Genomic DNA, 72,089 nt, shown 5'->3' with positions numbered 1-72,089 from the left:
GGGGTTTCTCCACAACACCAGTTGCTGTAGTAATTTGGACCGTTGTGTCTGCATGAAGGGAGGTAAGAACGAAAACGTATTATCCCTCCACTTCATAGCGAACAAGTTATTACACTTCAAGCAGGCTCTCTGCCCCAGCCTAAGACGGGAATCTACAAGCTGCTGGGGAAAGCCCCAGCGATTAGGTCTCACGGTGCCACATGCTCCAATCTGCTGATCAAACAAGTGACTAAAAAGAGGCACACTCATGTAATAATTGTCCACGTACAAGTGGTACCCCTTTCCGAATAAAGGAGTCAGGGCAGTTTGTCGGCTCTACGTGACTAGCTTTGCCCTCGTAAACCATAAAACGAAATAGCCTGTGGCCCTGTCACAGAGCTTATACATCTTGACCCCGTATCTGGCACGCTTGCTGGGAAAGTTCTGTTTGAATGACAAGCGTCCAGAAAACGTAATCAGGGACTCATCAACGCAGACAACTTGATGGGGAGTAAACAAGTCTGCAAAACATTGGTTGAAGTGGTTTACGAGGGGCCGAATTTTGCAGAGCCGATCGTATCCAGGGTCTCCACAAGGATGACAGAGTTCATTGTCATTGAAATGCATGAACCGCAAAATCTGCTCGTATCGTACCTTGGTCATGGAGACAGATAACACGGGCATATGGTGAATTGGGTCAGTGGACAAATATGACCGCAACACACTCATTTGGTTATGCCCATGAGGAGGGATAGGCCCAGAAAGAGCTTAAATTCGGAAACTGTAATTGGTTTTCAATCTCTGGCAAGGGAGGACTGGGGAATATGTGTTGACCAGTAAACAAATTGCTTTGGTCCACAATAGATCTATAGAGATCTTCGGCGAAAAACAGCGAATAAAATCAAGTGACAAAAAATCAACTGTTTCCACCTGAATGCCAGGTTGGCCAGTGAATGGGGGAAGTACGAGTGCTGCAGAAGTGGTGGGTTCCCAATTAGGATTGACGAATACAGCAGGAAGGGCACTATGGGCATGACGGGCCTGTGTTTGTCTTCTTGGTGGCAGCGAGACACTATTTGTGCTTGCCACCTCACCAGCTTGAACTGCACTTATGGGACTCGCCATGTCACCACGTGATACTGCAGTGCTGGATTGACTATGACTAGGGTGTACTAGGCCGCTGGTGCTTGCCAGTGCACCAGAAGGAATAGCGGCGCTAGTACTGCTCTGCTCCATACGAGGGACCTGCGGATCTTGCACCTCAACAACAGAAGAAGAAGATTGGGGTCTGGTAAGCCTGACCTTGGCAGGGACCACAACTCCGTCGTCAGAGCTATCTGTCATGGAGCCGCTGTCGTGTACAGGATGAGTGACTTCCTCTTCATTATCTGTCATGCTCAGAAACGTGTAGGCCTCTTCAATACTGTACCTTCGATTTGCCATTTTGGGCTCTAAATTTAGTGGCACAATTAGTGAGATTAATAGGTAAAAAAGCTCCTAGGTTGTCAGCGACTGTATCAAAACGCTACCAAAAAAACTGTTCGCGATCACAGGGATCAGGCCTGACTATGAGAATGCTGCAGTTACGTGTGTTGTGTTTTGTAAGCGACAGTGATCGATTGATACTGCACTTGGGTGGGCTGGGCAGAGGGGAAAAATGCAGGTGCTAGTAGGTATCTGGGCTGATGCCGCTAACACTGCATTTTTAGGAACCCTAAACTGCTGGGGACGCTAGTATAGATCTGATCAGATCAGATATTGATCCATTCAGATACTATACCACTAAGGGAGGTGTATGCTGCGTGCATGGGTGTTAACGGTACTGGCACTAACCTGGCACTGCCTGGGGTGACGCAGACCCTATCTGACCCTAAAACCTAACTTATATCACCCGCCGGACGATCAGGGGGTTAAATCTTTTTTTTAGGTAATAAACGGCGGGTGCCCTGACACTATAAAAAAACGAACTAACCAGCGTCACCTGTAACAGTTATAGGGTGATCACTGGTGAAAGGGTTAACTAGGTGGCAATCAGGGAGTTAAAACCTTTATTAGGTACTATATGGGAGTACCTGATGCTATAAAAAGCTGATGGCGAACCTAAATACTTACCTGCCTAATTAGTGTCACCTGTGACACTAAGGGTCCTTTCACACGGGGCGGATCAGTTCTGATCCGCCCCGTGGATGTCCGTTTGCTCAGCGGGGATCACTCCGCCGATCCCCGCTGAGCAGAAGATGACAGGTCTGTCTCCGCACACTGCGCAGGGACGGACCTGTCACAGCGCCGCTCTCCCCTATGGGAGATCGGATGACGACGGACCGCAGTGCCCGTCGTCATCCGATCCGATCCGCAGACGGATGGAAAAATAGCTTTTTCCTCCGTCACACTTTTTCGGATCGGAGCGGGTCGGATGTCAGCGGACATGTCACCGCTGACATCCGACGCTCCATAGAGCTCTATGGAGCACCCGTTCAGGTCCGCCTGAAAAACTGACAGGCGGGCCTGAACGGGACGTTAGTGTGAAAGGGGCCTAATACAGCGATCAGAAAAACGATTGCTACACTGGCGATGGGGGGGGGGGGGGGGGGTGATCAAGGGGTTAAACCTTTATTGGGGGGGTTAGGGGGGTACCCTAGACCTGAAGAGGCCTACCACTAACTGCCCTACCACTTATAACAGTCACAAATGACACCAATGCAGTAATCAGTAAAAAAAAAAAAAACTGCTATTGGTGTCATTGTGACAGAGGGTGCAGGGGGGTGATTGGGGGGTGAAATGTGTGTCTGTGTGTTCTACTGTAAGTGTAGTGTTGGTGCAGTCTTACTTGGATATCTTCTCTCCTCGGCGCCAGACGAAAAGACCGACACGAGGTGAGAGGACATCACTTCCTCTGCTCCTTTACATTACAGAAGCAGAGGAAGCTTTCCATTTGCAGGGAGTGATCGCGAATGAATCAGTGGCCTCCCCCTTTAGCACGGATCGCTCCCGGAACGATGCCGACCGCCTGCAGGAGGCAAGTAACGTACCCATAGGTTACTTTGCCTGCCCGTGCCATTGTGCCACAGTCAGGGCAGCCATCAGATATTTTGGGGCCCCTTACACAGCTTTAGGCCTGGGCCCCCCGGGGCCCGATTCCCAACATTCTCCAGGGCATACCCACTGGTCGTCCCACTGAATCGGCCCACTGACCATCCCAATGGTGCTCGGCATGGGTGGGGATGTGTGCATTGTGGAGACTGGAGGGATGGATGGTGCTTGGCCTGGGTGGGGATGTGTGCGTTGTGGAAACTGGGGGGATGGAGTATGTAAGGATCAAGGTATGTGGAAACAAAATGGTTGACAGTATGCTTTACTAAAATACTTGTCTATCTTTATCCTTCTCAGTAATATAAGGACTCATCATCTTTAGTCACGTACGCATAAGAAGAGGCCGCATCAGCCCTAAAAAGCAGTCTACGCCCAGAAGATTGTCTTATCAGCTGATAACACCCGGAGAATTGCCTTTTCTTTGCAAAATGTTGTTTTTTTTACATTGCTGATGCTTGCCTTTTTCTGTCTATAAAAGAGATAATAAAGAAGCCTCAGAGTCAGAGTTAAGCACGGACTTCTGAGCAGAAATACTGAGTACCTCCGTGTCTCTTTGCTTAGATAAGAACTCTAACTAACAATTGGGAAACGGTAACATAACCTGACAAATAGGTGACTTGTTGAGGTCACACCTAACATTTCTGGCGCCGCGAACAGGGACCCGCAGAAAGAAACTACAAGAGGCGAACGAACATAAGGACGGAACAAAGAGGTCGGGCACATCAAGAACCACAGACAAAAACCTGCGCAGGTAAGAAAAGCTTTATTTTCTTATAAACTCTGTGCTTCTTAGATTTGTGCCCACCTGATCTGTCTGAATTGTTCTTCAGGTAAACACCAACCTCTGTAGTAAGCGGGTCTTGAACTTAATATTTTGGCTTATGTTACCGTTGTTTCTTGTCTGTCTACTTGTCATCTGTCTGTTGTGAATGAAATAAGCCCTGTTTGTATGGTGTGAATTGAAACATATATCATCCCAATGGGTAACGGAATGCGCCCTTAACTCGTAAGAGTACTTTGGGGGTCCGACACTTAAGTTTGATATACGCTTTTTGATTCATGACCCTAAAAACGGGTTGAAAGTATAAGTCCTGGCTGCCTCGATAAAGCAGGAATAAGAAACGAATGCTGAGAGATTCCATGGTAATGGGAGGGGAATAAGGTCTCCACAAAGTCCCGGAGACCTAGTCATATGTGTTTGGCCACCAAAAGGGAATGCTTGTATATGTTGTAGCCGTCAGTCTGGTCATAATATTTGTCAGTTGGCTAGCATATAAAGTAATTCGATTTCAGAAATCTCATCTAGGAGAGGTTTTTAGTATTTTGGCACCCTAGGAGGAGAAGGCAACGAGACACTTAGTAAGTGATCCAAACGCCACCTAGGCAAGACTGTCAAAATGGGCCAGACACATGGTATTCCCCAGGAGGAATCTCAGAAATGTTATACTGTTAAAGATATAATTACAATGTTGTATGGGAAGGACAAGGCACAGGGCACGAATAGGGTTCTCAAGAAATTTGGAATGGATGGAGAAAATGGATTAAGTGTAGAAGCTTGGGAAGAAATAAAGAAAGACAGACAGGGAGAGATATTGAAAAACGGATGGGTATCACAAATACAATGTCTAATTAAGGTATCCAACAGGGCTAAAGAGGAGGGATGGATCTCGGAAAGAATTTCAAACTTACCAAACAGACGTTATGGGTTTAACAAGAAGTACAGGTTCTGATAGAAAACATGTTAGTAGGTGTCATATCTAGAGGTCATCTTTGACCTAATTTTGTGAGTGTGGGGGGGTGTGGAGTATGCAATACTGATGTGTCCTGTGAAGTTTGTTCACAGCTGCTGACAGCCCATTCAAATGACCCCCCTTCTTTCTGACCAGGTCAGTGAGAATGTAAAGCAAACTGTATTGACATGCAAATGACCTGAGCCAAGACTTGTACTAATGAACTAAAAAGGTGCATTTACTAAATTGTGTTTGTTCTATCATTGTTACAATTCCTGGCTGAAAAAGGGTGCAAGGTGAATAGAACTAAGTTACAGGTATGTCAGAAAAAGGTTGTCTTTTTGGGCCACTGTATATCCCAGGGTACTCGACACCTCACTGAAGAACGAGTCCAGGCCATAAGACAAATGAATGTCCCACGCAACTTTAAGCAACTTCGTATGTTTCTGGGAATGGTGTCATATTGTAGACAATGGATACCACATGCCAGTTCTCTGATGCAGCCATTATATGATTGCTTGAAAATAGTACCCTATGTACTCACAGAAGCAGGTCATGAATCTTTTAGCACCTTAAAAAGGTTACTAATTTCGGCACCTGCGATCGGGATCCCTGATTATACCAAAACATTTCATTTGTACATTGCTGAAATCACGGGACACGCAACAGGGGTGTTGACACAACAACACATCAAACAAAGGCCGGTAGCATACTTCTCAGCGGCTCTCGATCCTGTCTCTAGAGGATCACCGTCCTGTGTACGAGCAGTTGCAGCAGTGTCAATTATCATTGACAAATCCTCAGAAATTGTCTTAGACAATCCTGTAGTGGTACATACCACACATGACATACACGCCATCTTGTCACAGGTCCAGCCAAAACACATATCAATGGCAAGGCAGCTGCGTCTACAATGCACCTTGCTCCTACCCCCCAATGTTACCTTTCAGCGATGCACTTCTTTTAACTTAGCACAGCTTTTACCATTACAGACAGATTTGACAGGGGGGAGTAATGATGATAATGGTGTAGACACAGCACAAGATACTCAGGATTCTGACACACTTTCGTTTCAGGACATAACATCTGATGAACACGATTGTTTCCAACTTATGGAACAAGAAACCACGGGGTTCCCACATGTCACAGACATACCCATTGCAAATGCAGAACACACACTGTACATAGATGGTAGTAGATTTGCCGATGACAAAGGTAAATATCACACAGGTTATGCTGTGGTAACGGACACACAGGTAATTGAGGCAAAGTCACTACCAGCACACATGTCGGCACAAGAAGCGGAACTAACCGCTCTGGAGAAAGCCTTAGAACACTTGGAGGGACAAGAAGGGAACGTTTACACTGATTCCGCATACGCCTACGGTGTGGCACATGATTATGGCCAAATATGGAAAGCTAGAGGTTACCTTACAGCAGCAGGCACACCTGTTAAACATGGTGAAGGAATCAAAAGAGTCCTGAACAATCTTCAAAAGGTTATAAGAGTAGCCATCATGAAGATAGCGGCACACACGAGCGCAAAAACAACTGAGACAAATGAAACGCATTTGCAGATTTAACTGCAAAGAAGGCAGCTCTAGGGGAAGTAAGCCCTGAGACCTTAGCCACGGTACAGGTGAGTATGCCCGAAACCACATGGCAGCAGCTAATCGAACTACAGGAACAAGCAGGGGCTATTGAGAAGGACCGTTGGGTTAAGGAGGGAGCTGCACCAGGCCTTGACAATGTATGGAGAGAAGGAGACAAAATATGTCTACCCGCTTCTCTATACCCCGCAATGGCAGCGGCTGTCCACTTACCCACTCATGTCAGCTCCAATTCTATGTATAGGATTGTAAGCCAAGGATGGCTAGCCCCTGGATTCAGTAGTACTGCAAGGAACTACTGTGCTGCATGCCAAATCTGTCTGATTAATAACCCAGGACAGAGAGTGAAAACCCCACGTAAACATCAGGTCCGGGCCCAATATCCCTTTCAGAGACTGCAGATTGACTACATACAAATGCCTAAGAGCGGCCCCTTTGAATTTGTTCTCGTGTGCATCTGCCTATTTTCAGGCTGGCCGAAAGTTATCCTGTAAAATGAGCTACGGCAAAAGCCACCGCCAAGAAACTGATTACTGAGCTGATACCTAGGTTTGGTCTCCCAGAAACAATAGAATCAGATAGGGGGACACATTTCACGGGAGAAATAATGCAAAATGTGATGGCAATGTTAGGGGTTCAACAAAGTTTTCATACTCCTTACCACCCACAGAGTTCAGGATCAGTAGAAAGAGTAAATGGTACAATCAAGCTGAAAATACAAAAGGCCATGCAGGAGTTGAACAAACCATGGCCTGAGTGCCTACCCTTAGCTTTGTTCTCTATTAGGTACACCCCAACAGGAAAAACCGGGTTATCCCCATATGAAATACTGTTTGGAAGTGCACCTAGATTAGGTTTATATTTTCCTCAAAGTATGCAATTGCAATGTGATAGTTTAACTACGTATGTAATACAGTTGCAACAGCGTCTGACTAAAATCCACAAGATTATGTATTCTTCTCTTCCAGACCCTAATTCTGTCACAGGTACACACGATCTACAACCAGGAGACTATGTGTATGTAAAGAAACATACCAGGAAGACACTGGAACCAAGGTTTGAAGGTCCTTTCCAGGTGCTATTGATTACAGCAACCTCAGTGAAATTGGAAGGGAAACCTACCTGGATCCACGCTTCTCATTGTAAAAAGGAGCCAGTTGGCAAATGACAACATGTATCTTTTTATTCTTTTTGTTTCAGTAATCCTGGCTAATAGTTTGGTTACCTCACAGAATAAAATACACAAGGATGAAGGATTTTCTAAAAAAATGTTATTACTGAAGTTTAAATATGCTTATGCCCAGAAGTCAGGATATGAGAAATGTTGGATTTGTAGCAAATTACACCCCAGCACAGCAAGTATACCACTGATGGCAGTTCCTATAAACTATACTGATCTTGCTAACAGTAGCATTAACATAATTAGAACAAATACCAGCGAGACAGTAATGTTTAAGTCAAATGGCCTCGCCTTTTCCCCTGATTGGTGTTTCAACCTAGGGAACACAACGGGAGGAAATGGAGAATGCCAAGACAGCAAATTTAACTTGTCCATTTTCATACCAAAAGCTACTCCTGGGAAAAACACGGTCTTCTACCCTAGTATAACCCACACACACCAATCGTTAGCTGAGTTCCTCGGTAATATTTCAGACAACAACACCAGGTGGTTAGTGAGTAACCTATCTCTTTATGGATACACCTCCCTTTATAGAAATAATATCGGTAGTAGATCAGTAGCACTGGGAAATAATATATATATCTGTTGTGAGGATAAATGTTATACTTGGATACCTAGAAGAGCTCAGGGATGGTGCTATCTCGCAAGTTTAGTACCAGTAATGGGAGTAGTAGGTGATGAACGAGGTGATCACCTATTAGAAGCTAGCATGCACCCTAGGTATCCCCTCAGGTATCGTAGTAAAAGAGAAATATTCCTGAAGAAGGACATGGCATGGGCTTGGTTCCCGTCCTGGACAGGATGGGGTATAGACTTAATGAAACGACTAAATAACTATACAGGAATTATTAATGATGTTTTGGAGAAAAACTCTGATGACATTACTAAGTTAAATCTGGAGACCAGAGCCATCAGACAACAATTAGAATTACATGAATTAGCAATTGAAAGTATGAGTGCAGCACTGACAGGACTCTGTGAAACTACTGAGGACTATGAGTGCTGTACTTGGATACATAACACCAGCATTGAGGTACCTGATTATTATGACATCATTGCACAACACCGTACGGAAGTAAAGAATTTACAAGAGAAGGCCCGAAATATTGGTCGCGACTGGGATCCGTTTGGTGAAACTTTTAGTTTCTCAGGGTTATTCTCTTGGGTTAAGAAGGCAGCAATGACGATTATAGTGGTGCTCTTATTCGTATTTTTCTTTTATGCATGCTTTAAGTTGTTTATGTGCTTTTGCAAGAAAGCCAAGGTAAATGCTGTAGAAAAGATGGAACTTTTGTAAGTTGATAAGTTGGATAAGATAGGTGGATTTAGTTTCTTGACATCACCCATCTTGCAGAAAAGCCACTCTTCCTGAATTTTAGATGTTGGTACTGTCCAGGGGGATGGGTGTATACCCCTCTGACAACTTGCGGTCAGGGAGAGTACTCTGGATATAGGCCGACTAGAACTTGTTCAGGTGGACCCAGGGCAAGAGGGAGGGGTGATGTCAAAGGGGGAAATGTAAGGATCAAGGTATGTGGAAACAAAATGGTTGACAGTATGCTTTACTAAAATACTTGTCTATCTTTATCCTTCTCAGTAATATAAGGACTCATCATCTTTAGTCACGTACGCATAAGAAGAGGCCGCATCAGCCCTAAAAAGCAGTCTACGCCCAGAAGATTGTCTTATCAGCTGATAACACCCGGAGAATTGCCTTTTCTTTGCAAAATGTTGTTTTTTTTACATTGCTGATGCTTGCCTTTTTCTGTCTATAAAAGAGATAATAAAGAAGCCTCAGAGTCAGAGTTAAGCACGGACTTCTGAGCAGAAATACTGAGTACCTCCGTGTCTCTTTGCTTAGATAAGAACTCTAACTAACAATTGGGAAACGGTAACATAACCTGACAAATAGGTGACTTGTTGAGGTCACACCTAACAAGTAGATGCTGGGTGCAGATAAACATGATTGAGTTTCCCTTAGCACGTACTTTTCCTGTTTTGTTTGGTTCTATGAACATGCATTGATCGAATTTTTCTTGTGTCGGTTCTTGATCTAGAGGAGCTTTTAGGTATACGGGGCAGTATGATCATGACCCTGGTCTCCTCTAAAGGTATTTGCCTTATCTTGTAGACATGTGTTTTGTTTACTTCAATGTTCCTTGGTTATTAATCGAATGTGACATCACTGTAATATACTGCTCTGATGTGCTGAACTGTAAGTTTTTTGCAACCTTTACAATAAAACTTTTCTTGGAAAAAAAAAAAAAAAAACATGATTGAGTTTCATTGTGAAAATGGACAAGGAAGACTGTGGATGAGAGTTACATAGTGAAGAGGCGGGCAGCGGGCTCTCCAAAATGTAACTCATTTGCACCCAGAGTCATCCATTTTCACAATGCAAATCAATTATAGGCAGCTAGTCAGCCTAAGGCCCCTTTGACACTGTGCGCTTTTTTCAGGCGCTACAGTGCTAAAAATAGCGCCTGTATAGCGCCTGAAAAAAGCGGCTCCATTCACTCCAGTATGAAAGCCCGAGGGCGGATTTAGCCCTTTTTTGGCTGCTAGTGGGGGGTTAAAACCCCCACTAGCCACGGCTGAATAGCGTCGCTAAAACGACAGTAAAGCGGCGCTAAAAATAGAGCTGCCTTATCGCTGATGACGGTGGCGGCACAGTGTCCTAGGGTGTCCCATCCAAGAAGAAGGAGATAAACAGCACATGGGGGCACAGTCAGCAGGACACAATAAATTGCGACTTACCCTCCATGCTGCACTCTCCGATCTGTTGTTGGTGTCTGTGCACCGTCAACGAGCTTGCCACTCCCCCTGGCCCTGTCTTGCCCAATCACAGTCCAGCAAATCCTTAGGCTCTGCCTCTGCAGGGATGGATAAGCAGAGAACATTAGCCGCGGTGAGTTGAATCTCTGCATGCTTTCTTTCCTCCCCCTCCTCTCTCCAATATCTTTTTCTGCTGCCAGCTGAAAACCGGGGGGGGGGGGGGGGGGGTGGGGGTGCAGGCAAACATTAGTGAGTGATCTCTTCATATTATATCTCATCCTCTTCCTCCGCTGCCAGCTGACAAGCGAAAGGGTGGGGGTTGCTCACGCTGGCGATCTCTACATGTTTCCTCTCCTCCTCAGCTGGGGGGGGGGGTGCTGGCACTGGCGATCTCTTTGTGAACTCTTTTTTTTTTTTATGCTCGTATCACCAGCAACACGCTGATTGTCGGGGGCCGACGGCCGGGCCCCTGGAGGCATGCGGGCCCCTTATGGCCTGTACCCCCCTGATGGCAGCCCTAGCCGCAGTATATCTGAAGCGGTCGGCAAGTGGTTAAGTGATTTTGAACATGGCATGGTTGTTGGTGTCAGATAAGCTGGTCTGGGAATTTCAAAAACTGCTGATCTACTGGGATTTTCACGCACAACCATCTCTTGGGTTTACAGACAATGGCCTGAAAAGGAGAAAACATCCAGAGATTAGAGGAGAATGGGCAGACTGGTTCAAGATGATACTAAGATATGCAGAATACCATCTCTGAAGGCTCAACACATCTAACCTTGAAGCAGATGGGCTACAGCAGCAGAAGACAACCCCGGGTGCTACTCCTGTCAGCTAAGAACAGGAAACTGAGACTACAGTTTGCACAGACTCGCTAAGATTGGACAAAAGAAGATTGGAAAAACGTTGCCTGGTCTGATGAGTCTCGATTTCAGCTGCAACATTCAGAGGGCAGCACAGTGGTGTAGTCGTTAGCACATTCACTTAGCAGCAATAGGGTCGCTGATTCAAATCTTGACCACAATACCATCTGCCTGGAGTTTGCATGTTCTCGCTGTGCCTGTCTGGGTTTCCTCCAGGTACTCTGGTTTCCTCCCACACTCCAAAGACATACTGGTAGGGTAATTAGATCCTGTCTAAAAAAATAAATAAAACAATTGTCCCCAACATGTGTTTATAAGTGTGTTGGGACCCTATGGGGTAAAGGACCTTGCTATATCTCAGATGGACACCGGTGGCAAAAAGCACCCTGAGGTGATTAAGTTTGCATAGGTAGCATTATACAAGTCACTCATTCAGGGTAGGGTAGACATGTGCATTCATTTTCGTCCGAATTTCAGGTATTTTCGTTTTCGTTTTGACAAACGATAACAAAAGAGCAGAATCCGAAAAACAAAAGATTTGACATAAATAAAGTCTTTATTTTTGTTTTCCTTGTTACAACAGTTCGATATAGAAAAGGAGATTTGACGTGACTCTGACAATAACAATCTGTGTCTATTGAACCTGTGGTCGAATGTGCCTAACCTTACCTCTATTAGTCCAAGATTATATAGAGAAAATATTCGACAGAGAGAAAATATTCGACATAGAGAGAAAATATTCTGGAATTGGGTGGGGGAAGTAAAATAAAAGTAATGATGATGATGAATGTTATTGGCTGATTGTAACCAAAGAGGAGGAGCAGTAAAATAGCTGGAACTAAGTACACACGTACAGCCAACTTACTTTCACTTACGATTGCTATCAGAGAGAGAGACACACACACTGAATCATTTCAGAAGACAGTCAATCTTAGCTGGTCCATTTTAAATGTCACTTGTCAGAGAACCCGAATTATTATTAAGCATAAGCACAGCAGCAGAACAATAGTGAAGCAAGCTACAGTTCGACTTAGCTTTTTTCTAATAATCTGCTGCTATTGTGTTCGTGTGAGAACCTTATAGTGATACTAGTGTTTCTGCTAGTGTTGTTGTGATAGCCTCAGAGGCTGCCTGTGTTGTGGGGGGATTTATTATTATAGAATCTTGTTACCAGTCTGATCAGTGATCGCTATCACCAGTCCACCAGTTTCTGTTTGAACGAGTATAAAATATATATACAGAAACACTTGTAGATGGCCCAGGAACGTCCTCCAATGCTTCCATGTCACTCTCACAATGGGTTGCCGCCATATTCGTTATTCACTACCTGACACCTGACACTGTGAGACTTAGGCCGCGTACACACGGGCGGACTGTCTGGCCAACTAAGTCCAACAGACAATCCGACAGACAGTCCGTCCTACTTTTGAATGAACGGACTTGACCACACACGATGAACAGACAGTCCGCTGAAAGCTTGCGCGATGACGTGTACGGCACGTACGACGGGACTAGAAATACGACGTCCAATACACTGCAATGCAACCTTCGGCCGTGTAAATCCTTTCTGAGCATGCGCCATACTTAGTCCGTCCAACTAGCCTACTCACGAGCGGACTGTCCGCTGAAACCAAAGTTGGACGGACTGTATTACGGAAATTCCGAAAGACTTAGTCCGCCAGACTGTCCGCTGAAAAAGTCCGCTGAAGCCCACACACGAGCGGACTGTCCGCTGAAACACGTTTCAGCGGACCAAGTCCGTCAGACAGTCCGCCCGTGTGTACGCGGCCTTAGACTATTCATTCAACATGAACGACGGAGATTCGATAAAGCAACGAAAAACACATACGTTTATAATAATATTCGATGGAGCATCGAAACTGTACGACGCTGCAATCGTACATTTCCGGAGTCAAATGCTCCACCTATAGGCTATATAGAGTTTAGCAGCTCCGTCGAATCTTCTTTATACATTCGACAGACACCATAAGCCTTCAAAGACAGATTCGACCGTAATTCATGTGGATTTTCAGATGAATGTAATTTTTGACCGAAAAACGAATTTCGGGAGTAACTAAATACATTTATTTTTTAGACGAAAACGAAATTCCCAAACAAAATATTTCCCTCTGCACATGTCTAGGGTAGGGTTATAATTTGGCATAAACAACATGAAATCATGCATCTATCCTGCCTTGTATCAACGGTTCAGGCTGGTAATGGTGTGGGGGATATTTTCTTGGCACACTTTGGGCCTTTGGTACCAACTGAGCTTTATTTAAACACCCTGGCCTACCTGAGTATTGTTGCTGACCATGTCCATCCCTTTCATGACTACAGTGTACCCATCTTCTGATGGCTACTAACCAGACTTAAAATATAAAAGTGTTTTAGATTCTTTAAAGAATTGTTAAAAATAATAATGCAACATGCTGCGGATAAGCTTTGACTTGTTTCTTTTTTGGCATACATTGCTTTTTCCTTGTTTTTTTTTTCTTTCTGGGCTTTACCTGGAAGATTCTGTGCAATGTTTTCCTACATTGGATGTTGGGGAACTGCCAGTGTTCTTCAATAAGCTGTACTGTCCATTGTCTCATATCATTGGCAGCAGTCACCACTTCCCCCCCACCCCTAAAATCAACCTCTATAAATGGTCTGCACCGATAACAAAGCATCTTCATCAGGAGACACCAAGGCAGCACCACGGAGAGCAAGAGATTACCTAAATATGGACCTCCCTGTGAGTTATATATTTTTTTCATCCTAATACAGTATATAAACAGTTTTGCTATAGCTGGGTAGCCATGATGTGGGCAGTGATATTTATGAAAGATAATAAAGATATACCGTAGTTTGTGTTAAATTTTATTATATTGGGCAATTTTATACTTTAATAGCAATTGTATTCTCATTTAGTTTCATTGTTTTCATTCTTCTTCCCTCCAACTACGTTTGCTGTCAATTGGGCATTTTCTTGTTGTATTTCAAATGTCAGTGCAGAGGATGTACAATTCCATTACATTTGACACGAAGTGCTGCTGGCGGCTCTCCTAAAAGATTAGTTGAACTTTATCAAAAAAACGCCTATGTATGTAATGCCGCGTACACATGATCGGAATTCTCGTCGTAAAAAAGCTCTGATGGTTTTCCCTTCGGAATTCCGATGGAATTCCGCTCAAACTGTCTTGCCTACACGCGGTCACACCAAATTCCGACCGCCAAGAACGCGGTGACGTACAACAGGTACGACGGGACTAGAAAAAGGAAGTTCAATACATAGTAGCCAATAGCTTCCATCTTGTAGTTGAATCTGAGCATGCGTGATTTTTTGCACGTCGGAATTGCATAGACACGATCTAACGTTTTTCCATCTGGAAAATTGAGAACATGCTATCAAATTTTTGCTGGCGTGAATTTGGCCAGCTAAATTCCGATGGAGCATACACACAGTCGCATTTTTCGATGAAAAGTCTTTTGCTGGCTGAAATTCTGATCGCGTGTACGTGGCATAAGAAGCACCTATAGATAATAATAATTGTGCAGCTTTGACCAATATTGAATAATGCCCTTGCTATAGGTGTAGGCCATTGATATACCCCATGAAGCCTGGTTAGAAACGTTCTTGGATATTGCTACAGTGCCTTGAAAAAGTATTCATACCCCTTAAAATTTTCTACATTTTGTCATGTTACAACCAAAAACGTAAATGTATTTTATTGGGATTTTATGTGATAGACCAACACAAAGTGTCACACACCAGGTAAGAAACACACTCACCGCATCAGACACTAATCAGGTGCACTGGGTTCCAGGTGCTAACCTCGTCTCACCGCCGTTCACGATACAGGGAAGAAGAAGAAATTGTTTGCACACCAGATCATCAAATGCTTGAAAAAGTAGTCCTTTATTGCCGCATGCCAGTCATGTGTGCAGGGTACAGATAGTTGACACATTTCACACGGATATACCGTGCTTGTTCACAACAAAGTGGCACATATTTGTGAAGTGGGAAAAAATATATAAATGGTTTTCAATTTATTTATTTTTTTACAAATAAATATGTGAAAAGTGTGGCGTGCAATACTTTGTAGAACCATCTTTCACTCAGTGGTGATGTGTCCATAAAGGGTGCAGGAGCACCCCCCCCCCCCCCCTGCACTGCTCTAATCACCATAGATAGATTCATGTACTGCAAGAATTTATCTATGGTCACTGCTGACAGCCCCTATCCAGATGTCAGGCCCCTTTTCGGGCATCGGGCACCTGAATTACAGAGGTTGGGGTGTTGTTGAAGAAATTTGGCTTGCTAACATTGAATCACCTCTCAGCCAATCAGGTTGCCGGGTCTGTGTTACCTGTCACCTGATTAGCTGAAACAACAAGTGCTGTGATTGGACACCAATCATATCAGAGGACAAGAGGAGGAGTGGGCAGGAGAAGACATCGGGGTCAGGGAAAAAATAGAGGACACCGGACACCGCTCGCTGCCTGCTGCAGTCACCCGCTGCCCACCCGAGACAAGGTAAGTGCCGGGCAGACGGCAGGCAGGTGGGGGGCACAGTGGCAGCACTTGGGGCACAGTGGAAACATTTAGGGCACAGTGGCAGCACTTGGGGCACAGTGGCAGCATTTAATCGGCACAGTGGCAACATTTGGGGCACAGTGGCAGCATTTAATGGGAACAGTGGCAACATTCGGGCACAGTGGCACCATTTTGGGCACAGTGGCAACATTTGGGGCACAATGGCAGCGTTTGATGGGCACATTGGCAGCATTTGGGGCACAGTGGCAGTGTTTGATGGGAAAAGTGGCTGCTTTTGATGGCACAGTGGCTGTGTTTGATGGGCACAGTGGCAGCGTTTGAAGGCAAAGTGGCTGCGTTTGATGGGCACAGTGAGGCTGCAGTTGATGAATTTTTTTGGTACAGTGGCTGCGTTTGATGGGCACAGTGAGGCTGCAATTGATGGGGGTTTTTTCAGAATTTTTCAGTTTGTTTGCGCCCCACCAAAAATGTGAGCACCAGCCGCCACTGCTTTCACTGCAATTACAGCTGCAAATCTTTTTGGGATGTCTCTACCAGCTTTGCACATCTAGAGTAAAAATTTTGCCCATTCTTCTTTGCAAAATAGCTCAAGCTCTGTCAGATTGGATGAAGAGAATCTGTGAACAACAATTTTCAAGTCTTGTCACAGATTCTCAATTGGATTTAAGTCTGGACTTTGACTGGGCCATTCTAACACATGAATATGTTTTTATCTAAACCATTCCATTGTGACTCTGGCTGTATGTTTAGGGTGGTTGTCCTGCTGGAAGGCAGGGCCGGACTGGCCTACCAGGATATTGCGACATTTCCCGGTAGGCTGCCTGCCCTGGGGCCACTTTGGGCTAAGCTGTGGCTGTGGCTTACTTGGCACAGTAAGGCTGCGATTATGGGCATGGTGAGGCTGCGATTATGGGCATGGTGAGGCTGCGATTACAGGAATGGTGAGGCTGCAATTATGGGCAAGGTAAGGCTGCAATGATGGGCAAGGTAAGGCTGCAGTGATGGGCACTGTGAGGCTGCAATGATGGACACTGTGAGGCTGCAATGATGGGCACTGTGAGGCTGCATTGATGGGCACAGTGAGGCTGCAATGGTGGGCACAGTGAGGCTGCATTAATGGGCACAGTGAGGCTGCAATGATGGGCACAGTGAAGCTGCATTATGGGCAGTGGGGCTGCATTGATGGGTACAGTGAGGCTGCAATGATGGATACAGTGAGGCTACATTGATGGGTACAGTGAGGTTGAATTCATGGGTAGTGAGGCTGCCGCAATGGGCACCGTGAGGCTGCAATGATGGGCACAGTGAGGCTGAATTGATAAGCAGTGAGGCTGCAATGATGGGTACAGTGAGGTTGCATGGATGGGCACAGTGAGGCTGCATGGACGGGCACAGTGAGGCTGCATGGACTGGCACATGGGCTGCATTGATGGGCACAAAGAGGCTACATTGATGGGCACAGTGAGGCTGCATTGATGGGCACAGTGAGGCTGCACTGATCGACTCAATGAGGCTGCATTTGATGGGCACTGGTGAGGCTGCATTGATCTCTTGTACCATGTCTGGAGTCTCTGACCATCTCCTGTATCATGTCTACATATCTTACCATCGTTAGAATCATGCCCTCAGCCGTAGCCTCTGACATCTCCTGTACCATACCCACAGCCTCTGCCATCTTGACATCTCCTGTACTATGCCCACAGCCTCTGACATATTGACATCTTCTGTACGTACCATGCCCACAGCCTCTGACATCTCCTTTACTATGCCCGCAGCCTCTGACATCTCTTGTATCATGTCTGCAACCTCTGACCATCTCTTGTCTTATATCATGTCTTCAGGCTCTGAGGGAGTCCAAAGAGGAGTCAAAAATGGAAGCACCGCCGGGATGGGGGTCATGGGAGAAGTTTTGAGGACTTTTGTGGACTGTGGAGAGAAGACTATAGGAAAACCAGAGCCACCAAGCTGGAGCCGACTGCATGAGCCCTGCAAGGTGCACCTGAGAGAAGGTCAGTGACAGCTCCGCCAGGCCAATCTGAGGGTGGGGGTCATTGAGTCCCCCCACATTCCCAGAGTCCCTGCCAGGTGTCCCCCTTGATGATTGCTCCACTTTTACCACTTTTAACTGGAATTTGCTGTTTTATATATATATATATATATATATATCCCTAGCCCTATGTGCTTTCATATCTGTCTATATATAATACGCTCTTCAAATGTACTTTAAAATGCTTGGTTTTCCAAGAAAATAATAACGTTATGCTGTTGGGCTGGTATAATATTGCTATGGGGCTGGTATGACATTTTTCCAGGGCTGGTTTTTATTCCCAGTCCGGTCCTGCTGGAAGGTGATCCTCCACCCCAGGCTCAAGTCTTTTGCAGACTCTTATGCCGCTTACACACAATCGGAATTCTCATCGGAAAAAGCTCTGATGGTTTTCCCAACGGAATTCCGCTCAAGCTGTCTTGCATACACACTGTCACACCAAATTCCGATCATTTAGAACGCGGTGGCGTACAACACGTATGACAAGACTAGAAAAAGGAAGTTCAATAGCCAGTAGCCAATAGCTTCCGTCTCGTAGTTGAATCTGAGCATGCGTGATTTTTGGCGTGTCCGAATTGCATACACACGATCTGAATTTCCGAAAGTTTTTCAGTTGGGGAAAATTGCGAACATGCTTTCAATTTTTGGCTGGCGGAAATTCGGACAGCTACATTCCGTTGGACCATACACACGGTCACATTTTCCGATGAAAAGCTCTCATCAGTCTTTTTCTGGCCGGAATTCCGATCGTGTGTATGCGGCATAACACGGTTTCTTCTAAGATTTGTATTTTGCTTCATCCATCTTCCCATCAACTCTGACCAGCTTCCCTGCTGAAGAAATGCATCCCCACAACAAGATGCTGCGACCACCATGTTTCACGGTGGGAATGGGGTGTGTTCGCGGTGATGTGCAGTGTAATGCCATGTACACATGGTTGGACATTCTGACCACAAAATCCATCAGATTTTTTCAGATGGATTTTAGCCCAAACTTGTCTTGCATACAAATGGTCACACAAAGTTGTCGGAAAATCCGATCGTTCTGATCGAGGTGACGTCAAACACATATGTTGGGACTATAAACGGGCCAGTAGCCAATAGCTTTCATCTCTCAGTTTATTCTGAGCATGCGTGGCACTTTCCGTTTAAATTGTCTACACACGATCGGAACTTATGCGATCGGATCATGTTGTTGGAAAAATTTAGATCCTGCTCTCAAACTTTGTGCATCGGAAAATCAGACGGAAAAAGTCAGATGGAGCCCACACACGATCTGATTTTCCGACAACATGATCCGATCACACATTTTCCTTTGGAAAGTCCGACCGCATGTACAGGGCATTCGTTTTCCACCACACATAGCATTTGGCTTTTAGGCCACAATTTTAATTATTTTGGTCTTATCTGACCAGATATGTTTTCTGTGTCCCCCACATGGCTTCTCAGAAACCCTGCTTTAAACTTCTCCACAGCTTTATCCCTGACCTGTCTGGTGTGTTCCTTGGCCTTCATGATGCTGTTTGTGCACTAAGGTTTTCTAATGCCGCGTACGGACTAGGTCTGACGGTCTTCCAGAAGGACTTTCGGCGGAGTTCCGATGGACTTTCCTAACGAACGAACTTGGCCGTACACGATCGGACTAAGTCCGTTTGAAAGTCTGTTCATTTTGAACGTGATGACGTAAACGGACTAGACAAGGAAGTTCAATAGTCAGTAGCCAATAGCTGCCCAGGCATTGTATTTGGTCCGCCGAACTAGCACACAGACAAACGGTTTTCCCTGATTTTTAGTCCATCGGACTTGAGTCCGTCAGATAGATTTGAAACATGTTTTCATTTCTAGGTCAGTCTGATTTATAATTTTTTTTAAACGGTTGGACTACACACAATCGGATTATCCGACGGACTGATCCTGTCGGACCTAGTCTGCCGGAAAGTCCGGTCATGTGTAGTGATGGACGAACTTCCGACGGGACGTTTCGCGAACGCGAAATGCGAACGGACCCAAACGTTCGCGAAACCGAACGTTCGCCGCGGGCCCCATTGACTTCAATGGGAGGCGAACTTTGCAAACCTTCATGTCGAATTTGCGGCCACGTGGTAATTATTAGGGGGTAAAACGTAGTCCCACCATCTGGACAATGACATAATACATGTATGAGGTGAATTTGGGATCGATAACTACAAGCATTTTTATTTTATTTGGGAAATTGTTCTAACAATTCAGGACTATGGAGCTAATGAAGGCAATGGAGGAGAGGGAAGGTCAGGGACCAGGGTAGGCAAAGAAGAGGGTGCAGGAGATGATCACCAGCAGCGTGACATACCGGAATGACACATGCACCGTGATAGAGGCATCTGACAGCAGCACCGTAATACAGAGCACTGACAGCAGCACCGTGACATACAGCGCTGACAGCAGCACCGTGACATACAGCGCTGACAGCAGCACCGTGACATACAGCGCTGACAGCAGCACCGTGACATACAGCGCTGACAGCAGCACCGTGACATACAGCGCTGACAGCAGCACCGTGACATACAGCGCTGACAGCAGCACCGTGACATACAGCGCTGACAGCAGCACCGTGACATACAGCGCTGACAGCAGCACCGTGACATACAGCGCTGACAGCAGCACCGTGACATACAGCGCTGACAGCAGCACCGTGACATACAGCGCTGACAGCAGCACCGTGACATACAGCGCTGACAGCAGCACCGTGACATACAGCGCTGACAGCAGCACCGTGACATACAGCACTGACAGCAGCACCGTAAGCAGCCCCAGGAGGAAGTCAGCACAGCACAGGGATGGTGTGATCCCCTCATAATAAGAACCCCCAGGAGGAAGTCAGCACAGCACAGGGATAGTGTGATCCCTTCATAATAAGAACCCCCAGGAGGAAGTCAGCACAGCACAGGGATATCATAAGCAGCCCCAGTAGAAATATGACACCGCTCAACCTCTTCAAAGAGGAGGGTAGGGGCATATAGTACGGTGTGCTTTTTTGGGTCAAGGAAGTGAGCCAAATGAATTAAGAAGGTCTGTGTGCTTGATTAAAAAAATAGTTTATAGACATATACATGGTCTACTGGTCACATGTGTTGAATTCCTCCGAGATCCATGCCTCATTCATTTTTAGAAATGTGAGGTAGTTAACACTGTGGTGAGCTAGGCGAGTACGCTTATCGGTCACAATCCCCCCTGCTGCGCTGAACGTCCTTTCGGACAGGACACTGGATGAGGGGCAAGCCAACAGTTCGATTGCAAATTGGGCAAGCTCTGGCCAGAGGTCAAGCCTGCCCACCCAGTAGTCTAGGGGTTCATCACTCCTCAGAGCGTCCACATCGGCCGTTAACCCAATGTAGTCGGACACCTGACGGTCTAGGCGTTCCCTGATGCTGGATCCGGATGACACCTGTCGATGGGTCGGCTGAAAGAATGACCTCATATCCGAAGTCACCAACACATCTTCAAACCGGCCTCTTCTTGCAGGCGCTGTTGGATTGGTACCCGCAAATCCTTCTCTGGGAGTGGGAATTGCTCCTCTGCCAGCGCACGCAAAAGCAGAATGCAGCATTTCTCGAAGCAAGGCCTGGAAGTGCTGCATTCTGACAGCCCTCTGCGACGGCGGTAACATTTCCGCCATTTTGTGTTTGTACCGGGGGTCTAAGTACGTTGCCACCCAGTACTGGTCCTTGACCCTCATGCTTTTTATACGGGGGTCCCTATTAAAACACTGGAGCATGAAGGCCCCCATTTGCACTAAAGTGGAAGCGGTGTGGTGGCCTGGCTCCTGCTCATCATCCAGGATAATGTCGTCCTCTTCATTCTCCTCTCCCCATCCTCGCACAACAGGGATCCCAGAAAGGTTTAAAGCATGCTCTTCTTGCTCCTGCTCATCCGCCCCGGCACCATCCTCCTCTGACTCCTCATCAGACTCCTGTTGTTGACTTGTCTCAGATAGAGTAGCCCCCCCTGGGAATTCATCCAGCATTGCGACTTCCTCATCTTCCCGCTCCTGCTCCTCCACAGCCTGATCAATGACACGACGCAATGCACGCTCCAGAAAGAAGGCATAAGGTACCATGTCACTGATGGCGCCATGGCTGCGACTGACCAGTTTGGTGATCTCCTCAAATGGCCGCAGAAGTCTGCATGTGTCGCGCATGAGCAGCCACTGGCGCGGTGAAAAAAAACCCAGCTCCCCAGAACCGTTTCTTTCGCAGAGTTCATACAGGTAGACGTTAACTGCACGTTTCTGCTGGAGCAGCCTATCAAGCATATAGAAGGTTGAGTTCCATCGCGTCGGGCAATCGCAAATAAGACGTCTGACCGGCAGATGGTGTCGCCGCTGAATGTCAGCAAGGCGAGCCATGGCCGTGTAAGATCTTCTGAAATGGGCCGAGATTTTCCTTGCCTGCCGCAAGATGTCCTGGACCCCAGGGTATTTGACAAGGAATCGCTGCACGACCAAGTTTAAGACGTGTGCCATGCACGGCACGTGCGTGATTTTGCCCTGTTTCAATGCGCTAAGCAGATTGGCACCGTTGTCACACACCACTTTACCAACTGTCAAATTGAGCGGTGTTAGCCACTCATCTGCCTGTGAACGCAAAGCTGAAAGGAGTGCCGGGCCAGTGTGGCTCTTTGCTTCCAGGCACAACAGACGCAGCACGGCATGGCAACGTCTCACCTGGCATGTGGAATAGGTTCTGGGGAGCTTGGGCGGTGCAGTGGAAGAGACGCTAGCAGCGGAAAAGGAGGAGGCAGCTGAGGAGGAGAGGGAGGAGGATGGAGTAGGAGGAGGAGAAGAAGAGTCAGGCCTGCATGCAATCCGTGGCGGTAAAACCAAATCTACACGGGTGCCACGGGTTACATGCTTGACGGCCGTCAGAAGGTTCACCCAGTGGGCAGTAAAACTGATATACCTTCCCTGCCCGTGTTTGCTAGACCACGTGTCTGTGGTCAGATGTATCTTGGCACCGACACTGTGTGCCAGAGATACATTCACTTGCCGCTGAACATGGCCATATAGCTCTGGGATGCCCTTCTCTGAGAAATACTTCCTTCCTGGGACCTTCCATTGTGGTGTTCCAATGGCCACAAATTTGCGAAAGGCCTCCGAGTCCACCAGTTTATATGGCAGTAGTTGGCGGGCTATGAGTTCTGACAAGCCAGCCGCCAACCGTTGGGCAAGAGGGTTATCCGGCATCATCATTTTTTTACGCTCAAACATTAGGCCCACGGAAGCCTGCCTTTTTGCAGAAAAATGTGAGCTTGGCGTGATGGAAGGTGGAGTGGAGGACAATTGTGAGGAGAGAGGAGAAGGAGAAGTAGAAGACGAGGCTGGACGGTGAGAGCCTGCAGTGTGGCTTTGTGTGTTCCGTTGCTCCCACTGGGCTCGGTGATGGCTGCTCATGTGCCTTCTTAAGGCGGTCGTCCCTAGGTGAGTATTGGGCTTACCGCGACTAACGCGTTGACTGCAAAGATTGCAGATGGCAACGCTATTGTCAGCAGCGGACACGTTAAAAAAAGCCCACACTGCGGAGCCATGTGCCGGTGTCCTGGGAGCGCCAGATGTGACCGTACATGGTCGATGACTCGCTCCTGATACATTTGCAGTCTGCTTTGTCCCTGCTGTGCAATGTAAGTCATTGCTGCTTCTCCTCCCTATCTGCTGGTCCATATCTCCCTCTGAACTCCCCTCCTCTTCCTCTCTTGTGGGCACCCACGTGACATCACTAGACACGTCATCATCAACGTCACCTTCCCCACCGCTATAAGTAGAGATCTCGGAGTAGGCAGCAACACCGGGGACCAACCTCCTCCTTGGGCTGATCTGGGTACTGGCGTCAGACTGCTGAGTAGCGCTTGTTGCTACCTCCTCTTCCTGATCCAATACCAAGAGTGGCTGCGCATCAGAAATGTCCTCTTGATATGGATCGGAAAATAATTCCAGTGACTCAAGCGGAAGGTATGTGGTGGTGGTGGTGGTGGTCGTGTTGTTGGTGGTAGTGTCTTTGGGGGTGCACATAGCAGAGAGTGAAGAAGAGGGTGCAGATCGAGAGGATGAGGAGGGTGCAGAAGAGTAAGGCTGAGCGAGCCACTCAACCAAGTCTGGTGCATCCTTTAAAGTAATTGAACGCACCTTCTGCAACTTCCCACTTTGGCTCAAGCCTGTTGCTCCTGCCCTACCCCTACCACCCCTGCGGAAGGGCCTGCCTCTTCCTCTGCATGTCATTTTTTAAATGACCCTGTGACAAAACTCTTAGTCCCTATACCGCTGAAGGACTGCTGCAGTATAGGTGAGCGGTCAGCAGTGGTGCACGTCAACCCTATCTATTGTGGACCTATAGCGGTCCTTACAGAACAGCAGACTGTACCGCACTCAAGCCTATGTACCGTAGCACCCTATACCAAGTTACCAGTCCTTATAAGAACTTTTGTGGACCAAGCAGGTTGTGTATTAGTGTTTAGCAGACTGTACGTCAGTCCCTATACCGCTGAAGGACTGCTGCAGTATAGGGCAGCGGTCAGCAGTGGTGCACGTCAACCCTATCTATTGTGGACCGATAGCGGTCCTTACAGAACAGCAGACTGTACCGCACTCAAGCCTATGTACCGTAGCACCCTATACCAAGTTACCAGTCCTTATAAGAACTTTTGTGGAACAAGCAGGTTGTGTGTTAGTGATTAGCAGACTGTACGTCAGTCCCTATACCGCTGAAGGACTGCTGCAGTATAGGTGAGCGGTCAGCAGTGGTGCACGTCAACCCTATCTATTGTGGACCGATAGCGGTCCTTACAGAACAGCAGACTGTACCGCACTCAAGCCTATGTACCGTAGCACCCTATACCAAGTTACCAGTCCTTATAAGAACTTTTGTGGAACAAGCAGGTTGTGTGTTAGTGATTAGCAGACTGTACGTCAGTCCCTATACCGCTGAAGGACTGCTGCAGTATAGGTGAGCGGTCAGCAGTGGTGCACGTCAACCCTATCTATTGTGGACCGATAGCGGTCCTTACAGAACAGCAGACTGTACCGCACTCAAGCCTATGTACCGTAGCACCCTATACCAAGTTACCAGTCCTTATAAGAACTTTTGTGGACCAAGCAGGTTGTGTATTAGTGTTTAGCAGACTGTACGTCAGTCCCTATACCGCTGAAGGACTGCTGCAGTATAGGGCAGCGGTCAGCAGTGGTGCACGTCAACCCTATCTATTGTGGACCGATAGCGGTCCTTACAGAACAGCAGACTGTACCGCACTCAAGCCTATGTACCGTAGCACCCTATACCAAGTTACCAGTCCTTATAAGAACTTTTGTGGAACAAGCAGGTTGTGTGTTAGTGATTAGCAGACTGTACGTCAGTCCCTATACCGCTGAAGGACTGCTGCAGTATAGGTGAGCGGTCAGCAGTGGTGCACGTCAACCCTATCTATTGTGGACCGATAGCGGTCCTTACAGAACAGCAGACTGTACCGCACTCAAGCCTATGTACCGTAGCACCCTATACCAAGTTACCAGTCCTTATAAGAACTTTTGTGGAACAAGCAGGTTGTGTGTTAGTGATTAGCAGACTGTACGTCAGTCCCTATACCGCTGAAGGACTGCTGCAGTATAGGTGAGCGGTCAGCAGTGGTGCACGTCAACCCTATCTATTGTGGACCGATAGCGGTCCTTACAGAACAGCAGACTGTACCGCACTCAAGCCTATGTACCGTAGCACCCTATACCAAGTTACCAGTCCTTATAAGAACTTTTGTGGACCAAGCAGGTTGTGTATTAGTGTTTAGCAGACTGTACGTCAGTCCCTATACCGCTGAAGGACTGCTGCAGTATAGGGCAGCGGTCAGCAGTGGTGCACGTCAACCCTATCTATTGTGGACCGATAGCGGTCCTTACAGAACAGCAGACTGTACCGCACTCAAGCCTATGTACCGTAGCACCCTATACCAAGTTACCAGTCCTTATAAGAACTTTTGTGGAACAAGCAGGTTGTGTGTTAGTGATTAGCAGACTGTACGTCAGTCCCTATACCGCTGAAGGACTGCTGCAGTATAGGTGAGCGGTCAGCAGTGGTGCACGTCAACCCTATCTATTGTGGACCGATAGCGGTCCTTACAGAACAGCAGACTGTACCGCACTCAAGCCTATGTACCGTAGCACCCTATACCAAGTTACCAGTCCTTATAAGAACTTTTGTGGACCAAGCAGGTTGTGTATTAGTGTTTAGCAGACTGTACGTCAGTCCCTATACCGCTGAAGGACTGCTGCAGTATAGGGCAGCGGTCAGCAGTGGTGCACGTCAACCCTATCTATTGTGGACCGATAGCGGTCCTTACAGAACAGCAGACTGTACCGCACTCAAGCCTATGTACCGTAGCACCCTATACCAAGTTACCAGTCCTTATAAGAACTTTTGTGGACCAAGCAGGTTGTGTATTAGTGTTTAGCAGACTGTACGTCAGTCCCTATACCGCTGAAGGACTGCTGCAGTATAGGGCAGCGGTCAGCAGTGGTGCACGTCAACCCTATCTATTGTGGACCGATAGCGGTCCTTACAGAACAGCAGACTGTACCGCACTCAAGCCTATGTACCGTAGCACCCTATACCAAGTTACCAGTCCTTATAAGAACTTTTGTGGAACAAGTGAGTTGTGAATGTTTAGCAGACTGCAGCAGAAGGGCAGCAGTCAAGTATAATATCCTTTCTATATTTGGAAGAAAGAATATTATACATGTACAAGCCTATTACTGTACCACTGATACCAGTCCTGAAAAGAACCTTTGTGGAACTAATAATAACAGCAAGTCTTTAAAATTACCCTCACTGCCTGACAACACTGCTTCCTTCCTGTCCCTATACAAATTGGCAAAAAAAGAGAACGATTAGTGGTTACTGGAACAGCTCTTTTGTGGACCTTGATAGTAACAGCTAATGATGATGATGATGATGATGATGATGAAAGACTAATCTGGCTGTCCCTGTAGCATACACCGTCCTTTCCCTTTCTCTAAACTAACAAAAGACACTCAGGCTGCTGCAAGAATCAGCAGCACAGCAAACCTATCAACACCTAACACCTATACCAGTCCTGAAAAGAACTTTTGTGTACCAAATAGCTAGTGGTTTATCTCTCCCTACTCCACACAGGAACCTGTCCCTATCTTAACAGAAGAAAGAATGTAAAATGGCCACCGGATCGGGTGTATTTATAGGTTAGGGGGAATGTACAAGTGTCCATGTGCTGTCATGTCTCAATTGGCTGTCCTGTATCACATGATAAACGTGTCACCAAAGGTTAAAGTTCTTGTATACATTAAACACGTAAGTCCGCCGCGGCGAACGACGGAAAAAGGCGTTCGAACGTGCGGACCGCGAATGTCGGAAATTCGCCGCGAAACGACCGCCGGGCGAACCGTTCGGCCATCACTAGTCATGTGTACGCAGCATAAGGGTTCTTTCAAACTGAGGTGTCGGCGGTAGCAGCACTTTACCGCCATTTTTGCAGAGGTTTTCGGTCCCTAGCGGGGCTCTTTTAACCACTGCTAGCAACGCAAAGCAATTTCAATGGGCAGGAGGGGTGGAGGAGCGGTGTATACCACACCAAAGAAGCTGCTTGCAGGAGGTTTCACGTCCTGCCAGAGCATCACCTCAGTGTGAAAGCCTTCACACTGAGACTGCAGGGGAGACATTTTTCAGGCGCTTTACAGGCGCTATTTTGAGCCCAAAGGGGCCTGAAAAATGCATCAGTGTGAAAGGGGTCTTACAAACTTCTTAGCCCGTGTCGGATAATCCGACCGTGTGTTGGCTCCATCTGACTTTTTCCGTCGGAATGTCCGACCAACAAAGCTTGAGATCTGGATATAAAATTTTCTGACAACATGATCCAATAGGACTTTGTCCAATCGTTTGTAGAGAATTCCGATCGGACAAAGTGCCACGCATACTCAGATCAAATTACGAGAACAAAGCTATTGGCTACTAGCCTGAACGTAGTCCCGTTGTAATTTACAAACTTCATCACATTCCGAACGATCGTATTTTCCGACAACTTTGTCCGACCGTGTGTATGCAACACCAGTTTCGGACAAAATCTGTCGGAAAAAATCCATTGGATTTTGTTGTCGCAATGTCCGACCGTGTGTACAAGGGCTTAGGGCTTTACAGAACAGCTGTATTTATACTGAGATTAAACTGGTTGTAAACCCTTACAACACACTTTTTTTTATAGGTAAGCCTATAATAAGGCTTACCTGTAGCTACCCTGGATATCTTTAGGAGATATCCGCTGTCCCCTGCATGTGTCGATGTCATCGGCACAGGCGTACTGAAGCACACTGAAGCAATGGCACATATGTGCTATTGCTCCAGTGTGTGTGAGTGTGCCGTTGCTACCGCAGCTCCTGCGCGCATGTGCGGGAGTAATGTCATCACGGCTTCGGCCAATCACAGCGCCGGAGCCGCGATACCCGGAAGCGAGGGCTTCGGTCTCAGGTGAGTATTACATAATGAGCTAGTATGCTATGCATACTAGCTCATTATGCCTTTGTCTTGCAGGTGTTAGTTTTTTTTTTTAAATAGATTTACAACCACTTCAAATTACACACAGGTGGGGGGCATGGCCAGCATGTGAGCCGTGCAGATGTGCTTCTCCAGAGCTCCGATCCTGTGACCCAGATACCTGCCGTTTTCAATCGTTGCAGCCCTCATTTCTGATCCCGCTGATCACCATCTGCTTCCCGACCACCCCGGGAATGGTAGGTCTGGTTCAGCTTGGATGGGACCACCCAGAACCCGCTCCACTCAGCTAGACTCCGGATCGCTCCTTGCTTCCCAGCTGGCGGCCATCTTAGCCACACGTGCACAGGCCGGTGCCGTGTCAGCCAGCAACGGACCCCTCTGTAGCAGCCACCCTGGCGGCAATTACAATTACAGCAAAGCATACCTGACAGCAAAAATTGATTATGTGGCGACAGATGTCGGCCTAATCCGCCAAGACCTGGACAAATTTAGGACCCAGGTCACGGAGGTGGAAGACTCCAACTTGGAGGACATTGTCTGCACAGATTCCAGAGATCTTAGAGCCCTGCAGCTGCAGGTATGTGTATTACAGGAGAGGGCCATAGACACTGAGAACCACCTAAGGAGGAACAACATTCGCATCCTAGGCCTACCAGAGCGGGCAGAGGGTTCCAGGCCTACTGAGTAGGGATGAGCCGAACACCCCCCTGTTCGGTTCGCACCAGAACCTGCGAACAGACCTAAACTTCGTGTGAAATTTAGAACCCTATTAAAGTCTATGGGACTCGAACGTTCACAATCTAAAGTGCTCATTTTAAAGGGTAATATGCAAGTTACTGTCCTAAAAAGTGTTTGGGGACCTGGGTCCTGCCCCAGGGGACATGGATCAATACAAAAAAAAGTTTTAAAAACGGCCGTTTTTTCAGGAGCAGTGATTTTAATGATTAAAGTCAAACAATAAAAGTGTAATATTCCTTTAAATTTCGTAGCTGGGGGGTATCTATAGTATTCCTGTGAAGGGGCGCATGTTTCTGGTGCTTAGAACTGTCCCTGCACAAAGTGTCATTTGTGCAGGAAAAAAAGTATTTTAAAATCAATTGCGGCTAAATTGTCGGCTCCCGTAATACAGAGAACACTCAATGAGTGTTCTATGTATTAGCCGACAATTCATTCATTCATTGATAAAAAAAAAAAAAAAAAGCGTGGGGGTTCCCCTAAATTCAATTACCAGGCCCTTCAGATCTGACATGGATATTAAGGGGAACCCCGTGTCAAATTAAAAAAAAAATTGACGTGGGGGTCCCCCTAAAAATCCATACCAGACCCTTTATCCGAGCACGCAACCTGACAGGGCGCAGGAAAAGAGAGGGGGACGAGAGAGCGCCCCCCTCCCTCCTGAACCGTACCAGGCCACATACCCTCAAATTGGGAGGATGCTTTGGGGGTCTGTGACCCCTCAAAGCACCTTGTCCCCATGTTGATGAGGACAAGGGCCTCATCCTCACAATCCTGGCCGGTGGTTGTGAGGGTATGCGGGCGGGGGGCTTATCAGAATCTGGAAGCCCCCTTTAACAAGGGGACCCCCAGATCCCGCCCCCCCCTGTTTTAAATGGTAAGGGGGTACAAAAGTACCCCTACCATTTCACAAAGAAAGTGTCAAAATGGTTAAATAAGACAAACACACTTTTGAAAAATTCCTTTATTAAAAAGAAAAAAAAGAAAAAAAAGATTCCAGCGGTGCTAATCCACTCTTGCTATCCAGCGACGAATCTCCGGGGTCCAGCAATGGATGATCATATCCAGCGACGGGGGATCTCTCAGTCCAGCGCTGTCCATACATCCTTCTTCTGTCTCCACTGCGGAGACTGCGGAGATCCCAGCGCTGACATTTCTTATATTAGGAGGGCGGGGCCACTCGTCACCTGACCCCGCCCCCTCTGACGCTGGTGAAGGGAGCCAGGGGTTCCCCAGTGACGTGTGGGTGACCCCGCCCCCTCTGATGTAACGCAGGTTTCCATTACAGGGGGCTTCCAGATTCTGATAAGCCCCCCGCCCGCAGACCCTCACAACTACCGGCCAGGGTTGTGAGGATGAGGCCCTTGTCCTCATCAACATGGGGACAAGGTGCTTTGAGGGGTCACAGACCCCCAAAGCATCCTCCCAATGTTGAGGGTATGTGGCCTGGTACGGTTCAGGAGGGAGGGGGGGGCGCTCTCTCATCCCCCCCTCTTTTCCTGCGGCCAGCCAGGTTGCGTGCTCGGATAAAGGGTCTGGTATGGATATTTAGGGGGACCCCCACGTCAATTTTTTTTTTTTATTTGACACGGGGTTCCCCTTAACCACTTAAGGACCGCCGTATTGCCATTGTACGTCATCACAATGGCACAGGCAGGCACAAGCACGTAGATGTACGTGGCTGCCTTCCAGCGGGTGGGGGGGTCCGACGGTCCGGTTCGCTCCAGGATCCTCTGGATCGCTCCTGGCCAATGACAAGCTTTCTCCCACTGTGTATTGTTTACACAGGAAGGAGGAAGTGATGTCATTCTCCTCGGGGCGGTCTTTTTGACCAGACTACGAGGAGAAGACTAAAAGTAAGTGCACCAAAACACTACACTGACACATAGGTACACATAGGTACACAAACCCCCCCGATCCCCCCCCCCAGTCACAGTGTCACTGATTGCATTGATCATTTCTTTACTGATCACTGCATTCAGTGTCAGTTGTAACAGTTAAAACTGTCAGGGAAGTTAGTGTTAGGTCCAGGGTAGCCCCCTATCACCCCCCAATAAAGATTTAACCCCCTGATTGCCCCTAGAGTTAACCCTTTTACCCCCTTTTGCCAGTGTCACTAAGCGATCATTTTTCTGATCGCTGCATTAGTGTCGCTACTGCCGCTAGGTAGCTAGTTATTTTTTTAGGTTCACCGCCAGGTTTTTATATCGCTAGGTACCCCGATATACTACCCAATAATGGTTTTAACCCCCTGATTGCCCCTAGTTAACCCTTTCACCCCCTTTTGCCAGTGTCACTAAGCGATAATTTTTCTGATCGCTGCATTCGTGTCGCTACTGTCGCTAGGTAGCTAGTTATTTTTTTAGGTTCACCGCCTGGTTTTTATAGCGCTAGGTACCCCGATATACTACCCAATAATGGTTTTAACCCCCTGATTGCCCCTAGTTAACCCTTTCACCCCCTTTTGCCAGTGTCACTAAGCGATCATTTTTCTGATCGCTGCATTAGTGTCGCTACTGTCGCTAGGTAGCTAGTTATTTTTTTAGGTTCACCGCCTGGTTTTTATAGCGCTAGGTACCCCGATATACTACCCAATAATGGTTTTAACCTCCTGATTGCCCCTAGTTAACCCTTTCACCCCCTTTTGCCAGTGTCACTAAGCGGTCATTTTTCTGATCGCTGCATTAGTGTCGCTACTGTCGCTAGGTAGCTAGTTATTTTTTTAGGTCACCGCCAGGTTTTTATAGCGCTAAGTACCCCGATATACTATCGAATAATGGTTTTAACCCCCTGATTGCCCCTAGTTAACACTTTCACCCCCTTTTGCCAGTGTCACTAAGCGATCATTTTTCTGATCGCTGCATTAGTGTCGCTAGTGTCGCTAGGTAGCTAGTTTTTTTTTTAGGTTCACCGCCAGGTTTTTATAGCGCCAGGTACCCCGATATACTACCCAATAATGGTTTTAACCCCCTGATTGCCCCTAGTTAACCCTTTCACCCCCTTTTGCCAGTGTCACTAAGCGATCGTTTTTCTGATCGCTGCATTAGTGTCACTAGTGCCGCTAGGTAGCTAGTTATTTTTTTAGGTTCACCGCCAGGTTTTTATAGCGCTAGGTACCCCGATATACTACCCAATAATGGTTTTAACCCCCTGATTGCCCCTAGTTAACCCTTTCACCCCCTTTTGCCAGTGTCGCTAAGCGATCGTTTTTCTGATCGCTGCATTAGTGTCACTAGTGTCGTTAGGTAGCTAGTTATTTTTTTAGGTTCACCGCCAGGTTTTTATAGCGTTAGGTACCCCCATATACTACCCAATAATGGTTTTAACCCCCTGATTGCCCCTAGTTAACCCTTTCACCAGCGATCACAGTATAAGAGTCACTGGTGACGCTGGTTAGCCAGTCAGTTATTTAGGTTCCCCGTCAGGTTTTTATATAGCGCCATGGACCCCCATATACTACCTAATAAAAATTTGAACCCCCTGATTGCCCCTAGTTAACCCTTTCACCACTGATCACTGTATAAGTGTTACGGGTGACTCTGGTTAGTTTGCTTTTTATAGCATCAGGGCACCCACCATTTATTACCCAATAAAGGTTTAACCCCCTGATCATCCGGCGGGTGATATCAATTAGGTTTTAGGGTCAGGGTCTGCGTCGCCCCAGGCAGCGCTAGGTTAGTGCCAGTACCGCTAACACCCACACGCAAAGCATAAACCTCCTGTAGTGGTATAGAATCTGAACAGATCAATATCTGATCTGATCAGATCTATACTAGCATCCCCAGCAGTTCAGAGTTCCAAAAAAACGCATTGTTAGCGGGATCAGCCCAGATACCTGCTAGCACCTGCGTTTTGCCCCTCTGCCCAGCCCACCCAAGTGCAGTATTGATCGATCACTGTCACTTACAAAACACTAAACACATAACTGCAGCGATCGCAGAGTCAGGCCTGATCCCTGCGATCGCTAACAGTTTTTTTGGTAGCATTTTATATTTAAATCCGGAAGGCAGTGCTTGGTTTTCGGGGTCCCGTACGTGGCTAGGCTCCCAAAAAGTCCCCCACATGTGGTATCCCCGTACTCGGGAGAAGCAGCAGAATTTATTTTGGGGTGTAATTTGACTTATGCCCATGGCATGTGGGAGCAATATATCATTTAGTGACAACTTTGTGCAAAAAAAAAAAAGTTTGTAATATTCCCGCAACTTGTGGCAAAATATAAAATATTCCATGGACTCAACATGCCTCTCAGTAAATAGCTTGGGGTGTCTACTTTCCAAAATGGGGTCATTTTGGGGGGTTTTGTGCTATTTTGGCATTTTATGGCCTTCGAAACTGTGATAGGTAGTGAGGAGTGAAATCAAAAATTTGCACCCTTAGAAATCCTGAAGGTGGTGATTGGTTTTCGGGGTGCCGTGCGTGACTAGACTCCCAAAAAGTCCCACACATGTGGTATCTCCATACTCGGGAGAAGTAGAGGAATATATTTTGGGGTGCAATTCCACATATAACCATGGCATGTGTGAGCAATATATCATTTAGTGACAACTTTTTGTAAAAAATATATTTTTTTTTTTTGTCATTATTCAATCCCTTGGGACAAAAAATATTCAATGGTCTCAACATGGCCTTCAGCAAATAGCTTGGGGTGTCTACTTTCCAAAATGGGGTCATTTGGGGGGGTTTTGTGCCATCTTGGCATTTTATGGCCTTCAAAACTGTGATAGGTAGTGATAGGTAGTGAGGAGTAAAATAAAAAATGTATGCCCTTAGAAATCCTGAAGGCGGTGCTTGGATTTCGGGGTCCCGTACGCGGCTAGGCTCCCAAAAAGTCCCACACATGTGGTATCCCTGTACTCAGGAGAAGCAGCAGAATGTATTTTGGGGTGTCATTTCACATATGCCCATAGCATGTGTGAGCAATATATCATTTAGTGACAACTTTGTGCAAAAAAAAAAAGTTTGTAATATTCCCGCAACTTGTGGCAAAATATAAAATATTCCATGGACTCAACATGCCTCTCAGTAAATAGCTTGGGGTGTCTACTTTCCAAAATGGGGTCATTTTGGGGGGTTTTGTGCCATTTTGGCATTTTATGGCCTTCGAAAACTGTGATAGGTAGTGAGGAGTGAAATCAAAAATTTGCACCCTTAGAAATCCTGAAGGTGGTGATTGGTTTTCGGGGTGCTGTGCGCGATTAGACTCCCAAAAAGTCCCACACGTGTGGTATCCCCATACTCGGGAGAAGTAGCGGAATTTATTTTGGGGTGCAATTCCACATATAACCATGTCATGTGTGAGCAATATATCATTTAGTGACAACTTTTTGTAAACATTTTTTTTTTTTGTCATTATTCAATCCCTTGGGACAAAAAAATAAAATATTCAATGGGCTCAACATACCCATCAGCAATTTCCTTGGGGTGTCTACTTTCCAAAATGGGGTCATTTGGGGGGGGTTTGTACTGCCCTGCCATTTTAGCACCTCAAGAAATGAGATAGGCAGTCATAAATTAAAAGCTGTGTAAATTCCAGAAAATGTACTCTAGTTTGTAGACGCTATAACTTTTGCGCAAACCAAAAAATATACGCTTATTGACATTTTTTTTACTAAAGACATGTGGCTGAATAAATTGTGCCCTCAATGTATGACTAAAATTTAGTTTATTCGATTTTTCTTATAACAAAAAGAAGAAAATATCTTTTTTTTTCCAAATTTTCGCTCTTTTTCCATTTATATCGCAAAAAATAAAAATCGCAGAGGAAATCAAATACCATCAAAAGAAAGCTCTATTTGTGGGAAGAAAAGGACGCAAATTTCGTTTGGGTGCAATATTGCATGACTGCGCAATTACCAGTTAAAGCAGCGCAGTGCGAAATTGGAAAAAGACCTCTGGTCCTTAAGGTGTTTATTGGTCCGGGGCTGTAGTGGTTAATATCCATGTCAGACCTGAAGGGCCTGGTAATTGAATTTAGGGGAACCCCCACGCTTTTTTTTTTTTAATGAATGAATGAATGAATTGTCGGCTAATACAGAGAACACTCATTGAGTGTTCTCTGTATTACGGGGAGCCGACAATTTAGCCGCAAGTGATTTTAAAATACTTTTTTTCCTGCACAAATGACACTTTGTGCAGGGACAGTTCTAAGCACCAGAAACATGCGCCCCTTCACAGGCATACTATAGATACCCCCCAGCTACGAAATTTAAAGGAATATTACACTTTTATTGTTTGACTTTAATCATTATTAAAATCACTGCTCCTGAAAAAACTGCAGTTTTTAAAACTTTTTTTTGCATTGATCCATGTCCCCTGGGGCAGGACCCGGGTCCCCAAACACTTTTTAGGACAGTAACCTGCATATTACCCTTTAAAATGAGCACTTTAGATTTCTCCCATAGACTTGTATAGGGTGTTCCTGGCTTTTCGAATTTGCTGCGAACAGCCCAAATTGTTCACTGTTCGCTGAACAAGCGAACAGGCAATGTTCGAGTCGAACATGAGTTCGACTCGAACTCGAAGCTCATCCCTACTACTGAGTTTACCGAGAAGCTTTTCACTGAGTTATTCAGCCTGATTGATCTGCCACCAACCTTTGTCGTAGAACGGGCTCACAAGGTTCCACCAACCCCACCCAGGCCTGGGGCCCCACCGGGCCCTTTCCTGCTACGGTTTCTCAATTATCGTGACCGTGACCATATTATGGCCACAGCCAGGGGCAAGCCTGAGATTAAATATGAAGACACCAAGCTGATGTTCTTTCCCGACTATTCCCAGGAAATACAGTAAAGACGCAAATCCTTCACAGAGGTACGCAAAAGCTTGAGTGAAAAGGGCATCCATTTCAGTCTCCTTTTTCCCAGCAGGATGACAGATATAGATGGAGACCGCACCCGCTACTTTGACAATCCAGAAGCTGCATCAACCTGGTTTGATACCAGCTGAGGACCTCCTTGCAACATGATGGTCCTCTCATCTTGCCTCCTGGTACCAGCTAATTACTTTACCTGTGACTTTCCCTGCTTTGACTTTTCTGGCAATAGTAATGTTCCCCTCTGCATTTTGACTCACGTCTCAGACTGTTGGAGCGGACTTACCAAACTCTGCTGAAACTACTTCCAATTTTCCACATCCCCTTCTCCTGTCTTATCTTCCTAGCTCCATTGCTCCAGCACCTCCTCCTTCAACACCTAGAGCTCCTATCTGCCTACCCCCCCTCCCCCAGACCCAACCAGTGCCGGCTAGGGCTGACAGGCAGTTCCCTCCCTGTCTTGGGGAACCTGATCACAACTGCAGGGATTTTGATGTCCAGCGCCTGCTTGCCCTAATACAGGACTGCTGCAAGTGTTGGGACCCACCATTAAACAGTTGCGAGTTTAAGCACCAAAGATTTAAAGTTTTGTTTTGGGTATAGGCCCGACATGATCACTGTTTGCTCTGTTTTTCATTGGTCAAGACTTTTCTGCATATGGGCTTCCTGAGTTGTTACTGCTCCTGAGATGCTTACCTAGGTGGGTTATATCCCTTCCATTCTTTTTCCCTTTACAAGAACGCAATGACTATACGTGACACCCCTACCTTTAATTTCCTGTCCGGTGCTTCAATACCATTGCCATACTGGCTGCAGACCTAGACAGGCCTGTCCCCCCCCAAGCAATTTTCCGGCAGAACTGCTCTCCTGGGCTCAGGCATTGGGAGTAACTGAGGTCTGGAGATGGAAGCATCCCACGACCAGAGCCCACTCTTGTTTCTCCACCACGCGCAAAACTTCCTCCCATATCGACTTAGCATTTGCCAACCCGACTATGATGACAGATGTTCTAGATGCCTCATACCTGCCTAGTGGTCTCTCAGATCATAGTCCCCTACTTCTCAGCATACGTTCCTCCTCCTCTCACACCTCAGCCCTCTGGCATTTGGGGACTCATTGACTCTTCCATCCGGACGTGACAACCATTATCCTGCCTCGCCTGGCCGAATATTGGGACATCAATGTGGGGTCCTCCTCCACGGGGGTGACCTGGGACGCCTTTAAAGCCTTTACTAGAGGGCAGTATATCTCCGCTATTGCAGGGATTCGCAGAGAACAAACCACAACCACGACTGCCCTCCACGCCACTGTACACTCCCAGTCTGACTCTTATGCTGCTGACCCCACTACCGCACACTTTGACTCCCTCAACGCCGCTAAATGGGAACTGCACCTACATCTCACTATGGTCACCAGGCTAGACCTCTACCGAAACAAACTCTTTGAACAGGGTGACCGCAATGGTCACCTATGGCGATGCTGGCACAACATGACAGACCTCTGACGGTGGTACCTAGCATAGTGTCCCTTTCGGGTGAAAAGTCTCTTCCTTGCCGGACATTTTGGAGGTGTTTCGCCTCTACTACAGCTCCCTCAATACCTCTGGGCTAACCTCTGATTTCCAGCCTGGGGACCTTGCACCCTGGCTGGACCTCAGAGGGGGAGAGGGAATCTTTGGTGAGGCCGATTGCTCCAAAGGAGGTACTGGAGGCAATTAGGTCCTTCCCCTCTGGGAAATCTCCGGGTCCAGACGGCCTTCCCATTGAGTTCTTCAAAACTCATAAGGACCTGCTTGCCCTCAAGCTAGCACAACTGTACTCCCAGTGTTTGGCGGATGGTGCACTCCCAGCTTCTATGAGTCATGCTCATGTTTTTTTTAATCCATAAAGCTTCTAAAGACCCCACCTCCTGCTCCTCCTACAGACCTATTGCCCTCCTCAACATTGATTTTAAAGTCCTTACTAAATTACTGAACATGAGAATACAGCCCCTGCTTCACACTATCATCGAGACTGACCAGACTGGATTCATGGCTAATAGGGCGACTGATGTAAATTTGAGACGCCTTTTCACTAATATACATGCACAATACCTAAATGAGGGAACCAGAGTGGTCGCCTCCTTGGAAGGCCTTCGACACTGGTGAGTGGCCTTTTCTCTGGGAGGTCCTCCGCAGAATGGGATTCCCCCTGATATTCATCAACTGGCTGCAGGTCCTCTATCTGGATCCTACATCGGTAATTAAACTGGGGGGGGGGGGGGGGGCTGTCACAGTCCTTCCCACTGTCCAGGGGCATGCAGCAGGGCTGCCCTCTCTCTCCGGCACTGTTTGCTATCATGATGGAACCAATTGCAGAGGCCCTTCGCACCTCCCTACATGTCAAGAGACTGTGTATTGGATGGCTGGAGGAGAGGGTGGCCCTGTACATGGATGATCTGCTTCTCTTCCTCAATGATGCAGATTCATCTCTCAGGGGGGCTCTACAGGTCCTCAAATCATTTTCTGCTGTTGCCAGCCTAAAAGTCAATTGGGGGAAATCCCTGCTGTTCCCGATAGACCCTGCAGCTCGCTCCACTGCTCCCTCTGATATTCCCCCTGCAGTGGGTTTAAGTATCTAGGGGTGGTGGTCTCCAGACAGACTTCAGACTTTATATCCCTCAATTTATCACCAGTAGTCCAGGAGGTTCGGTTGCATGGGAATCACTACCTCTCTCATTGTTGATGTGTATAAAATAAAAATCCTGCCCAAATTTACACTCTTTCGTCACTCCCTGAAATGGATTCCCAAATCCTTTTTCGCTCATCTGCATCGCCTCCTCGTCTCTTTCATATGGGGTTCCCAGTCCCCTAGGTGCAGCTGGTCCACGCTGGTGCGATCCGTCCTCCCAGGGCGGCCTGGCATGCCCACATATATATAAATATTTTCTGGCTGCCCAGCTAGTCACGGCTGTTTGGTGGCTCCAGCCGAATATAACCAAGCCAGAAACCTTAGTCGAGGCGGCTGTGATGAAATCACTGGAAGCGCTAAAGTTTTTGTTCTTTCGTGGTCCCCTACCCATTGCGCGCGTGTAGGGCAGGTCTCAAAATAAAATGTTACCCTAAAAATGCGATCTTCCCAGGTGCCCCCCTATGGCTGAACCCCACCCTTGAGCACATTTATAAATTGCCTGAGACGTATGCTTGAACCAAATTTGGCATCACAACAGTGGCTCGGGTGGTGGATAACCAATCCCTGGCCCCGCTCTCCAAATTGATCTCCAACTTTAACATTCCTCAGTCCTACTATTTTTGTTTTCTACAGCTTTCCCATGCCTTTAGCTGCCAGTTCCCGCACTCTTTCCCGCAACTGACCCAGTTGGCATTAGAGGACCTTCTTAGATTGGACTTTGCAAAGAAACCCACCTCCCAGCTATATTCCCACCTAAAAATGACCTCCCTGCCATCTTTGGAGAAACTCAGATCTAAATGGTCGCACAACATTCCAGACTTCTACAATGACGATTGGGATGACATATGGAACTTCCCCTTCACCTCCCTCGTCTCACTGAGGGATCGACTGATTCAGTTCAAAATGGTCCACAGCGCATACTTTACCCCCCACAGACTACACAAAATGAATCCCGACTCCCCCTGAGTGTTGGCGTTGTAGGGAATCCCTGGGGACTTTACCCACATCTTCTGGACTTGCCCGGCCATCATCGGGTATTGGACTGAGATATTGAACTGCATAACCCAAGTCACCACTATACCATTGCAACTCTCTATGGCAATCTGCATGTTAGGCTTAATAGAACAAATAATCCCTACGGTAGCAGGCCACACTCTGGTTGGGCTACTCCTATTTTATACCCGCAAAGCCATTGCCCTATACTGGTGCAAACCTACTCCTCCTCCCCTGTCCCTGTGGAAGAATACAACAAGATCTGGTCCAAATGGCTTGCAGACCCATCTACAGCCACCAAAGCCCCCTAATTATCCAGCTCCCCAGGATATACTTTGTTGGATAATGAATATAATAAATAAATAATAATGATAATGAATGTGTAATGCTGCATAATATTCATGTCTTCCTCTGATCGGTATACCCAAGTTCTCCACTAGTTAAAAACTCTGGAGGCCAATCTACTGTAATTACTATGGTGACCCCTTTCTCCTGCTATGTTCTACATGACTGAATACCTGGTGGCATGTCTCCTGCTATGGTCACCCTGATGTCTGTTATGACCAATGTATGTTGTTCTTATGTGTTCTGAAAATCAATAAACAGATAAAAAAATAAAAAAAATACACACAGGTGGACTCTATATACTAATTAGGTGACTTCTGAAGGCAATCGGTTCCACTAGATTTTAGTTAGGGGTATCAGAGTAAAGGGGGCTGAATAAAAATGTACGCCACACTTTTCAGATATTTATTTGTAGAAAAAAATGAAAATCATTTATCATTTTCCTTCCACTTCACAATTATGTGCCACTTTATGCCGGTCTATCACATAAAATCCCAATAAAACTCGTCCAGTTCAGCAGGGACTGGCCAAATTTCAATCCATGTATAGGTAGGCTGGTTGTCTAGAAGTCAATCTACTCATCAACCTGTATATAACCAACCTGTTGAGTTTTCCCCACATGATCAGTGCCACTGGCTATAGCCTTAAGCCTTTAGAACCACTTCAAAATAAAACCTTTAGAACAAACTGCTACTATCCAGCTTTAGTAGAAATCTGAAGTACTTTACCCCCCCCCCCCCACCCCACAGAGATAATCTTCTGGTGCTGTGGGGATTATAATATAATTTCCTGGAGTGACAACTGTGCCCAACCCTTCCACCCATCCTCTGTTCCTATAAGTACCTTCCCTTATGCTGTATTTTTTTATGTAGCTAAACTTAGAATGTTGTCCTATCACATTGTGTCCCCCATTGGATAGTGTCCGCTGTGTACTGTGCATGCGCAGTACACAGGACACGCAGATTCCGAAAATAGCCGAAGATGAACGGAGCCTGCACCGCGAGTCCAGGTTCTAGCCCCACCATCCAAGTGGACATAGAGTTGGAATAAAAAGAGCCGAGCGCAGCGAGGCCGTGCCCGAAGCGTGGCGAGAGAAGCGAGGCCGCGAGGGGCCTTCTAATATTTGCAGCCCTATGTCCACTTGGATGGTGTGGCTCGCACCTCCACTCACGGCGCAGGCGCAGTTCATCTTCGGAGATTTTTTACGAATCTCCTTCTGCTCTGTACTGCACCTGCGCAGTACAGGGCGGACACTATCCGATGGACGGACGCTATATGCCAGAACACCGGCCATAGATGGAGCAAATTTCTTTCCTGCAACCATGGGAAGTCACACAATGACAGCCGTTTGCAATAATCCCATGTAAAATTGGGCAGGTTGGTTGTACTCAAGTTGACCGACCGATCAACTTGGGTTCATTCAGCCTTCCCATACTACATGTTTCGAATCTCAGGAAGTTTCTACTGAACTGGCAGAGATTAGAAAGATTTATGGCCAGCTTTTGGCTTTAAGTTCATGTAAACCAGTGGTTCTCAACTCCTGTCCTCAGGACCCACTAACAGGCCAGATTTTAAAGGGGATGTAAACCCTTGTGTTTTTTCACCTTAATGCATCCTATGTATTAAGGTGAAAAAACACCTTGCAGTGACCGACCCCGTAGCCCCTCCGTTTTACCTGTCTGAGCCCCGAAATTCCCTCACCGAGGATGTGCCGTCCCTCTCTCCACGGGGTCCTGGCTCTTGATTGGCTAGAATGATAGCAGCGCAACCATTGGCTCCCGCTGCTGTCAATCAAAACCTATGATGCGAGTGCCAGGGGCGGGGTCAAGTCATACATTTGGCGGCTATGAACATCGAATGAATGACTCGGGAGCGCACCCGCAAGGTAACACCCCGGGAGAGCTCTTCTCCTAGGGGGGGATATCTGATGTGGGGAGGAGTCACCAAGGACCCCAGAAGCTGCACAGTTGAGGTAAGTTGACTAAGCAAGTAGTTGAGGTATGTTTGTTATTTAGAAAAAACAAAAAGCAATCCTTTACAATTACTTTGAGTATTACCTTGGGGAGATGCAGACTAGAATACTGTAATCATTGAGCAGCAAATTATATCACCTGTGATGTATTTTGGCTATCTTGCAAACCTGGCGTGTTAGTGGGCACTGAGGACATGGGGTGGAAAACCGCTGATATAAACCCTAATTCACAGTTACTTATTTGTTACAAATTGTTACTTACAATTTGATATTGAGCCATGTCCTCCTCTAGTTATACTTCTGATAAATATAGTAATACATAAATAACAAATGTGTTAATTGTACTATTAATTATACTATCAGCTAAACAACCCCTTTCCCAAATCGGGGGACACCAGGAAGAAGTGGTCTGTGGGAATCTCTGTTGTCATTATTCTAGCTCTGATCATTGTCGCTGGAGCTTTAATTGGAGTCCACATGACGCAGAAGCACACAGAACAGGTCAGTGAATGTTCACCCGAAAAGTAAAGGAAAATCTCCAATAGCAATATAGCATCATAGACAAAACTTTTTTTGAGCTCCTGTTAACAGGGTTCCAATCCTGCACCACTCTATCTAAAAAAAAAAAATGGCTTGATTTATAGTTTCCAAACTTCTCAGCCTAACCTCCTCCTTTGACCTGAAACAGTGGATACATGATCCTACTCACTCCGAAGGCAATATCCTTGACCTCGTTTTCTCTCACCTTTGCACTCCATGCAACCTCTCTAACTATCCATTCCCTCTCTCTGATCACCACCTTATTAGTTTCACCCTCTCCCTCTCCTTCACCTCCTCTCCCTCCAACCGCATTAAAGTTACCCGCAGAAACCTACGTCATCTCAAGCCTTCTCTTCTCTACTCTGCTATTGACAACCTCTACGACAAAATCTCACCCCTATCCTGCACCAACCTAGCCACTTCTGTCTACAACACTTCACTTCTGGCCTCTCTGGACTCACTGGCCCCCCTCTCTACACACAGAATCAAGCCCCGACCCCTTCAACCGTGGCAAACAGATGCCACTAGAAGTCTGAAAAAACGTAGTCGTGCTCATGAGCGCCTGTGGCGCAAGACCAAGTCTCAGAGAGATTTCAACCAATATAAATCTGCCCTCCAAAATTACAATTCTAGCCTCCTCTCTGCCAAGCAGAACTATTTTATCACTCTCATCAGCAACCTATCATCCCGTCCCCGTCAACTCTTCTCTACTTTCAACTCTCTACTTCGTCCTTCACCGCCTCCACCCGCCAACTCACTCACTGCCCAGGAGATTGCTAACCACTTCAAACAGAAGATTGATACAATTCGGGTGGAGATTTCTACTGTTCTGATACCCTCCACACTTTACTCATCATGCCCACAGGCACAATCATTACTTCCCTCTTTCAACCCCACCACTATAGACGAAGTTGCCAAACTACTTGGTAATGTCCACCTTACCACCTGCCCTCTGGATCCTGTTCCCTCGCAAATGCTGCGTTCACCCTCTGACTCTATGCTACACTCTCTAACTCACATCTTCAATCTCTCCCTCTCTTCTGGCATCTTCCCCAACTCTCTAAAACATGCACTTGTCAAACCCATACTTAAAAAACCCTCACTGGACCCATCCAATCCAAACAACCTACGCCCCATCTCCTTGCTCCCCTTTTTATCCAAACTACTCGAACGTCTGGTCTACAACCGACTGAGTGACCACCTCGCTGATAATAGCCTTCTTGATCCCCTTCAGTCTGGATTTCGTCCTCAACACTCCACAGAAACTGCTCTCCTAAAACTAACAAACGATCTACTAACGGCCAAAACCAAACGACATTATTCTGTACTCCTCCTCCTGGACCTCTCTGCTGCCTTTGATACGGTTGACCACCCCCTCCTTCTCAAAAAACTCCACACCTTTGGTCTCCGTGACCGTACTCTACGATGGTTCTCTTCCTACTTATCCAACCGCACCTTTAGCGTTTCTTACAACTCTACTTCCTCCTCCCCTCTTCCTTTCTCTGTTGGGGTCCCCCAAGGTTCTGTACTTGGACCACTCCTATTTTCAATCTATACCTCCTCCCTGGGTCAATTGATAGCCTCCCACGGCTTCCAATACCACCTCTATGCTGACGACACCCAAATCTATTTCTCTACCCCTCAGCTCACTCCCTCTGTCTCCTCACGTATCACTAATTTACTATCAGATATATCAGTCTGGATGTCACACCACTTCCTCAAAATCAATCTATCCAAAACCGAACTTATAATTTTTCCTCCCCCATATGCCCCTTCCCCTAATCTCACTGTCAAAATTGATGGCACAACCATAAGCCCATCCCCTCATGCCAAGGTTCTAGGTGTAGTCCTGGACTCTGAACTCTCCTTCAAGCAACACATCCAATCACTGTCCAAATCCTGCCGCCTCAACCTCCGCAACATCGCCAAAATACGCCCCTTTCTAACCAATGAGACAACAAAGCTCTTAATTCACTCGCTTGTCATCTCTCGCCTTGACTACTGCAACTCCCTTCTCATTGGCTTACCTCTACATAGTCTATCACCTCTTCAATCCATTATGAATGCCGCTGCCAGACTCATCCACCTTACCAATCGCTCGGTGTCTGCTACTCCTCTCTGTCAATCCCTCCACTGGCTTCCGCTCAACCAAAGAATTAAATTCAAAATACTAACAATTACATACAAAGCCATCCACAACTCTGCCCCCAGCTACATCACTAGCTTAGTCTCTAAATACCAACCTTCTCGTCCTCTTCGTTCCTCTCAAGACCTCCTGCTCTCTAGCTCCCTCATCACCTCCTCCCATACTCGCCTCCAGGACTTTTCCAAAGCCTCCCCAATCCTATGGAATGCCTTACCCCAATCTGTCCGCTTATCTCCTACTTTATTAGCTTTTAGACGATCCCTGAAAACACTTCTCTTCAGAGAAGCCTACCCCACCCACACCTAATTGTATTTTCATTTTCTCCATCAGCTCATCCCCCACAGTTATTACCTTTTGTTTCAACTTGACCCTCCCTTCTAGATTGTAAGCTCTAACGAGCAGGGCCCTCTGATCCCTCCTGTATTGATTTGTATTGTAAGTGTACTGTCTGCCCTCATATTGTAAAGCGCTGCGCAAACTGTTGGCGCTATATAAATCCTGAATAATAATAAATCCTGAATAATAATAATAGTTTTACGCAAACACTGATACAGTGTAATAACAGACAAGTTCTGAAGAAGCAAAATTTGCTATTTAACCCTTTATTATCATTTTTTTTATACTTAATTAGCGTTCAGTAACTCCTATAAATGGAAAGTTGCAGTATTTCAAGGGTTCCTCCATGTTAAAAAAAAAAGTTGGGAATGGCTGTTCTAGAGCAATCGTTTAAAACATTATTTTTAAAAACGTAATCAAAATCTGCATTTTGTTTGGCAATAACTTTTCAACTGTATGTATTAAAATTAATATTTTGCTTTTAAAATGAATAGGAAACATTTTAAAAAAATCTATAGTGACATGAAATAGTCACTGGTCAAACTGTAAAATTTAAACTTAAAGCGGAGTTCCACCCTGAAATTTTTTTTTTCAGCATTAGACTACTATAAACCTATAAAAAAAAAGATTTGGAGGAAAAAAACATGTTTTTACTTACCAGAATCGCCCTGTTGCTATGTAGTCCTCCTAATCTGCCACTTCCTCCCTCGCCTGTGCTCCTGGGAACTGATGTGTCATCATTTCCCATGAGTCTGTGGGCAGTACTGTGATCAAAAATTGCGTTATTTGCTGACAGGAAATGTCATGATTTAGGGCGGATCACAGCGCCGTGATGTGTTTATGTATGTTGCCATAGCAACAGTCAAGAACGTCCTCCATTGCCGCCATATGTAATGGCAACTTTAGAAACAATCCATGCTACGGCCACCGGTGAATCTCGCATTCGCAAGATCGAGAAGTGCATGCTGGTTACCCAGCATGCACCTCTCCAAAGCAAACCAGGAAGAGCTATCGATTGGGCTTCACGTGCCCACAATCATGATGGCAACAGCCACAACAGGAGGGAGAAATATTGAGTAAGTAATTTATATTTTTACTAAATACATAATGAACTTTGTATATTCGTTATTGTATTTATTTAGTAATAATGCTAGGAACAATAAAACAGTTTTTCTTTACATTTGGCCGGAACTCCGCTTTAAGGTCTCATTCACATGAGCATACCTATCTGTACTCCCGTGCGAAGGGGCCGTCTTCATCAGCGCAGGATGTACAGGTGTTCTGTGCAGACCAGCGCAGGCAGCCTGTTGAAAGCAGTGACAGACTACTGGCTGCATTGACCCATATGGACCTCCATACGCTTGCTGGAGTGAACATCCATGTGGGTCTGCTCGCCGCAAGGATCAAAATGCAGTCTGTCTTCATCCTAAACTGTCTTTACAACCTGCAAAGATGTACACACTGGGATGCACGTGGAGATTTGTGCAGATCTATGCAGCTAGTGCCCTGCCTGCTTGGTTGGGTCTGCATGGAAAACCTCTGTGCATCCTGTGCAGATGAAGATAGCAACTCCGCACAGAGGTGTACAGATAGATACCCCCCATGTGAATGAGCCCTTTTGATTTTGATTACATTATTGAATATTTTTTATTATTGTTATATTATTATTTGGTATAATTATTTATAGTTATTTATTATATTATCATTTATGATTTCATTTTTCAAATTTTATCATACCCGGGATGTCTACTAGACTATGGTTTGGACAGATTTAAGTGAGTTATTCCTAAGAATTACAGGCCTACAATATAAAACACCAAATTTTCATGCAAAATAATTGTACCGCTTTCAGCACCTAAAATCGGAAATAATCATACCGCCAGGGAGGTTAATAGGTGTAGGTAGTGATAGGTAAATTTGGCCAGGGTCTTACGCTTTTTAGGCCTGGTTGTTTATTTTGGGAGGTGGGAGTAATAGAATAGATGGGGGTGTGGCCACCTACACTCTGGCTCAGAGAGATCCCCTTTACCTTTCAGTGGAAATATTCTGGAAGGGAGGCTGATCTTGGGACTGGAGTGGCAGGCAGCTTATATGGAGAGCTCTGGACCAATCATTCATTTGTGTTGGCAGGAGCAGGACTTGTGTATAGGCTGGGGGTCACATGCTTCTGGGCAGGAGCAGGAGAAGCTGGAGAAGAGAGGCAGAAGAGATGTAGTGTGCAGTGGAAGCAGGCTTGAAGGCCTAGGGGTTCAGAGACCCCATTGCTGGATAGCAGGAGCGGATTTTAAGGCCTGAGGGTTCAGAGACCTCAGTGCTGGATAACCCACGCAGTCACTATGTAATCTGGAGGAGAAAACTGGGTGCCCCAGCCTGGGATGTACCAGATCATGCGGAGGAGGAAGTAGATGAAAAACGGACAGAGGAAACTGGGATCGACCTTCTGTGGCAATCGTGGACTGTCGATAGGAGAGAGCAAAAGGAGTGCAACCCAGCAGTGCTTATCTGTCAAATTCACTTGTGTTCAAGGACCTAGTGAGTGACACTTTCCAGAACTGACACTGGGCGGATAGCAGGAGTCAAGGTTGGTGGTGAGGCCTGGGACTTTTAACATCCATAACCCACAGCATCATTCAGAGGGATGCTGGTTGGTTCATCAAAGGAAAGTACAGGGAATCAGAATCAGGAACCAGATTATCAGAGGCAACTCATATCCTCTGTGTCCAATGTAACATTCTTCAAGTTTAAAGGGGTTGTAAAGGTTCATTTTTTATTTTCTACATAGGTTCCTTTAAGCTAGTGCATTGTTGGTTCACTTACCTTTTCCTTCGATTCCCCTTCTAAATGTTTTTTTTCTTTGTCTGAATATCTCACTTCCTGTTTCTCCTCAGTAAACTTCACACCATCATCCGAGCGGTGGTTAGTCAGCCAGAACAGCTTACTGAGGAGGAACAGGAAGTGAGAAATTCAGACAAAGAAAACAAAGAAAAAAAAAACATTTAGAAGGGAAATAAAAGGAAAAGATAAGTGAAGCAACAATGCACTAACTTAAAGGAACCTATTTAGAAAATAAAAAACGAACCTTTACAACCCCTTTAAGCAATAAAGCTTTATTAAGTTTCAAGGACTGTCTGCTGCTTGTGGATTCTTGCATGGGAGGAATGGAACAATTTAACACAAAGGTAAAGAACACACTTTGAAGCTCCCAAGGGAGTAGTGCGCTACACAGGTCTATAGTGAAAAAGTGAAAATGGCTCTGGTGTCAAAATGTTTAGAACATAAGTTTCACTAAAATTGTAATAATAAATAAAAAGTGGAGATAAACAGCTAGTATAATTTCTCCCTTGTGCGGCTTCTTCTCCTTTCAGTCCTTTCAGTAAAAAACTTGCTCTGTCCCACACCTAACCCTCCCCAACCACCACCACCTCCTCCAACTAATTTGATTTTTTTTTATTTGCTATTTGTCTTGATATCATTCTGGTGTCTCTTAGATTGTGACAGTCGCTTTTGCAAATGCGGAAGGAGAGAAAATTGTGCAGACCATTTCTGTCAATAAGCGGGATGAAGTAGCTGTCATTTATGTCCGCAGTCATAAGTATCCCGGCACTTTTCTCTTTGATTATCAGAAGGTGAGCTCTAAAGTAAATTTCATGCTCAGGACTCAATAATGTGATTTTCAATACTTCTAGAAGTTGCATTTTTATTTTCGAGCTTTGAAAATGTGTTTATTTATTTCTTAATAGAAACTCATCGCCTTCAGGAAACCAAACAGCACAGAATGCTTTGTATTGAGAATGGAAGAGGACAAAACACCAGCCCTGAGCGCCCTGCTGAAGGGGGTGGAATACTTTCGCACACACGTAGGTTTGCTACCTAATGCCATGCTAGTTATTTGATAAAATATAGTCCTTATTAAAAAAACAAGAAAAAAAAAAAACCCAGTGTGGCCAGGCAGTGGGAAAAATAAATAAAATTGTGTGGTGCATTACTAGAGGGATTTCGAGCAGAAGGAAGGAGGTCCTGATTCCTCTATCTATAGAGATCCTTAGTTATTACTAGAGGGATCACCAACAGAAGGAAGGAGGTCCTGATTCCTCTATCTATAAAGATCCTTAGTTATTACTCGAGGGATCACCAACAGAAGAAAGGAGGTCCTGATTCCTCTATCTATAAAGATCCTTAGTTATTACTAGAGGGATCACCAACAGAAGGAAGGAGGTCCTGATTCCTCTATCTATAGAGATCCTTAGTTATTACTAGAGGGATCACCAACAGAAGAAAGGAGGTCCTGATTCCTCTATCTATAGAGATCCTTAGTTATTACTAGAGGGATCACCAACAGAAGGAAGGAGGTCCTGATTCCTCTTTATAGATTTTTAGTTATCACTGGAGAAATCATCAGCTGGAGCAAGGCTAACCTGATTCCCCAGATCTTTATCATAGAGGAATGATTAGCAGATTCTGATTGCCCAGATCTTTAGTTATCATCAGAGGAGCAAGAAAGAGGAAGGAGGTCCTGATTTCTTTTACATAGACCTTTAGTTTTCACTAGAGGAATCACCAGCAGCAGAAAGGACATTCTGATCCCCCTATATAGGATCACTGGCAGGAAGAAGCAGGTCCTGATACCCCAATATAGAGCTTTAGTTATCACTAGAGAGATCCCCAGCTGGAGCAAGGTGGTCCTGATTCCCCAGATCTTTATCACAGAGGAATCATCAGCAGGAGGAAGCAGATTCTGACTCCCCAGATCTTTTTTTTGTATCCGTTTATTGAGCATTTCTATACACAACTTAACACACAAGTTAAAGCACAAGTTGTTACCCATGTAGGGGAGCTATAAAAATGAGTTAATTTAGGTATATGACTACAGCCCAGGCCTAGTGTGGCTTAGTCTTTGAAGAATTTCAGAAAATAACAAACATAATACTCATGAGAATTAGACAAGCAATTCCAGGGATGGCCCGGCAGGGCCAGACAACTCAACAATCAATTTAACAAAATCATTATGGGCAACCAGCACTATGATGCAGGGGAAGGTCCTGCCAACCATTTGGACCAAACCTGTTTGTACCTAGCAGCCCCTGTTGGCATATGTATTCTTGTATAATGGCAGATTGTTATTGACCAGCTGCTTCCAGAAGGTAATGGATGGGGGGGGGGGGGTCTGTTTTTTCAATGTAATGTTATGGCTTTTCTGGCATAAAATAGGAGGCAACTAACCAAATTTCTCTCCGCCACTTTTGGAATGAGAGTTTCAATAAGCCCCAGTGGGCAGATTTCTATAGTACCCGATAAAGGAGTTGATATCAGAGAATTCAAGATATCGAGCAACTCCGCCCAGTATCCGGCTACTGCAGGACATGTGCGAAAAATTTGAGGAAAGTCTCCCAGAGATTGCTGACATCTCCAGCACTCTGGAGCATTCGACTGGTTCATTTTAGACAGTCTATAGGGAGTGAGGTAGGCTCTATTGACTATCTTGAATTGTATGAGTGTGTCACGGAGTGAAATAAGGGTGCGGAATCGTAAATCCCAATCATCTCAATCCTCATTATCCAATTGAGGGGCATCCCTCTGCCATCGAGCCCCCAGATCTTTAGTTATTATTACAGGAGCAGGTAGGAGGTAGGAGGTCCTGATTTCTTGATATTGACCTTTAGTTATCCCTAGAGGAATCATCAACCGGAGGAAGGAGGTCCTGATTCTCCTATACAGATATTCAGTTATCACTAGAGGGATCATCAACCGGAGGAAGGAGGTCCTGATTCCCCTATACAGATATTAAGTTATCACTAGAGGCATCATCAACCGGAGGAAGGATGTTCTGTTTCCCCAATACAGATATTCAGTTATCTAGAGGGATAACTAGAGAGATAGCCAGCGGGAGGAAGGAGGTCCTATTTCTTCTACATAGATCTTTAGTTATCATTAGAGGAATCACCAGCAAGAGGAAGGAGATCCTGATTCCCTTATTAGGGTCTTTCCTTATCACTAGAGGGATCACTAGCAGGAGGATGGAGATCCTGTTTCCCCCATTAGGATCTTTAGTTATCTCTAGAGAGATCACCAGCAGGAAGAAGGAGTTCCTGATTCTTCTATATAGATCTTTATTTATCACTAGACTTATCACCAGCAAGGGGGGAGGAGATCCTGATTCTTCTATATAGATCTTTAGACTTCTTTTAGAAAACTGTGTCCAACTCAATTCAAAATAAAAAGTTTTGGCTTGACTTACTTGACCATTTGTTTCCTAACTCTGTATGTTAACCGTTTATTGATCTCATTCACCCTAGTGTTCCTATATTCTAAGCCCACAATCAGCATGATGTTCCTCCGAACAGCTGTCAGGGCCTAATAAAGCTTTGATCACCAGAAACAAATTTTCCCCACTATTGTCTACTACAATGTAGCAGTTTTCTGGTTACAAGTCCTTAGGCCTCTTTCACACTGACGTCCCGTTCAGGCCCGCCTGTCAGTTTTTCAGGCGGACCTGAACGGGTGCTCCATAGAGGTCTATGGAGCGTCGGATGTCAGCGGTGACATGTCCGCTGACATCCGACCCGCTCCGATCCGAAAAAGTGTAACGGAGGAAAAAGCTATTTTTCCATCCGTCTGCGGATCGGATCGGGTGACGACGGGCACTGCGGTCCGTCGTCATCCGATCTCCCATAGGGGAGAGCGGCGCTGTGACAGGTCCGTCCCTGCGCAGTGTGCAGAGACGAACCTGTCATCTCCCTGCTCAGCGGGGATCGGCGGAGTGATCCCCGCTGAGCAAACGGACATCCACGGGGCGGATCAGAACTGATCCGCCCCGTGTGAAAGGACCCTTAGATGTAGTGGCTGAATTTGTTTTCTTTTTTTCATCTAGCGATCCCTCCATGTAAAAAACACACTTCCTACCCTTTAATGATAGTGCTCACTCTCTGCACTTTATCCAGGGCTCAAGTCCTGCGGGAACGCATGGGAACGGAGTTCCTGTACTTTTTCCACAACGGGAACTCAGTTCCCATTAGCAGCAGTGTCCTGCAAGACTTTGAAGTATGCGAGCTGTGGGGCAGGTGCTACACCAGCAACCGCAATAGTAAGCGCCACACCAGGGGTGGACTAACCATTCAGGCATTGCCAGTAAGGGGCCCATGACAGCTTCCTCTTTGATCTACCTGTCAATCACAGTTAGCTGACGGGTAGATCAGGTCCCTGCTGCTAAGAGATTGTATTTAGTCAGACCTCTCATGATGAGCTCCTCCCCGCCGGCCCCTCCTGATTTTCTGTTTCCTCATTCCCCCCCCCCCCCCCAAGTATCCTGCATACTTTCTCTGTGTGTCCCTCTGAATCCCCCCTCCTCTATCTTCAGTGCCATATGATGAGAGAACCCAGAGGAGGAGCACAGCTATTCCGCTCACAGGACATGCAGGGAGAGAGGTGAGCTGAGGGAGGAACATCAGTTTGGGGTGGTAAGCTGAACACAATACCTGGCAAAGTTTAATGCCAGGAGAGAAGTTTATGTGGAAATATGTGAAGGGTTGGAATAGCAGCGAGTGTGTGTTGGAGCCCTGCAGAGTTTGCAGCCCCCCAAGCTAACATACATCTCCTAAGCAGGAACACATCACTATCTCCCCAACCATTCTGTCCAGATAATGTGCAGTTTATTTATGACCTTTCCATTTAATCCTGTGTTATCCAAACTCTGTTCAATGAAAGTGTAAACTCACCACATAAACACTCTATATACAAAATAACATTCCCCAATAAAGATCAGAACATGATGTTCACATTTGCATGGAAGCACAATGGAATGAATGCTGATTATTCAGAGAATTACCGTATTTATGTTTATTGAGGATTGTTTTGTTTTTTTATGTACTAACAGTTAAGCTTCATACACACAATACGAAAATTGGATGAAAAATACCACTTTTGAAGTGTTCGTGCATATGGGCGTATCATTTTTTATTTTATTTTTGGTGGGGGAGTGAATCTTGGGTGGGAGTTCCCACACTTTTTTCCCCAGGACTTGACTCCTGACTTTATCTATATAGGATCAGGGTTGTCAGCCTCAGACCGAAAGTTTGTTAGGACTGCAGAACTCCTCCCGCTCTCCTCTTCTTCCTAACATGGCGGAGGTGTTCTGTAGTTAGCAGTGATAGCTGGGACCAAAAAAAGAAATGATAACAATACAGCACAGACAGAAAGCCCAGGAAGTTCCCAGCTCACATAATTTGTGGCAGGATCAACAGATATTTCTCACAGATCAAACAAAATCCTTTCAAGAGTTTTTTTTTAACAGACCAAAAATGGTTTACATACCCTTTAGGCTCATACACCCTAGAATTTTTATGAACTCAGAAAATGCTAGAAAAAAACGCTGGATGAAAAATACTGATTAGCGTTTTTGTGCCAGCTTCTAGTATCGTTTTAGAAACTTTTAGGAGTGTTAGTGTTTTATTTGTATTTTTACAGTACATAAAGAAAAAAAATGCTAGAAAAAAGCTGTTAGGAGCGGTTAGCTTTTTTTTCTGCTGGGAAAACACCCCCAAAAATTCTACAACAATTATTTTTTTCTGCTCCTGGAAGCTGAAGATCAAAAAACACTAAGGCTGGGTTCACACTGCTGCGGGGGGAGATCCGGATGTGATTCGCACCGCAAATCACATCCGATCTCCGTAGCGATGCGAGTTCAGCCATACAGATAGTATGGCTGAATTCGCATCGCTCCCGCAGCAAACTCGCACGGGACCCTTTTTTTGGTCCGCAACAGAATCGGATCGCATGGGGGTTCACACCATGCGATCCGATTCCTGTGCGAGTCGGCAGATCGCACTGCGATATGCGGACGGATCTGGGGGTGTCATTAACATATCATTGACACTCCCAGCCGTCCGCATAGGGCAGTGTGAACTGCCGGCGGGAGTCATGCGATGCGGGAAAACGCCGCGGATTCGCGGCGTTCCCGCATTGCAGCGGTGTGAACCCGGCCTAATAGCCTAAAGTAATGTGCATGGACACATAGGATAACACTATTTAGCTTCTAGGAGAGGAAGGAAAGGGAATACATGAATGATACCTTAGGCCGGGTTCACACCGCTGCGATGCGGGAACGCCGCAAATCCGCGGCGTTTTCCCGCATCGCATTACTCCCGCCGGCAGTTCACACTGCCCTATGCGGACGGCTGGGAGTGTCAATATATCATTGACACTCCCAGATCCCAGACTCCCAGATGTTAATGACACCCCCAGATCCGTCCGCATATCGCAGTGCGATCTGCCGACTCGCACAGGAATCGGATCGCATGGTGTGAACCCCCATGCGATCCGATTCTGTTGCGGACCAAAAAAAGGGTCCCGTGCGAGTTTGCTGCGGGAGCGATGCGAATTCAGCCATACTATCTGTATGGCTGAACTCGCATCGCTACGGAGATCGGATGTGATTTGCGGTGCGAATCACATCCGGATCTCCCCCCGCAGCAGTGTGAACCCAGCCTTAAAGTGGTTGTAAACCCGTACAACACACTTTGACCTACAGGTAAGCCTAGATTAAGGCTCCATGCACACTGAAGCTGATAAACTGCAGTTTATTGGCGTTTGGGCGTTTTTTGTAAAAGCCCATAAACTCCACTCTATGTTAGCCTATGTGTCCATGCACACATGGACGTTTTTCAGCTTTAATGAGCAGTGGAGTTTATGGGCTTTTTTCTGAACGCCAGAAATTCGCGTTCAAAGTGCCGTTTTTCAGCGGCAAAAAACGACAAACGCTCATTAACGCTCATTAACGCTCGTTCATTAGTGTTCGGCATTCTATTTTTCAATGCATTGTGGGATTTTTGGAGTGTCCTCTGTGTATTTTTATAAAAAACGCCCATTAACGCTAACGCTGTAAAACGCTCATTAACGCTAGTATAAAACGCTGTTAAAAGCAGGTTTTTCAACCAGCGTTTTCTGCCAGCAATCTGGCGTCCAGAAATAGCTTTTTTGAGCTTCAGTGTGCATGGAGCCTAAGGCTGCATTCACACCTGAGCGTAGCTTTTTCAAGCGTTTTTTGCGGCGTTTTTTACCGCGATTTGCGGCGTTTTTTACCGCGATTTGCGGCGTTTTTTACCGCGATTCGCGGCGTTTTTTGCCGCGTTTTGTCGCGAATTTGTGCGGGGCAAAAGGTCACCAATGTTAAGCATTGCAGATACAGCGTCAAAACGCCCATAGAAACGCTCGTTGTCGCGCTAAACACTCGAATCGAGCGTTTCCATTCATTTCTATGGGAATGAAAACGCCCAAATCAGCCCGATTCGCGCAACAAAAAAGGGTCCGGAACTTGTTTGAGCTTCAGGCGTAGGGCTTCAGGCGACTTGGAGTGGAGATGTGAACCATCTCCAATGAGAATAATGTATTTTTTTCCCCTCCAGCGTTTTGTAGCTTCAGGCGTAGGGCTACAAAACGCTCAGGTGTGAATGGGGTCTAAGGCGAGACCCACCGAGAAGATGGACGCTGGCTCCTGTGTCAGGTAAGTGACACATAATGGACTACTATCAGGGTTTACTTCCTCTTTAAAGCGGTTGTATACCCACAGCTTTTTTTTTTAAACAAAAAAACCTGCAAGGCAGCGCATACTAATCCATTATGAAATACTCACCTTAGAACGAGACGCCGGTATCTCATCCGATCCACGCTGAGGGAGCTGACATGTTGCCTCGGCGCGTCTTCCAGGTATCGCGGCTCCGGCGCTGTGAGTGGCCGAAGCTGTGATTACGTCACTCCTGCGCATGCACGCCGGAGTCTTTTTCCCGGCAAGGTCTGGCACTTCTGCCAGACCTTCAGCCATGCCTTTACAGCGCATGTGCCACCTAATGTCAGCGGCTGCATGCAAAGTAAATATCTGCTAAACCGTACAGGTTTAGGCGATATTAATTCTACCTACAGGAATGCATTATTATAGGCTTACCTGTAGGTACAAGTTCAAAAAAAGGGTATACAACCGCTTTAAATAACATTAAGGATATGAATAAGGTTCAGGACAGCAGAGAAAGGTTCAGGAGTAATGTTAGAGAGCATTAATGTTTAAAAAAATAAGGCAGAGTTGTTGGACCACTTTTTTTTTGTCATCAGTTTTCAATATATCTATGTTAAAAATCATGTTTGCTGTTCTCCTAGGATGCTAATGCAAATGACAGGGTCATTTACAACTTTAAGGAGGTAGAAGAAGCCAACCCAGCTGATGTTGGGTCCAGCATCTACCTTATGTGCAGCGATGCTGACATCTACTGGGCAAAGAATGTAAGTTGCAGCTCCATTATAATAACCTATACTCTTTTTGTTGCAGTACAGACTGGGCTGGAATGAGTTGAGTATATACAGTATATGCTGTACGCAAGATCCTTTTGTTGTACAATTTTCTATGACCACCAGTCTTTGTCATCACAAAGGCTTAAAATGGATGTAAACACGATTCATGAAATTTGAGCTGGGCACATATATCTGTAGTATTTTTTATCTCTCTTCAATGAGCTAAGTCCCATAGCTCTCTCCCGAACTGTACCTGTGTTATCAGCCTGATAACTCCTGAGAAATTCTCAGACTTCTGTCAGGAGAGGTTGCTAAAATAGATTAGCAGGGAGCAGGCCCTATTACAAAACACCTTTGAGAGTCTCTGCCTATGATGAGAGGGGGGTGTGCCTTTCCTCCAATCAGCAATTTCACTATCTTGGCTGTATGCCCAGACATCACAATCTGTGTTAACCAGGGAGAGAAAATCTCCTAACACAATCTGAACTTTCTAAACAGTATAGAAATGTGAAGACAGCAGATATACATGTAAAACCTATGTAGGGAGATTGGTTTCATTCCTGTGTTATCATCTGAGGCCGTTCACTTCACTGGGTGTATGGACTATGGAGGGTTTACATCCACTTTAAGCAATTATAACTATATACAGAAATGTATTTTGCATCTTGCTGTCCTTGGCCCTGACTGATGTAGAATAAACACTGGATTCAGGGTTAATGTACTCTGTGGAATTAAAATAATTTAAGAATCATACTTTTGAAGTAATCAAGACACCTCCTCACACATGCGGGTTGTTCTTTTTGGATCCTTAGGGTATTGGATTGGTAGCTCAAGATCTCTCATTAATTAAGCAGTTCTATGAGATGCACAGGTTTATTCTATGAGGGGCATGGAACAGTTCATTGAGATACACAGGTTGGTTCTATGAGGGTCACAGGCTGGTTCTATGAGATGCACAGGCTGGTTCTATGAGATGCACAGGCTGGTTCTATGAGATGCACAGGCTGGTTCTATGAGATGCACAGGCTGGTTCTATGAGATGCACAGGCTGGTTCTATGAGGGGCATGGCCCAGTTCTATGAGATAAACAGGTTGATTCTATGAGATTCACAGGCTGGTCCTATGAGGGGCACGAGCCAGTTCTATGAGATGCACAGGCTGGTTCTATGAGGGGCATGGGCAAGTTATATGAAATACACAGGTTGGTTCTATGAGATTCACAGGCTGGTCCTATGAGGGGCACGGGCCAGTTCGCTGAGATGCACAGGCTGGTTCTATGAGGGGCACGGGCCAGTTCGCTGAGATGCACAAGCTGGTTCTATGAGGGGCACGGGTCAGTTCTATGAGATAAACAGGTTAGTTCTATGAGATACACAAGTTGCTTCTATATGAGGCACAGGCTAGTTCTATGAGAAGCACACGTTGATTCTATGAGGAGCACAGGCTGGTTCTATTAGAAGCACAGGCTGGTTCTATGAGGGGCATAGCCCAGTTCTATGAGATAAACAGGTTGATTCTATGAGATTCACAGGCTGGTCCTATGAGGGGCACGAGCCAGCTCTATGAGATGCACAGGCTGGTTCTATGAGGGGCATGGCCCAGTTCTATGAGATAAACAGGTTGATTCTATGAGATTCACAGGCTGGTCCTATGAGGGGCACGAGCCAGTTCTATGAGATGCACAGGCTGGTTCTATGAGGGGCATGGGCAAGTTATATGAAATACACAGGTTGGTTCTATGAGATTCACAGGCTGGTCCTATGAGGGGCACGGGCCAGTTCGCTGAGATGCACAGGCTGGTTCTATGAGGGGCACGGGCCAGTTCGCTGAGATGCACAAGCTGGTTCTATGAGGGGCACGGGTCAGTTCTATGAGATAAACAGGTTAGTTCTATGAGATACACAAGTTGCTTCTATATGAGGCACAGGCTAGTTCTATGAGAAGCACACGTTGATTCTATGAGGAGCACAGGCTGGTTCTATTAGAAGCACAGGCTGGTTCTATGAGGGGCATAGGCTAGTTGTATGAGGGACGCAGGCTGGTTCTATGAGGGGCACAGACCGGTTCTATGAGAAACACAGGTTGGTTCTATGAGTGCACAGGCAGGTTCTAAAAGAAGCACAGGTTGGTTCTCTGAGAGGCATAGGCCTCAAAGCATGCTGGCACAGAATTGTAAAATGATGTTGTCATGCAGACTCCAGGATTTATGATGAAAAATCACTTGTTGCTCTACTGGTAATAGTTATATCTGGCAGACCAACCCACAACTGAGCAGTCTTTTCTCTTCTAGGTAAATTTCAAACAACGGGGATTTGATGTCTCCATCGAAGGAGGGCTAAAAATTGGAGGCGTTTTTATTGGAGGCGGAATTAAATTTGATTTTGGAAGGTGATTGTGGCCGATGTGTACAGAACTTCCTCACATAATTTTCTTTTATTAATAAATAAATTTGGTGTTTCACTGTCCCATCCATATATATATATATATATATATATATATATATATATATATATATATATATATATATATATATATATATATATACTCTCACAAAAGTGAGTACACTCCTCAAATTTTTACAAATATTTTATTATATCTTTTCATGTGACAACACTGAAGAAATGACACTTTACTACAATGTAAAGTAGTGAGTGTACAGCTTGTATAACAGTGTATATTTGCTGTCCCCTCAAAATAACTCAACACACAGCTATTAATGTCTAAACTGCTGCCAACAAAAGTGTGTACACCTCTAAGTGGAAATGTCAAAATTGTGTGTGGCCACCATGATTTTCCAGCACTGCCTTAACCCTCTTTGGCATGGAGTTCACCAGAGCTTCAGAGGTTGCCACTGCAATCCTCTTCCGCTCCTCCATTATGACATCACAGAGCCAGTGCATTTTAGAGACCTTGCGCTTTTCCACCTTCTGTTTGAGGATGCCCCACAGATGCGCAGTAGGGTTTAGGTCTGGAGACATGCTTGGCCAGTCCATCACTTTTACCATAAGCTTCTTTAGCAAGGCAGTGGTTGTCTTGGAGGTGTGTTTGGGGTCGTTATCCTGTTGGAATACTGCCCTGCGGCCCAGTCTCTGAAGGGAGGGGATCATGCTCAGCTTCAGTATGTCACAGTACATGTTGGCATTCATGGTTTTCTCAATGAACTGTAGCTCCCCAGTGCCGACAGCACTCATGCTTCCTCAGACCATGAAACCCCCACCACCATGCTTGACTGTAGGCAAGACAAGCTTATCTTTGTACTCCTCACCTGGTTGCCACCACACATGCTTGACACCATCTGAACCAAATACGTTTATTTTGGTCTCATCAGACCACAGGACATGGTTCCAGTAATCCATGTCCTTAGTCTGCTTGCCTTCAGCAAACTGTTTGCAGGCTTTCTTGTGCATCATTCTTAGAAGAGTTTTCCTTCTGGGATGTCAACCATGCAGACCAATTTGATGCAGCGTGACCCTCACCCCTTCAACCTCTGCAGCAATGCTGGCAGCACTCATACATCTATTTCCCAAAGACAACCTCTGTATATGACTCTGAGCACTTGCACTCAAATTCTTTGGTCGACCACAGTGAGGCCTGTTCTGAGCGGAACCTGACTTGGCCACCATACTGCAGCTAAGTTTCAGGGTCTTGGCAATCTTCTTATGGCCTAGGCCATCTTTATGTAGAGCAACAATTCGTTTTTTCAGATCCTCAGAGTTCTTTGCCATGAGGTGCTATGTTCCAGTGACCAGTATGAGAGATTGAGAGCGATAACACCAAATGTAACACACCTCCCCATTCACACCTGAGACCTTGTAACACTTAGGCTCAGTTCACACAGGGGCGACTTGTCCAGGCGACTTCGCCGCCTGACAAGTCGCCCCCGTTCTGTACTACGGAACCGTGCTAATAGGAGCGACTCGAGTCGCTCCGACTTAGAAAAAAGGTTCCTGTACTACTTTGGCGGCAACTTCGGGCGACTTGCATTGACTTCTATACAGAAGTCGTTTTGCAAGTCGCTGCTGAGGTCGCGGCGCTGCAAGTCGTGCCGCGTCCTGTGTGAACCGAGCCTAACGAGCCACATGACACTGGGGAGGGAAAATGACTAGTTGGGCTCAATTTGGACATTTTCACTTAGGGTTGTACTCACTTTTGTTGCCAGCTGTTTAAACATTAATAGCTGTGTGTTGAGTTATTTTGAGGGAACAGCAAATTTTACACTGTTATACAAGCTGTACACTCACTACTTTACATTGTAGCAAAGTGTCATTTCTTCAGTGTTGTCACATGTAAAGATATAATAAAATATTTACAAAAATGTGAGGGATGTACTCACTTTTGTGAGATACTGTGTATATATATATATATATATATATATATATATATATATATATATATATATATGGACAGAAAATATATATATTATTTTTCTGTAGCCTCTTCTTTGTATGAAACAGCCATAAATATGATTCACAGTTATTGCAGGTAAATGTCTGACTGTAACAGAAACCTACAATGTCATACTCTCATCTTTATCACCTTTAGGTAAACTATAGATTTGATAAAGATGTTTTTGAAACATACATGTAAAAGTGACCCTGTTGCTATTCTAAAAGAAATCAGTGACAGGCAGCCAATAAAAGAATACACTTAATACAGCATAGTGGTTTTGTGGTTTTGCTTTACTGTTTCTGTATTTCTCTGCAGGTCAATCAGTCTCAAACCAATGAACGTTCTGTGTAGTTCATCCTTTATCTTTGCAGCTGTTTAGAGATGGTTACTATTACCTGTATATTATATTTAAGATTTAATATCTCAAATATATGATGTGGGTTAAATGGAAGTTCTTTGACCAAGAGTGAAAGTTCTAATATGATAACATTTATTAGGAAGTAGTTGAAAGCATTTAATACACAAACATCTATCTATAGTCTTACACCAAAGGAGGAAATAGTAGGCTCAAATAGAAAAATTACATGGAGGAATACAGAGTATATTCCTTAAAACATTAATCTACAAACATATTCAGTTACAAGTAAAACAGACCTTTTCCATAATTACACTTTAGTTCCATTCTGATGGCTGCTTTCCCATAGAGTGAACTTTCCCTTCCATCTCGTCTGTACATATCATTGCAGGCTGATGCCTCATTGGTTGGCATAGCTTGGCTCTTGATTGGAGGGCTTCCCTATTCCTAGATAGGGACTGGCTTAATCTCCAATCCCTATACTTTGCATAAGTCAGTCCCCTTTAATGCAAATCCTTGTGACTATTCTGTGCAGGAGATTAAATCGAATTTCCCCAGGAAGTTAGATATTGATTACGAGTTGGCCTCCCTTCATTGCATATCCCGGCAAGGGATCCTTTGAAGTAAATGAGCGTACAACAGTGAGGTTTGGATCTCCATTGTTTGTATACACAAGCCTAGGACCCGACTTGTCTGCTTAACCTAGATTTATTGGATGCTCTGTTACATAGATACAAAGCTAAATTAAATATATTCATAATTTCAATATTTTACAGCTATTAATGGAGATTTCACAAAAACTCATAAGGCAACAGATGGCACATTGTGGCCAGTTGAGAATATGAGACACGGCCACACCTAAAATAATGGTTTATGTGTAATCTCCTTTAATATTTCGACCTTTTGGCTTTGCCTTCTGAAATAAAAAACTCTTTGAGAGGAAAAAAAAAACTTTTAAACTCTCCATCTCTACAGTCCACATTTCTGGATCCCAGTATCGGTAGTCATCACTTATTCTGGATGTAAGTCCATTTATAAAAATCTTAAGATACAAAACACACACAAAAAACACGATAAAAAAAAAAAAACTATGAGGATCCTTATTCTCAACCGTCCAATAATAATAGTGCGAAAGTCAATAATGTCAATCTGCCCTTGCCCTCTGCCCTTGCTTCTGGGACAGCCTTCCATGGTGATTCCAATTGGATACAGCATATAGTAATGGCCTTTGGACCAGTTTTCTTGACTTTCTGCTATTATACTTTATTAATAAGGGAAAATTTAGAGAAAGAAAAACATGAGTACTTTTAAGACATATGAATTCAAATGAATGCTTATCTTGTCATTCTGAGTATTAAAGACCTTTGATTAAAATTGTTATAGATATACTGCAACATAATAACGAGACCTTTTCCCATTGACAAGTTTAACAATTTGAATGGTTACACCCTTCAGCTAGGTTGTCTGATTTCCATCCCCCATCTTTCTTCCTCAAATGTCATATGCCTGCAATGGCCCCGCCTTCTGCTGACTACCCCTGTGTGTGTGTGTGTGAGACCCTTCAAGTGTCCAGGGGGATCTTGTTGCCATCGCAACTCACCACTAACTCCTTTTACTGAAACTGTATTCAGTTATACCAACCCTGATGGGCTAAAGCCCTGGCTGGTGCCAAACTTTTGTGCATATAGCTCCGTCCTTAGCTACCGTGTGCAGCTATTGTATGAGTCCTGCCTTTAGCAGGCTACGGAAGCGGTCATAACTTTAAGCCCCTGTACACACGGTCGGAGATTTCGACAACCAAATCCCTCGGATTTTGTCCGTCGGATCTTGTCTGAAACTGTTGCATACAAACGGTCGGACTAAGTTGTCGAAAAATCTGATCATTCAGAACGTGATGACGTTTCGTTACGATGGGACTACGTTCAGGCTAGTAGCCAATAGCTTTGATGTAGGAATTTGATCTGAGCATGCGTGGCCCTTGGTCCGACCAAATTTCTCTACACATGATCAGAGTATGTCCGATCGAACCAGTTGGTCGGAAAATATTTCCAACAAGTTGGAAAATTGGGTCCGACGGATATTCCGACAGAATCAGTCCGATGCATACCACACACAGTCGGATTATCCGACAACACGGTCCGATAGGACACATTCCAATGGATTCTCCGACCGTGTGTACAAGGGCTAAGAGGTTTCCATGCAGATTTAGGCAGTCACCTAAGCAGACAAAAAAAAAAACTTGATTTCAGAATGCGGATAAGTGTGATGTCGCCAGTTACTTGTGGCTTCAGGAACGATCAAACTAAATAACTTCTTAAGTACAATTGTACTATACTCTCTGCTGTTTGCCAATCACTATGAGTCTCAATGCTCAATCACAATGCTCTTTGAACATAGTTATGGCACAAAAAAGGTACCTCACCAACATAAAAAAAATTACCAATGACCACATATGATGACTGTGAAATATTAGAACTGTAGAGAGGACTGTATGTCACATGTACAAAGAAAATAGTCACATGACTGTTGCTAAACCCAGCTACTATTGCCATAGTTGGTAATAGCTATAATGACATACATTTATATAAAACAATTATCCAATGTCGAAAGAGAGAAAGAAAAAAAGAACTGTTGGAACTTGGCCCAGTCTCAAAATGCTATAGGGAAACTTTAATATTCTTATATCAACATTTTTAACTGTTTTAAATGTTCCCCATACTCCCCTCTTTTTTTTTCCTTTTACGATAGCGAAACCAAACTCAAGAATCACTACAAAAATAAATAAATAAAGGTGATATAGGAAAGAAAGAAAAATAGTTTTCATTAAAAGAAAAAAGATAAAAAAAGAATTAAACCAAAAAAAAGGGGGTACAGAGAATTGAATATGTATTTTTTTTAAACAAAACTATTGGAACTGCCTTCACAAAAGCAAAAGCTACACAAAATCAATTGGCCAGTTGATTGGCCAGAAGTTTAATGGAACAGACCACAAAAGAAAAAATATATATATTTTAGAATATAGTTAGGCCTGACTGCAATTAATTCGTTTCAAGGCTTCTCCTTAAAACAAAACTAAAGAACAATGGGATTCCTACCTAAATTCATTAATTGGTTAGTAGAACTCACTGATTTATACATCGGGGTGTAATCAATGGTAACACTAAATCAAGCAAAAATTAAAAAAATAAAGATATATATATATATATATATATATATATATATATATATATATATATATATATACACCCTAAAGAGTTAACTACAATATAATTTATTGCTTAAAAAGAGCAAAATACAAAACTTCACAGCAAGCCAAATAATCCCGCTTATCCCCTGTATATAGAACAAAGAGGAGTTGTAACAATTCCTCAATGTTCTATACTTCCCTGTAACAATAAGAACAGATAACCCATGTAAATATATGGTTATCTCCCAAAACTATGGAAACAAAATGGGTAAATACAGCAGTCCACCGATCCCTCCCTCCCCTAAATAAAAAGCACCCCCTATAATACCTTTAAGAATCCCCCAAACTGCCAATAAACAAATACCAGCATATGATTCCTAAAAGGACTAGTGTGTTTCCGTAAAATACAGATAATGATCACACTTTTCTATAATAGAATGATGCATGATCCACACTATTCTGATGCACCCTTATGTCTAGTTGGTATCACTGGTCAGTCATTCAGTGGAGCAAAGTAAAAAACAGACATGAATAGTCACAGTGAAAAGATGCTTATCCAAAAAAATGGTAAAGAGACTCCTTCACGGGCAGGTGTATTGATACTCCAATGTCAGTTGGTCCCAATTGTTTTTGTACTGATGTTAAAAATGTGTTGATAAGGACAGAGATATATATCTCCACATACCAGAGAGATTGTGTAGAACCCTGGACACTGCAAGTCCAAGTAGTGTTGTCTCAAAGCCACAGATTTATTCACAGATATATTCAATGTAACCACATATTAGGTTTCCCGCAGCGTGCAGGTAAACTCCCATAGGCAATTAATGCAATGATACAATTTTTCAATCTTTAGTGGTTACTCATGGATCCCGCTGGCAGTGCAGAGATCTCCAATCATCTTGTGTGGAGGTCAGTCCGTCAGTATATGTGCAATGCATACAATTCCTCTGCAGGTGGTTCCTCATCTGTGCTTTTTATGTAGGTTTCCAGTTTATGCAGTGTCCCAATAATATCAAAGCAGGCTGATGGTAATCCAACGGACAGAAAAAGTTCAATGTCCAGGGGGTCTGGTACACAGGATAGATCTCAAATGAAGCATTCAGATTAGTTGTTTCAAGTAGTGCATCATTAGCTTTCAAATCAATGTCCCCATAGGGATAGGGTATAGGCAGGGGTCGGTATGAAGCAGGGGTGCTGTCCCAGTATAAAAGTTTACATGTTTCGTTCCTCTGATACCCGAACTTCGTCAGAACATAGGGATAGTCAGCTCACCCCACCTTTAATTGTAGAAAAACCAACACAGGTGCCAGCCACCCATTGCTTCTAATAATAAATATATTAACTCCACAAGTGTTTAAACCATTAAATATGTGTGTGGTGTGCTGCCCCGCACACTTACATCGTTTTCACTTTACCCATAAATAAATTCCATACATAGAGAAAAATATAATAATTATAATAATACCATATACCAAGGGAATATTCACTCCAAACAGACGCACTAATGCCCTGTACACACGGTCTGACATTCCGTTGGAAAAGGTCCGATCGAATTATGTTGTCAGAAAATCCGATCGTGTGTGGGCTCTATCGGACCTTTTCTGTCGGAAATTCCGATGGAAAAAGTTTGGGAGCTGGATCTAAAATTTTCCGATCGTTCGTAGAGAATTCTGACGAAACAAAGTACCATGCATGCTCAGAATAAATTACTAGACAAAAGCTATTGGCTACTAGCCTCTACGTAGTCCCGTTGTACGGAACGTCACCTCGTTCCGAACGATCGGATTTTCCGACAACTTGGTCCGACTGTGTGTTTGCAACACAAGTTTCTGCCAAAATCCGTTGGAAAAAATCCGACGGATTTTGTGGTCGGAAAAAATCCGATGGATTTTGAGGTCGGAATGTCCGACCGTGTGTACAGGGCACAATGGGGCATTTTCAGATTACCATATTCTCGGTTATATCCTCACTGAGAGACATTCTATCATTTATAATGGTATTAAAACACATTAATATCGTTGCGATCATTGTTTCATAGTCTTCATTACTTGTTACTATTGTATTGCAATTTCTATGTTACAGTAGATGGATATACACAGAGCATTCATACATCAGACAAAACGTTCCAGTGTTTACTCAAAAAACACATGCCTTTTGTGGTGTTTACCAACCTACTCCACATAATGTCCATCTGCAAGTTAGTAACAGGTAGACATATAAGCCAATCTACTGCATGTTCGTGTTCTGTCATATATAGGGCATCTATGAATAGTACATTTATGCTAATTGCAATGTCTGATCTGTCGGGTATGGAAACAGAAAGAGCAGAGGGTACCCTTGGTATCGCTATGGCTATATTAGCTAGTGATTTTGGATTACATAATGTTCTGGGTACCCTCTGCTCTGCTTCCATACCCAACAGATCAGACATTGCAAATAGCATAAATGTACTATTCATAGATGCCCTATTTGTGACAGAACACGAACATGCAGTACATTGGCTCACAGCCCCCGAGTACCTGTTACTGCCCATCTGAGTACCCGAATACCTGTCACAGTCCATATGAGTACCTGTCACTGCTCATCTAAGTACCTGTCAGCACCCATCAGAGTACCCAAGTACCAGTCACCAGCCCATCAGAGTACCCGAGTACCTACCTGTAGCCCATCAGATTACCCGAGTACCTGTCACCAGGCCATCAGAGTACCCAAGTACCTGTCACCAGGCCATCAGAGTACCTGAGTACCTGTCACCAGGCCATCAGTATCTCCAGCCGATCAGAGTACCCAAGTACCTGCCACCAGCCCATCAGAGTACCCAAGTACTTGTCTCCAGCACAATAGAGTACCTGAGTACCTATCTGCAGCCCATGCCTCATAGAATATACATTGGGGTGTTTGCTTTCCAAAATGGGGTAATTTTGTGGGTAATTCCACTGTCCTGGTGCTCAAGGACCTTCAAAAGTGTGATGGGTAGGAATGAAATGAGGGGTAATTTATGATCCTAGAACGCCTGAAGGTACTACTTCAATGTTGGGCCTCTGTATGCAGACTGGCTGTGCAAGACTCACATACGTGGTATCACCATACTCAGGACGAGTAGCAGAATGTATTTTGAGGTGTAATTTTTGCTATATACATGCTTTGAGTTAGAAATATCTTATAAACTGACCACTTTGTGTAAAATACATTTTAATTTTCTTTCCCCGTTTTCTAAAGACTTGTGGAAAAAATGAACCATTCAAAAGACTCACTATGCCTCATAGAATAGACGTTGGGGTGTCTGCTTAACAAAATGGGGTCATTTTGTGGGTAATTCCAATGTCCTGAGGTTCCAGGGCCTTCAAAATGTAATAGGTGCTTAGGAAATTAGAGGTGTAATTTTATGCTCCTAGAACCCCTAATGGTGCTCCCTGCATGTTGGATCTCTGTGTGTGGCCAAGCTGTGTAAAAGTCTCACACATGTGGTATTGCCATACTCGGGAGGAGTAGCAGAATGTATTTTGGGGTTTAATTGGAAGTATGCATATGCTGTGTGTGAGAAAAAAATTGTTATTATGACAATTGTTTGAAAAAAATAAATAAAATTCTTAATTTTCCCAGGAATTGCGGGAAAAAATTACAACTTCAAAAAACTCACCATGCCTCTTGCTAAATACCTTTGACTGTCTACCTTTCAAAAATGGGTCATTTGGGGGTATTTGTACTTTCCTGACATTTCGGGGCCTCAAAGCCGCGTACACACGGGCGGACTGTATGGCCTACTTAGTCCGTCATACAATCCGACGGACAGTCCGTCATACTTTCGAATGAACGGACTTGACCACACACGGATGCACAAACAGTCCGTCGAAAGCTTGCGCGATGACGTGTACAGCACGTACGACGGGACTAGAAATAGGAAGTCCAATACACAGCAATGCACCCTTCCGCCGTGTAAATCCTTTCTGAGCATGCGCCATTCTTAGTCCGTCGAACTAGCCTACTGACGAGCGGATTGTCTGCTGAAACCAAAGTATGACGGACAGAATTTTGAAAAATCCGAAATACTTAGTACGCCAGACTGCACGCTGAAAAAGTCCGCTGAAGCCCACACACGAGCGGACTGTCCGCTGAAATGTGTTTCGACGGACTAAGTAGGCCATACAGTCCGCCCGTGTGTACGCGGCACAAGCAATGAGATAGGCCATCAGTGCATCAGGTGTGATCGATTTTCAATGATTTGCACCATAGCTTATAGACTCTATAACTTTCACAGAGACTAAATAATATCCACTAATTTGGGTTATTTTTTTACCAAAGAGATGTAGCCGTATACATTTTGGCCCAAATTTATGAACAAAAATTACTTATTTGCAAAATTTTATCATAGAAACTACAAAAAAGTGCTTTTTTTCAAAAAGTTTGTTCTTTTTTCACTTATGTTGCAAAAAAATTTAAAACCCAGTGGTGATTAAATGCTACCAAAAGAAAGCTCTATTTGTATGAAAAAAAAATTATAAAAATGTTGTTTGGGTACAGTGTTGCATGACTGAGTAATTGGCATTCAAAGTGTGAGAGCGCTAAAAGCTAAAAATTGGTCTGGGAAGGAAGGCAGTATAAATGTCCTGTATTGAAGTGGTTAATGATTGTGCCATAAGTGAGTATGTAACAGACAGTACAAATCTCAGTATACTTATTTTAATAAAATAAAACTGTTCTATTGCATATCATTTACTACACACAGCTAACCTTAAAGTGATATAAAAGTTTTGTTTTTTGTCTTGTGGACATTGCTGGATTGATAGAGGGCTCAGGTAAGTATTGGGTGGGGCTGGGGGGCTGCTGCACACAGAAGGTTTTTTTACCTTCATGCATAGAATGTTGTGCCTTTAGTGCAGTAGTCAGGAGTAAGAAATGTAAAACACAGTGAATCTTTCAGAATCTAGAACAGCTATGCATGGCAAGCAATCAGCTTCTATCTTCAGCTTGTTCAGCTTTAAAAATGTAAGCTCTGAGCTGGTTGGTTGCCATGCACGGCTGCTCCAGATTCTGTCTGACCTAGTTTTGATAAATTCTCCTAGGGGTCATTCAGACAGTTAGGCCGCGTACACACGGGCGGACTGCTCGCTCAACTTTGTCCGCTGAACAGTGTTTCAGCGGACAGTCCGCTCGTGTGTGGGGCTTCAGCGGACAGTTTCAGCGGACAGTTTGACGAACAAAGTTTTTCGGAAATTCCGAAAAACTGTCCGCTGAAACTTGGTTTGAGCGGACAGTCCACCCGTGTGTAGGCCACTTTCGAAATGAGCAAACTGTTTCCGCTCGGAGGAAAGTCTGCTCATTTCGAGCGCGTCTCCAGGTAGGCGGGGCCCGCGAAGGAGACGTCGCGGGCCCCGCCGCCTGGTATGGACTTAAAGGGGAACCCCAACGCCGAAAAAAATCGGCGTGGGGGTCCCCCCAAAGTCCACAACAGACCCTTGTCCGAGCACGCTACCCGGCCGGCCAGGAAAGGGGGGCGAGCGAGCGCGCCCCCCCTCCCGAGCCGTACCAGGCCGCGTGCCCTCAACATGGGGGGTGCCTTGGGGAAGGGGGGGCCGCGCGGCCCCCCCACCCCAAAGCACCTTGTCCCCATGTTGATGAGGACAAGGGCCTCTTCCCGACAACCCTGGCCGTTGGTTGTCGGGGTCTGCGGGCGGGGGGCTTATCGGAATCCGGGAGCCCCCTTTAATAAGGGGGCCCCCGGATACCGGCCCCCCACCCTATGTGAATGAGTATGGGGTACAATGTACCCCTACCCATTCACCTGTAAAATAAAAGTACCCAAAAAAAAAACACAACACACGAGATAAAATATTTTATTGCACAGCTCCGGGGGTCTTCCGTCTTCGGGGGTCTTCTCGCCGGACTCCTCCGCTATCTTCTTGTAGCTCTTTTGCTAGCGGAGGAGTCCGGCTTTCTTCCTCCCCGCCGCCGGCCTCTTCTCCCGACTTCGGGGGTCTTGTCCCCCTCTTCGGTTCTTCTGCCGGGCCACCGCGCCTTCTTATAGCTCTTCTGCAGGCGGTGGCCCGGTCTTCTGTCGCCGCCGCCTTCCGTTCTTCTGCCGGGCCACCGCGCCTTCTTATAGCTCTTTTAGAGGCGGTGGCCCGGTCTTCTGTCGCCGCTGTCGCCTTCCGGTCGCCTTCCGTTCTTCTTCTTGTTCTTCTTCTTCTTCTTCTCCAGGAGATGTTGACACGTCGCTCTCTCCGGCCAGAATGCCAGAGCCGCGCTGTGCGGCCACTTATATAGTGACAATGGGGCGGTGTCACATGGTATATGTCACATGGGTTGGTCACATGGGTTGATGTCACATGGGGACTATGACATCGTAAGGGGGCGGGGTCACCATGTGACCAACCCATGTGACATATACCATGTGACACCGCCCCATTGTCACTATATAAGTGGCCGCACAGCGCGGCTCTGGCATTCCGGCCGGAGAGAGCGACGTGTCAACATCTCCTGGAAAAGAAGAAGAAGAAGAGCAAGAAGAATAACGGAAGGCGACCGGAAGGCGACAGCGGCGACAGAAGACCGGGCCACCGCCTCTAAAAGAGCTATAAGAAGGCGCGGTGGCCCGGCAGAAGAACGGAAGGCGGCGGCGACAGAAGACCGGGCCACCGCCTGCAAAAGAGCTATAAGAAGGCGCGGTGGCCCGGCAGAAGAACCGAAGAGGGGGACAAGACCCCCGAAGTCGGGAGAAGAGGCCGGCGGCGGGGAGGAAGAAAGCCGGACTCCTCCGCTAGCAAAAGAGCTACAAGAAGATAGCGGAGGAGTCCGGCGAGAAGACCCCCGAAGACGGAAGACCCCCGGAGCTGTGCAATAAAATATTTTATCTCGTGTGTTGTGTTTTTTTTTGGGGTACTTTTATTTTACAGGTGAATGGGTAGGGGTACATTGTACCCCATACTCATTCACATAGGGTGGGGGGCCGGTATCCGGGGGCCCCCTTATTAAAGGGGGCTCCCGGATTCCGATAAGCCCCTCGCCCGCAGACCCCGACAACCAACGGCCAGGGTTGTCGGGAAGAGGCCCTTGTCCTCATCAACATGGGGACAAGGTGCTTTGGGGTGGGGGGGCCGCGCGGCCCCCCCTTCCCCAAGGCACCCCCATGTTGAGGGCACGCGGCCTGGTACGGCTCGGGAGGGGGGGGCGCGCTCGCTCGCCCCCCTTTCCTGGCCGGCCGGGTAGCGTGCTCGGACAAGGGTCTGTTGTGGACTTTGGGGGGACCCCCACGCCGATTTTTTTCGGCGTTGGGGGTTCCCCTTTAAGTACATTCCAGGCGGCCCCGCCTACCTGCACACGCGCTCGAAATGAGCGGACTGTTGCCTCGTGTGTGGGCGTGTGTGGGCGAGTCCGTTCATTTCAAAAGTTGCGCGGACTTAGTACGACGAACAAAGTTTGCCGTATTTGTCAGCTCAAAAAGTGCCGTGTGTGGGCGTGTTCGTTCATTCAAAAGTTTGAGCGGACTGTTTGACGAACTTAGTTTCGGCAGACAGTCCCCGCGTGTGTACGCGGCCTTACAGGTTCTATAGGTGAAATTTTTTGCTGAATCTGCATCCACCAGAGAGCTTCACCTATAGAAGTGGGTGTACAGGTCCGAATGGAGATACTGGGCCTCCTCTCCATACCACCCCCCCCCCACCAGTCCAGGGCCTTCTTTGAATCCTCCACTTCTCTAGGATGCCTCATGCAGAAAAGACATAGACTGTTAGGGCACTGGGCAGGACTAGGAGGGAGACCTCACAGCTCTCCGCCGGGGGGGGGGGGGGGGGGGGGCTCGCACCGGGTGACTCTGCTCATGCGCCTTGGTCGACAGGCAGAGGGGGCCTCAGTGTGCAGCCCCCGGAGAACTGTTTGCGCAGACTGTCACTCTCCGGGCAGTGCACCAGTGTATAGTGAAAGGAGGCAGCTGCAGCGGCAGTGAGAGTGAGGAGTCTCACTAAGGCAGGGATATCGTGGTGCTGG

General features: G+C 45.7%; 1 protein-coding gene across 1 annotated transcript; it reads left to right on the top strand.

Moving 5' to 3' along the window:
• Nucleotides 1-37,996: 37,996 nt before the first annotated feature.
• LOC143932998 (uncharacterized) lies at nucleotides 37,997-58,637 on the top strand. Its single transcript, XM_077455917.1, has 7 exons — nucleotides 37,997-38,137; nucleotides 39,203-39,475; nucleotides 42,243-42,380; nucleotides 48,390-48,527; nucleotides 48,642-48,758; nucleotides 56,044-56,166; nucleotides 58,466-58,637. The coding sequence occupies exons 1-7, from the start codon at nucleotides 37,997-37,999 to the stop codon at nucleotides 58,565-58,567; spliced, it is 1,032 nt and encodes a 343-aa protein (XP_077312043.1). The 3' UTR covers nucleotides 58,568-58,637.
• Nucleotides 58,638-72,089: the final 13,452 nt, after the last annotated feature.

Source organism: Lithobates pipiens, unplaced genomic scaffold, assembly GCF_037356315.1.
Source record: "Lithobates pipiens isolate NorthernLeopardFrog02 unplaced genomic scaffold, aLitPip1_a1.2 Scaffold_27, whole genome shotgun sequence".
Lineage (NCBI taxonomy): Eukaryota > Metazoa > Chordata > Amphibia > Anura > Ranidae > Lithobates > Lithobates pipiens.
This window is presented reverse-complemented; position numbering and strand designations above follow the sequence as displayed.

Coding starts and splice junctions, on each gene's coding strand:
- LOC143932998 (XM_077455917.1), top strand. CDS start 37,997: ATGAGGGAACCAGAGTGGTCGCCTCCTTGGAAGGCCTTCGACACTGGT. Junction 38,138..39,202: donor TCTATCTGGATCCTACATCG/GTAATTAAACTG, acceptor TGTTTTCTACAG/CTTTCCCATGCCTTTAGCTG. Junction 42,381..48,389: donor CGCAGAAGCACACAGAACAG/GTCAGTGAATGT, acceptor GGTGTCTCTTAG/ATTGTGACAGTCGCTTTTGC.